General features: G+C 35.0%; 4 protein-coding genes across 4 annotated transcripts in view; 3 read left to right on the top strand and 1 right to left on the bottom strand.

The window, feature by feature from the left end:
* The window catches only part of LOC145640120 (uncharacterized), a 2,178-nt gene extending 334 nt beyond the window's left edge, over window positions 1-1,844 (top strand). The window contains exons 1-4 of the mRNA XM_081691431.1: window positions 1-138; window positions 259-725; window positions 805-1,243; window positions 1,381-1,844. The exon at window positions 1-138 is cut by the window's left edge and continues 334 nt beyond it. Coding sequence (XP_081547557.1) covers window positions 1-138; window positions 259-725; window positions 805-1,243; window positions 1,381-1,844 — 1,508 coding nt within the window. The remainder of the gene's footprint in view (window positions 139-258; window positions 726-804; window positions 1,244-1,380) is intronic.
* A 4,377-nt stretch (window positions 1,845-6,221) lies between these two features.
* On the top strand, window positions 6,222-10,516 carry LOC145641011 (uncharacterized). Its single transcript, XM_081692215.1, has 8 exons — window positions 6,222-6,666; window positions 6,752-7,020; window positions 7,100-7,428; window positions 7,533-7,724; window positions 7,832-7,948; window positions 8,054-8,135; window positions 8,217-8,318; window positions 10,285-10,516. The coding sequence occupies exons 3-8, from the start codon at window positions 7,268-7,270 to the stop codon at window positions 10,384-10,386; spliced, it is 756 nt and encodes a 251-aa protein (XP_081548341.1). The 5' UTR covers window positions 6,222-6,666; window positions 6,752-7,020; window positions 7,100-7,267; the 3' UTR covers window positions 10,387-10,516.
* A 28,820-nt stretch (window positions 10,517-39,336) lies between these two features.
* On the top strand, window positions 39,337-58,387 carry LOC145638974 (kinesin-like protein KIN-4A). The gene is made up of 26 exons (XM_081690057.1): window positions 39,337-39,921; window positions 42,256-42,402; window positions 42,500-42,649; window positions 42,938-43,185; window positions 45,675-45,862; window positions 45,953-46,077; window positions 46,730-46,766; window positions 47,530-47,621; window positions 47,767-47,877; window positions 47,957-48,070; window positions 48,252-48,342; window positions 48,579-48,691; window positions 51,304-51,402; window positions 51,501-51,614; window positions 51,708-51,824; window positions 51,899-51,979; window positions 52,191-52,262; window positions 52,913-53,006; window positions 53,372-53,403; window positions 53,506-53,603; window positions 53,695-53,793; window positions 53,931-54,152; window positions 54,700-54,862; window positions 55,336-55,488; window positions 55,575-55,873; window positions 57,954-58,387. The coding sequence occupies exons 1-25, from the start codon at window positions 39,775-39,777 to the stop codon at window positions 55,785-55,787; spliced, it is 3,120 nt and encodes a 1,039-aa protein (XP_081546183.1). The 5' UTR covers window positions 39,337-39,774; the 3' UTR covers window positions 55,788-55,873; window positions 57,954-58,387.
* Window positions 58,388-58,649: 262 nt separating this feature from the next.
* Window positions 58,650-64,826, bottom strand: LOC145638975 (uncharacterized). Its single transcript, XM_081690058.1, has 2 exons — window positions 63,808-64,826; window positions 58,650-59,299 (listed from the first exon to the last, which is right to left on the bottom strand). Exons 1-2 carry the CDS (start codon window positions 63,982-63,984, stop codon window positions 58,904-58,906), a joined length of 573 nt encoding a protein of 190 aa, XP_081546184.1. The 5' UTR covers window positions 63,985-64,826; the 3' UTR covers window positions 58,650-58,903.
* Window positions 64,827-72,089: the final 7,263 nt, after the last annotated feature.

Below are 72,089 nucleotides of genomic sequence, written 5' to 3'. Positions count from 1 at the left end.
ATAATGAAGTGGGTTTCAATGATAACATGGAGGAAGACAGGATAGAAGAGATGATAGACGGGTTAGGCTATCATGTTAATGAAGATTCTCGTATATATGAGAATGTGTCGAAAGCATCTGAGACACTGTTGTATCCAGGTTGTTCTAAGTATTCCAAGCTTTCTGGGATTTTAACTTTATATAACTTCAAAGCGAAGTGCGGGTGAACAAACACTAGTTTCACTTTGTTGTTGGAAACCCTCTCTGATATGTTTCCAGAAGGAAATGACATTCCTAAGTCAACTTACTATGCGAAGAAGTTGATGTGTCCATTGGGTTTAGATTACACCAAGATCCATGCATGTCCTAATGATTGTGTGCTATATCGAAAGGAGAATGCAAAATTGGATGCTTGCCCAAAGTGTGGTGTGTTACGATACAAGCGAGAGGGATTAAATAAGGATCCCTTGAAGTGGCCACCAGCTAAGGTATTATGGTATCTTCCTATAATACCAAGGTTGAAGCGCCTATTCTCAATTAAGGATGAAGCAAAGAAGTTGGTGTGGCATGAAAATGAGAGGAAGAAGGATGGGTTGATCAGACACCCAACTGATTCGTTGCAATGGAAAGACATTGATAAGACATTTCCAGAATTTGGGAAGGATCCAAGGAAGATAAGACTGGCATTAAGTACGGATGGGATGAATCCATTTAGCACTCTTAGTAATCAACATAGTACATGGCTTGTTCTTTTGTCAATATACAACCTACCTCCTTGGTTGTGCATGAAGCGCAAGTACATCATGTTATCACTTCTAATCCCAGAAACAACCTGGCCATGAGATAGATGTTTATTTGGAGCCCCTTATTGACGATTTGAAACTGTTGTGGGATGAAGGTGTTGTGACATTTGATGCTCTTTCGGGTACAAATTTTAGATTAAGAGCCATGGTGTTTTGTACCATAAATGACTTTCCTGCATATGGAAATTTGTCAGGGTACAAAGTCAGAGGAGAAAAACCATGCCCTATTTGTGAGGATGACATGCAAATTACACGTTTGACGCATTGGGGGAAGAATGTGTACATGCATACCAAACGATCACTTCGTCGAAATCACCCATACAGGAAGATGAGACAACAATTCAACGGGCATGTTGAGAAGGGAGTGAGTCGTGAGCCATTAACAGGAATTGAAGTGTATGAGAAAATTAAAAATGTTAAGACAATCTTCGATAAGATGCACAGAGAAAAACCAAAAAAGGGTGTGTTGTGGAAAAAAGTGTCTAAGTTGTGGGATCTGCCTTATTGGAAGCACTTGTCGGTTCGACATTGTCTTGATGATATGCACATTGAAAAAAATGTTTGTGAGGCACTAATTGGGACTTTTTTAATGTCAAAGGGAAGACAGAGGATGGTGATAATGTGCGTAGAGACATGAAGGAAGCCAAAATTCGACCTAAGTTATGGCCCGAGGATAATGAAGCAACGAAAAAAGCATTTTTGCCCCATGCGTGTTATACATTGTCTAGAGAAGAAAAAAGGATCTTTTGTGAGTGTTTGAAAGGAATCAAGGTGTCGACAGGGTATTCGTCGAACATAAGGAGTTTTGTGTCTACTACTGATAAGAAAGTTGTTGGTATGAAGTCCCACGATTGTCATGTGATGATGCAAGTGTTAATGCCAATTGCACTCCGAGGCCTTTTGCCAAAACATGTTAGGCATGCTATTGTGAAGCTTTGCTTGTTTTTCAATGCAATTTGCAGTAAGGTGATAGATCCAAAAACACTCGACGATATGGAATATGATAGTGTTGAAACATTATGCAAATTCGAGATGTATTTTCCTCCTTCCTTTTTGACATAATGAATCACCTTGCACTTGCCTCATGAGATAAAGGAGTGTGGTCCTGTATTTATGCGTTGGATGTACCCTTATGAGAGGCAAATGGGTACTTTGGCAGATAAGGCAAAGAATAGGGCAAATCCTGAAGGGAGCATCGTTAAAGGGTTCATAGCAGAGGAAGCAGGGAACTATTGTTTAGTGTTTTTAGCTAAGGCTAAAAAATTGGGATTCCAACTTCTCGTCACGAGGTAAGACTTCAAGGAAAGTGTACAGTAGGTTGGAAATTGGTTAAACCTCCACTTGATCGATATAAGAAAGCCCACCGATTTGTGATACAAAACCTATCTGCAGTTCATCCATATATGGAAAAACATCTTCATGAGTTGAAAATTCACAATCCCAGGATCAGCTCCTTTGCGTTGATGCAGGAGCATAATCGCCACTTTGTTGAGTGGTTTGAAGGCAAAGTGAAGCTTGAATTGAGTAGAGATGAGAATGTTTCTGAAACGATCAAGTGGCTTTCACGAGGTCCACAATCACTTGTTTATACTTATGAGGGTTACGATATCAATGGATTTACTTTTGCCACTTGTCGTTAAGATGAAAAAGGTTTGCAACAAAATAGTGGTGTTGTCGTGGTTGCATCTTCTACTGAATACTCAAGTTCTAGGGATACAAGTCAAGTTGAAGCTACACAGGCATATTACGGTGTCATTCAAGAAATCTGGGAGTCGGATTATGTTGATTTCACAATTCCTTTATTTCGTTGCACATAGGCTGATAACCGTTGTGGTATGAAAACCGATGAGTTATTTGGATTCACCTTGGTTAACTCTAATCGATACATTGATGGTGAAGAGCCTTTTGTATTAGCTTCACAATCTAAAAAAGTATTCTACATCAAGGATAATATAGATTCGCAATGGCGTGTTGTAGTTGAAGGAAAGAGAAAAATTGTGGGTGTGGAAGATGTCGTGGATGAAGAAGAGTATGACCAATTTGATGACATCCCGCCTATAACAATGAGAGTGCAACCTCTACAAGAAGGGGAAGATATTGTTGATGATGTAGAGTATGATCGTGAGGAAGGGTTAGTGGTTCCTATAACTACAGCCAAGGTTTGTGTTATTGTATTCCTTTAACAATAGTATTTTTTTGCAATAAATACTGAATTTATTAAATTGGTATATATCTAAATCATTAATTTCTTTATTGTATAGTATTTACATTAATATGATTTTATTGTTATGATTTTGATTCTAATTCTTATTAATTTCATTCTTTGTGTAGGTGTATGCAAATAACAATGGAAGAAAACATAGATGATCATGATGGACAGGAACAATCTGTTGACATGGATGCCTCCACTTCCCAAGTAAAATCTTCTACAAAAAAAGGGACGATGCCCGTCTAGAGCAGTCCAAACAACTACACCCGTGTTCCTCGAATTTGATGAGTTTGACATGCCTATTGGAAAGTGGGAATCTGCTTATGGGAAGCAAATTGGTAATTGTGCTCAAAGAGTTAACATTCATGTAAAGGGATATCCGAAGTATGATAAAATTCAAAAGCAAAACTTGTGGGAGGAGAGTAAGGTAATTACGATATAAATATGGTTTATTACTCTGAATTTAATGATACTTATAATTAATTATGAATATTAACATTCTCTAATTTTGTAGCGGAAGTTCCACATTGATGATCCCAAGGGTAGTAAAGAGAAGAAGTTCCACGAAGTTGTTGGTGCTAGATTTAGGAAGCACAAGTCTTGGTTAGTTTCACGATTCATTACTAAGGAAATTGCACCTCCGCCTGACTCACCAAGTGCAAACATTAAGCCCTGGGAGCTTTATGAAGGTTACATCATAGAAGAGCAATGGAAAGAGTTTGAGACATATTGCAATACATGAATTTAAGGTGTGTAAGATATTATGAAAGTATTTTTCACATATATACTTTATTTCAACTACAATACTACTTACAATAGCTTTTCATTTTGTAATAGGCTCTGAGTGAAAAAGGCAAGGAAAATGCAAAGAATAATAAGCATCGCCACCATCTAGGTTCCAAGAGTTTTGAGAGGGCTCGAGTTGATTGGAGTAAGACCAATAGAATTTCAGCAGAATCTTCAACCTCAAGCACCACAGAGTCCACGACAAGCTGTGTAATGAGTGAAAAGCTTAAAAATCGGTCTCTTTATTGGATTTTGGCCCGTCAAACTCATAATGCAGATGGATCGTGGGCTATAGACCCGAAGAATGCCGAAACCCAGCAAATAGCCAATGCTATTGTAAGTGTTGGTCTAAGTAACCAAGTATAGTTTTTTTTCAGTTACTTGTTTATACTTTTGAGCTGATCAGTTCTGATCATGCCTTTTCTATTTATTGCTCATTTCCTGCGTTGTTTAATAAGAGCCCTTTTCTGTTTATTGCTCATTTCCTGCGTTGTTTAATAAGAGGCCTTTTCTGTTTATTGCTCATTTCCTGCTTCTTGCGTTGTTTAATGGGATTTGCTAAAATTAAGGCCTTTTCCGATCAGTTCTGATCAGTTCCGATCAGTTCTGAAATTACAGTTTTGATCAGTTTCGATCAGTTTTGATCCGTTTCGATAAGTTCTGAAATTTTAATTCTGATCAGTTCCGATCAGTTCTGATCTGTTCCGATCTTTTCTGAAATTTCAGTTCTGATCAGTTCTGAACAGTTCCGACCAGTTCTGAAATTTCAGTTTTGATTAGTTGTTGCTTGCTTAGTTGTTGTTGACCATGCATACAGAAAAAGGCAAGGACTTGCTTAGTTGTTGTTAACCATGCACTCTTCTTCTTTGTTTCTCCTTATTTGTTTACTTACTTCTACTATATTCTCTGTTTTCCCTATGTTCCCCTCTGTCTCTTATCTGAATATGTGGCTCACCATGTCGTAGTAGTGGTAAGTATTTGTCTTTGTGGAAATAATCAAGTCCAGCAATCTGTGCTACTCACTTATGCAAGAAGGAAGAAAAAAAATAATAACATGAATGACATCACCCTGTGAAAGTAGGAAAAACGGTTACAAGGGTGATAAGGTAATTAGCTATGAGGTTATTTGAAGGGAGAGGGAAACCACCAATATGTTGTCACTTGTCTTGAGAGAGAGAGAGCATTGAGAAAATTATTGTAATAGCTTGGCTGTATCTTTTAGGATATTCCACTCGAATTGTGGTAGGTTGTTATAGATTAGGTTACATAACTGATGATTGATCTATCAATACTAGCTTATACCTGTTTCTCAATTCCTTGCACATTTTTCATATTTTGCATCTATTATTCTTATTTGTTGATGATTGAATTGAGACAAATCCAATCCCCAACATTTTGACCATATGTCATTAAATTATGGAATCTCATCTTCTGGCCTTCAACTTTGGAAAATCCTCTGAGTTTTCTGGTGCAATTGTAATATAAAAATATCATAACAGAAGGCCTATTAGGCCATTACCCCCATTTTTAGGTGCATATTTTTTTATCCTTGTCATATATGAGGTTTTGGTAAACAGTATAAGTTAAGGGGAACATAACTGTACACAGAGTTGGCTAGTCATTTCTCCTTTTTTTTTGGGGGGGGGGGTACTATTTTACTTGTTTCTCTTGATCAATCCTTTGAATTGGCAAATATATTGTCACTTGAAGCTCTTGTGGAATCATGTCATAAGCTCTTCTGAAATTTCAGTTTCGATCGGTTCTGAAATTTCAGTTCTGATCAGTTCTGAAATTTCAGTTCTGATCAGTTCCGATCAGTTCTGAAATTTCTGTTCCGATCAGTTCTGAAATTTCAGTTCCGATCACTTCCAATCATTTCTGAAATTTCAGTTCCGATCAGTTTTGAAATTTCAGTTCTGATCAGTTCTGATCATTTTTTATCATTTCTGAAATTTCAATTCCGATCAGTTCTGAAATTTCAATTATGATCAGTTTCGATCAGTTCTGAAATTTCAGTTCCGATCAGTTTTGAAATTTCAGCTCCGATCACTGAAATTTCAGTTCCGATCAGTTTTGAAATTTCAGTTTCGATCAGTTTTGATCAGTTCTGAAATTTTAGTTCCGATCAGTTCTGAAATTTCAATTCCGATCAGTTCTGAAATTTCAGTTCCGATCACTTTCGATCAGTTCATTTCAGGCCTATCTGTTTATTGCTCGAGTCCTTGCCAGTTATCATGTTCACTGCCATCATTGTTCTATGCTGTATATGCTGATCAGTTCTGATTAGTTCTATGCATATTGCTTTATATGCTGATCAGTTATGTTCACTTCTATTTATGCATATTGCTGAAGGCTACAAGTCTATTTATGCATATCATTTTTTTTTCAATTCAGGTTCTTATTCTGCCATATCTTATATATGTTTTATTTTTATAGTAGGAAAACTTGCAAAAGAATGATGAAGGAAACAATTCAAGTGATGGTATTGGTATGGATGCCCTCGACAAGGCTTTAGGAAAAAAGGATCACCGCAGACATGTAAAAGCACTAGGAAGGTGTGGGTTTGGAGTTAGTCACACACAAGTATTTGGGAAGGGATACAGAAAGGGTAAATCATCCGGCCAAGGTGGATGCTCATTAGAAGAGTTAGAATCAATGAAAGTTACCCTAACTCAAGAATTTGAGGCGAGGCTAGAAGAAAAGGTTGAAGAGAAGCTTCAAGAGAGGATTGAAGAGAGGATCGAAGAGAGGTTGGAACAACGGGTGGCAATGGAGGTGAAAGCTTATCTCGCCAATTTACTACCAAATATGACCGGTGACGTGGAGGCATTTCAAGGAATGCAAGTGATGACGAACATGGAGGCAACACAAAGCCCTCGTGTAATAGAGGTATATGTCTTATTAACTAATACTAAAGATATGACTTTACATGGTTAATATGTATAATATTGATCGAGTTTTTTGTAATATGTAGGTAGTCACTAAATGTCGCCCAGCATTGAAAGATGAGTACAATCAAAATTTAGTGGTTGTGGCAGATGGAACGGTATATCCTGTTACCGGTGAAGTTACACACAACCTGAAGATGTTACCTGATCATTACAGGGTTAGTGTGGACAACCCTTATCCCGAATATGCCCTCCTCGATATGCCGGTACCGTCTCCCGATGGTGTGACTAAGTTGGGAAAAGCCAAGTCTTCCTTTGTACTATGGCCTATAGACATGGTTTTTTTGAAGAAGAGGTATATTCTCCTACTATTAACATTAAATCCCATCATTTTTGTATATTTTATCTAGACTAAAATTCACCTATTTGTAAAGGTTTCACCATCGCCCAAAAAGAAGCATAGATCTCGCCAAAGCAAAGAAGGAGACGATAGTTGTGGTGTGAAATCAAGGCAATCTACCATCAAACCCACAAAATTCCTACCACTTGAAGATAAAATTGTCGATACTTTTGGCGAGGGGTGTGATTTGTTGTATTGATTAATGAATTCTGATGATGCAAAGTATGATACAACATCGGTACTTTTAAAGGCCTCAATGTTTAATTTTGATAGCGACAAACAGATTTGGGTAACCGCTACCGATGTACGTGAATTTCTAAGAAGATCGTGGGCTAATGTTTCATTGATTCATGTTTATATCATGTAGGTTACTTAATCTTCCTTTACTTTGGTTCTTATATTAACTATAGTAATATTTTTATTTCTATAATGCTGAATTTTTTGTTTTCTATGTCTTTATCATGTAGGTATTTAGTAGACAACTTCATCGACCTTTTCAATAGGACTGAGATCACATTCTTTTGTCCTCAACTCATTTCTGAATCTTCAATTGAGAATGATTACCTTGAAAATTATACATATGTGAAGAATACATTTTTGCATGAAGTAAGAAAGACGGGTAAACGTTGCAAATTCATCGTGGCTCCATATGTTGCAAGGTTCGAAATATGTTTTTAATACTGCCACTAAACTTAATCATATAATTGATATGTTTTTCACCAATTTTCCAATACTCTAACTTGTGTTTTCCTCTTAAATGATGTAGTGGTCTTTGGGTTCTTGTGGTGGTCGATCTACAATTAGGTTTAGCTTATGAGTTTGACTCTATGAAGCTACCTAAAGAAAAACCACGACAATTTAAAATTGCCGAAATTATGATGACGTGAGCCACAACCTTGAAATTATGCCCTAGTTTCTATATAATTTTTGTATGTGGTGTTGGTAGATTATTTTGTTCTAAGTGTTAGAATATATATTATTTTTATAGGGCTTATAAAGTATATTGGGCGAATCTCACAGGGAGTGAATTGAAATCACATAGGAAAAAATTGAAATTCATACAAATGGAGGTAAATACACTACTCACCCCATATTGTTATACATTGTTCACTTTGAAAACAAATTTTTTAACTATTTGTTATATATACTAGTGTGCTCAACAACAAGGAGGCGTTGAATGTGGCTATTACATTATGAGATACATGTATGAGATTGTTACTTCTGACTTGGAGTGCAAAGGTGTCTTAGAGGAGGTTAGTAGTTTTTTTTGCAAATTTTGAAGCCTTTTTAGCTATATACGCTCCCAAGAGTAAGATAATGGTCAATTTTCATTGATTTGAATTCATAAAAACCAAAATATAAGGTAATTAAGGATGTATAGTGTTATATTGTGTTAATTTGAACAAATACTTGAAAGATGGGAAAGGTAGAAGTCCCTTAGGCAATTTTGAAGCGTTTTTAGCTCTATACGCTCCCAAGACTAAGATAATGGTCAGTTTTCATTGATTTCAATTCATTAAAACCAAAATATAAGGTAATTAAGGATGTTTAGTGTTATATTGTGTTAATTTGAACCAATACATGAAAGATGGGAAAGGTAGAAGTCCCTTAGGCAATTTTTAAGCCTTTTTGGCTTTATACGCTCCCAAAAGTGACTAAATGGTCACTTTTCATTGATTTCAATTCATGAAAACCAAAATATAAGGTAATTAAGGATGTTTAGTATTATATTTTGTTAATTTTAACCAATACATGAAAGATGGGAAAGGTAGAAGTCCCTTAGGCAATTTTGAAGCCTTTTTTGGCTCTATACGCTCCTAAAAGTGAGTAAATGGTCACTTTTCATTGATTTCAATTCATTAAAACCAAAATATAAGGTAATTAAGGATGTTTAGTGTTATATTGTGTTAATTTGAACAAATACTTCAAAGATGGGAAAGGTAGAAGTCCCTTAGGCAATTTTGAAGCGTTTTTGGCTCTATACCCTCCCAAGAGTGAGATAATGGTCAATTTTCATTGATTTCAATTCATAAAAACAAAAATATAAGGTAATTAAGGATTTTTAGTGTTTTATTGTGTTAATTTGAACAAATACTTGGAAGATGGGAAAGGTAGAAGTCCCTAAGGCAATTTTGAAGCGTTTTTGGCTCTATACGCTCCCAAGAGTGAGATAATGGTCACTTTTCATTGATTTCAATTCATAGAAATAAAAATATAAGGTAATTAAGGATGTTATGTGTTATATTATTGTGTTAATTTGAACAAATACTTGAAAGATGGGAAAGGTAGAAGTCCCTTAGGTAATTTTGAAGCGTTTTTGGCTCTATACGCTTCCAAGAGTGAGATAATGATCAATTTTCATTCATTTCAATTCATAAAAACTAAAATATAAGGTAATTAAGGATGTTTAGTGTTATATTGAGTTAATTTCAACCAATACATGAAAGATGGGAAAGGTAGAAGTCCCTTAGGCAATTTTGAAGCCTTTTTTGCTCTATACGCTCCTAAAAGTGAGTAAATTGTCACTTTTCATTGATTTCAATTCATAGAAATTAAAATATAAGGTAATTAAGGATGTTATGTGTTATATTGTGTTAATTTGAGCAAATACTTGAAAGATGGGAAAGGTAGAAGTCCCATAGGCAATTTTGAAGCGTTTTTGGCTCTATACGCTCCCAAGAGTGAGATAATGGTCAATTTTCATTGATTTCAATTCATAAAAACTAAAATATAAGGTAATTAAGGATGTTTAGTGTTATATTGTGTTAATTTGAACCAATACAAGAAAGATGGGAAAGGTAGAAGTCCCTTAGGCAATTTTGAAGCCTTTTTTGGCTCTATACGCTCCTAAAAGTGAGTAAATGGTCACTTTTCATTGATTTCAATTCATTAAAACCAAAATATAAGATAATTAAGGATGTTTAGTGTTATATTGTGTTAATTTGAACCAATACATGAAAGATGGGAAAGGTATAAGTCCCTTAGGCAATTTTGAAGCATTTTTGGCTCTATATGCTCCCAAGAGTGAGACAATGGTCAATTTTCATTGATTTCAATTCATAAAAACCAAAATATAAGGTAATTAAGGATGTTATGTGTTTTATTTCTATATTATGAGTTTTATTTCCATAATTTGGTTCATCACAATTATTCTAATGATTGTTTTTATTATGGATTGTTTATATTTTGTAACCTCTTTCATATGTTTTTTTTCAATAGGATTTTTGTCCAAGGATAGCCCCGTATGATGTTGACGAGTTGAATGTGGTTCGAGAACAGTGGGCGCAATACTTTAGAAGTAAATATTTATTGAATGCATAACTATTAGCTTAGGTAGAACAACGTAATATTTTTAGTGTTGTTGTATATGTTGGATAAATTTATACAAGTTTTTATTTGTAATGTGTTACTACTTCAGTTTTTATATTACGTCGTATTAATTTTTACGAAAGATTATTCGGTATAATTGCTTATTTACAGGAACAGGTTTATTATAACAGGTTTTAATTAATATATATTAATTATATATAAATACATGCTGTCGAAATTAAATAAAATAAAAAATTGATTTAATAATTGTTTGTAACGGGCAGCAGAATTGTCAGTTACAAATAACCAGTCATTCGTAATGGGCATTTTTGTTTCCCGTTACAAATAAGTGTTAAATTATATACAATAAAACTTTATTCGTAACGGACATTTAAGATGTCAGTTACGAATAATCATTTAGTCGTAACGGGCGTTTTAGGTGCCTGTTACGAATAAGGACTTATTTAAATAAAAAAAGGATTTATTCTTAACTGACATTTGAAATGTCCGTTACGAACAACCCCTTATTCGTAACTAACATTTCAAATGTCCGTTACGAATAACTCATTATTCGTAACGGACATTTGAAATGTTATTACAAATAATGGGTTGTTTGTAACAGACATTTCAAATGTCCGTTACGAATAATGAGTTATTCGTAACGGACATTTGAAATGTTCGTTACGAATAACCCATTATTCGTAACGGACAGTGCCCGTTATGAATAACAATGGCCATCCGTAACGAACGTTGCCGGTTACAGATGGGCCCTTTTTGCCCGTTACGGATGGTGTTTTTTCCACTAGTGAAGTTTTAGGAACTTGTGAATCGTTCACAGGGTGAAGGTTACACCCATTCATTATCCATGAGATCGCTAACTCCATAGTAGTCCGAAACCATGACTGGATATTCGAGGATGAAGGTACAAATCCAACCTAAAAGAGATTGAATATACCTTAAAAATAGGCCTCTACTTTATTCTTCTCGTATTACTGTGCGCTTTCTGACTAACATAAAATCATTAGGTTAATCCTAAACTTGTTTAATCTATGTTGGTTGAATATTAAAGCACAATCATACTTATTATTGGCGATCACTTGAATTATAATCATATTAGCCTAAACAAGATTATTAATTATCTTATTAAGTGTGATTACAAGTACAAATTCCCTTTAAGCATGCATAAAAGGTGTGATCAAGCAATAAAAATAATAAAAATATATCAAGCAACATAATAACAATCATCATCATAATAATCTCAATCTCAAAACATAATAATATTAGCAAGATCCTATGCATGATACTGATAAGATTAATAACAAGTCCTAGCATGTCACTAAACATCAAAGATCAAAGGTTCATCCCTAACATGATATTAAAAAGAATAGGAAGCATCATATAAACATGCATGATATTAGAAATTTTAATTATTACCCTAAACATGATACTAGGAATCATAAAGACATCCTAACATGATACTAGGAATCAACATAATCAAAGCATGATTTCTATATCAAGATAATAATAATTAAATTGCTTACTTGAATGCCACGTATCTCTTTCGAATAACAAAATACACGCATTAGTAACTTCAAGGAAAATAATAAATCAAACAATTAATTTAAATAATTGAAATAGAGATTTGGGACCAAACCCTCAGAAATTATCAACCTTTCACGTCTAGGGCGAAGGCAACTTCAAACTTGGATAGGTGTGTCTAGAACTTGTGAATGTGGAATTTTGTAAGAGGGGAAGGTTTAGAAAAAGAATAGAGAGAGAAAAAGAGAGAGTAAGCTTCTAGTTTTAGAGAGAGAGAATAGAGATTGTTGATGATCGTGAATGAATAAAAACGGGGGTCTAGGACCCTATTTATAGAAAAAAATAGTCCGAAAACCAATCGAAAAGATATCGAGTTTCATTCAGAATAAAAAAAACCTCATGTCGCGAACGACAGGAGCCAACGCTAGGCGACAGGAGCCAATGCAAGGCGACAGGTTTGTCGCCTTGTGCTAAGTCAAAAATAAAACGCGCTTTGTACGCGAAATTCTCTTCTTAATATGATTAAGCAGCAAATTCCACGTTTATCAATTAAAACCGAATTTATCATAAAACACTTATTCTTTTCCAAATAAAACTCTTTAAAACATAATTATCAATCTTAATTCTATTAGAATTTAAAAGAACCTTCTAAATATTCTAGTCGATCAAAATCAATCCTAATAACTTTAGGAATAATAATTAATAGACCCACCACTAGATCATTGGGCCGCATATAATATTCACTTTGGGCCCAATTTAGTATTTTGGTCATAACTTCCTCATTATTCATCGGAATTGGGCTTATAATATATTGTTGGAAAGCTCTTTTCGAGCCCAATCTAACTATACTATTATTGGACCCTTATCATGGATAAAACTAAATTAGACACGATATTTTCATAATTAGAGTATAAAAATAAATATTTTCAAAAACAAAAAGAAAGATATTTTAATAAAAACAACAACATCACTAGACTTTTCACTTCGTTCGATAATCAAGTGACGTGAGAGGTATTCATCACTGGGTTTTGTTTTGAGGAGACACATTTGGGTGTCTACAGTTTCTTTAGTAGAACTAATATTTCTTCTTCATCCTCTTCTAGCTTTTCATCACCTTGTTTTTTCATTCTTATTATTGTTGAATTTTGTCTACTTAGACTTGGTGTTCTAAAACTCATATTTCTTTGTATTTTAGGTTTTGTAGTCATTCCAATATGAAGTAATCCTGATTCATCAATTAACATTTTTCTCGATCTATTGCTAACTGCAGGGTTCATAATGAATTCCTTCCAAGTTTTTTCAATTTCAATTTCATTAGGATTTACTTTTATAGGTGTAATTTTCTTCTTAGGACCTCCTCCATGCTCATATTTCTAGCATCGACTATTTGCTTCTTAAAAGATGAGTCTATAGTGTTTACTAACTTATAAACCGCTTTCCATCTTAACTGTCTGGGTCGTGTTCCTTTGTGCATTTTTACTCCTTCTGTTAATAGCTTGATACCTAAAAAATTTGATGCAAATGAATCCTCTAAGATCACATAATATCTTGGTTCACATATATAACTTATCATTCCTTGACTTAAGTTACATGTGATACCACTAATTATTTTATCATAAAATTCTTTATGTCTTATATCACAAAATAAAACTCAAGAATTTAACATCCTTGCCAAAATCTTGCAAAGAAGTTATATATACTTGAACTGCGCCAATACAAATATAGCTATAATTTCCTTTTTCTTTATGTTTTTTTAATACTTTTCCAGTTTATGATATTAATTTCGGTTGCCTTTTGCTCACAATCTTCGATTATTATGCTTCCTTCCATTTCTTCGCATACATATGTAGTTCTAGTTTTAAAGAAAGAAGTTTTAAATATTTTATCCTTAGTAATCTGGGGAAAATTCCATCTTTCTTTATTTACTTGATCTAGGTCATTATCTTCAAATGAATACTCAACTCTTTTCAGTTGACCTATAGTCATTTTGCTTATATCTTCCTCATTGTCATCTGATTCTAAATTTTCTAATTCTTCTCCTTCCATCATATTATTTATTTCTTCATAATTTTCATCTTCAAAATCATCACTAACATCAGGTTCTTCATTATACTCATTTTCCTCATCTATGATTTCTACTATTCCTTTATTATTGCTTAAAGCCAATTCTAAAGCCTCGTCTTCTGGTATTTCTATGTTATCCCAATTCCTAATGCTTCCATTAGTTTATGATTAGCTTTCTTACATTCATTATCATAATGTTCAAATTCTCCACAAGACCAACACTTACATGTTTTCTTTTTCTCAGGACAATATGTTGACTTTCTGAAAAACCTACTTGGTTTTCTATATTTATGTTTATAGTATTTTTTTTCTTATAGGTTTCTCCTCTTGATCTGTTAAATTTATTTTTCTTATAATTCCTTCTCTTATTATAGTTTTTTCTTTCACATCAATAATTATTTGGGAAATCCCAACAAATGAGAAATTGTCTTTTCATTTGTTGGGTTCCTGCAACCTCTCTACATTTTTTTTCTATCCATTTTCTTAGAAAAGCCATTCTATTACTAGGGAATCCCTAGCTAAGAATTTTTCTCTCCATTCTTGATATTTTTCACTAATTTCATCATTAATGGTACTTGGTAATTTATCGTAGAACATTCCAAGATTTGTTTCATTTTCACCAATTTTATAGTAATATGTTTCAAATTCCATAATGTAATTATCAACATATTTCATATTACAGATGGATAAATTACTTAACTTCCTTTTATATCCATTCGTTTTTCATTATGATCGGCTCTAGGACCAATGAATTCTAACTCAATGTATAGACATAACTGTCTGAACATTCTAGTAGGTGATTCACTAGCTCTTAATGCAGTTTTGACTTCTTCATCTATTGCATCGTACCAGTCTTCTACACAGCCAAAGAGACTATGGTCGATATAATTTAAGAAAATTTCTAAAGTCCATTCAGTGTTTAAATTAAGTACACTACTCATACTCTTTTTCCACTTATCTAAAAATTCTTGTCTATCTCTTACCCCATCTAATTTTAGCTTATAACCAGTTTGACTTATAGGTTCAAGAGTCACTTCTTCTTGTCTAGGTATATGATTAGGCATAACCTTGACACTAAACCACGTAGTCTTCCCTGGTATGTATCTTGGTCGAGTGCAACTTCCTTCTCCTTGATACATAGGTCTTTGGATAACATTGTTTACGTTAATGTTTTCATTAATAATTTCTTCTCCAACATCATTATTATCCATTACTCTTTTTTCTAATTTATTTTCAAACTTTTGTCGAACAACTTCTGTGGGTAGAAAGTCTAGATCATTTAACTTCATTAATCCCATTTGTTGATATAAATCTTCCTCTAAAGTAACGTAATTATTTTCCTCTATTTCATTATCAGAAGCAATCCCTTTTTTAGAAATTAAGTTCATGATTTCGTTAAACTTATTAGGGTCTTCTTCCTTATCGAATAGGGCTTGTAATTCCTTAAGCATTTTATCTTGAAGATGAGGGTTCATCTTTAGTTTCTTTATTCTTTTCTTGGTTATTAATAGGTCTTTTAGGAAGTGATACAATAAACTTTTTATTTTTATCTAAATTTGGAAAAGGATACTTATATTTATACGGGACAATTTTCTCTTTATTAAGTGATACTTCTTTTCCGAATTGATGCCTAACTTCATTTGTTAAAGCAAGCTGAACTTGTTTAACCTGTTCTTTTAGATCGGTTACTTTTTTTTTATTAATATCGGTTGTGGTTATTGATATCTTATTTTCGATATTAATACAACGAGCGTGTATGTTATCAACTTCCGATCTTAATTAATCAATTTGATCTACTATATAATTAAAGACTGAGTCAAAATTACTAGTATTTTCAGGAGTATGATAATAATGCTTAAAATCAGGTGTTTTTACACTCAGTAGAAGGTCTAGTATTCTTCCAGTTTTACCTAATTATTAATTAAATTAACAACTTAATTTAACTTTTAACCGTATGGCTCTGATACCAGATTTCGCAGCTTAAAAATTTCTAATTTACAATAACAGTATTGTCTTCCTTAATAACAGATTTCACTTATGCGATAACAATATACAAATATAATAATTAATTTATAATACAAACACTTAGCCTTTTAATATATAAATACTACTAAAAAGAGCAAAATAACACATCGAAAACAATATTGAATAAACATATAACAACATTAAACTTTATTTTAACAAGCTCAAACTTAAAATAACAATATTAAAATAACAAATGACGTTTTTCCAACATTTAGCGAATTTTTTTTCTTTTCAAAATAGGAATGAACCTTCGTCGTCTCTACCCGATAGTTGGCAATACTTTCTCTTATCGATAAAACAACATGGAGTAAAAAGTGGGGGAATGATGGACCGCTACCCGGTATAGGCTACCCCGCCCAAGACCAAGTGACGTTAGATTTTTTTTTTAAGGATAAATTATAGTACTTAATGACTTAATAACAGTATTTGATAAATTAATAACAGTACCTTAATTTAAAATAACAGTTTTTAATAATACACTGATTTTTACTATAATTCGATTTGATAATTACTTAAATGACTTTTAACAGTACTAGTTATCACAACTCTACTACTTATACATCAAAATAAATTATTTTAACAGTTTAAAAGCCCACCATGCTTCGCAATAATAGTTATTTAACTAGAGAGTTTTGACCAATACCTGAACTTAGTCGACAATGGAACCTTTGGCGTTCTGAGATTTCGGCTTTACCAAGGTAGCTAATCCCAACCCTGTCTTCCTTAGATCAGGCTCAGCACAGATCTAATTCGTTTCCTACCTCAGACCGTAATCTCTAATTAAACAATCAAACTGTGTTTATGATGGAACTTTTTAAACAGAAAGATAACTCATTTGATATATAAGGTTCAAGGGGATAACGTTCCCTTCTTGAATGAAACTTTTATTTAATTTGAAAAGATTACAGCACTCATATATTACAACAAACACACAAACTGAAAGCTTAAACATACATAAGCTGAACTAGAGTTTTCTCTACTTTAAGAGAGATGGAAAACCAATATGTCTCTTAAGGTGAGTATTTTTCTCTAAAGGACTCTCTAATGCTTTCAGAGCAATTCTCTAGCCAACTCTTCCAACTCTGCCTTCACTTCTTGGCCTAAGTCCCTTTATATAGGGAAGCAAACTTACATAAGATCCTTATCTTGACTCAGCAAGCAATTCTACACCATTGCTTTTTACAAAGATACTTTAAGACAGAAACAATTAATAAAACGTGGCTACAGTAAAGATGCCTTGAATTATTGCTGGCGTGGGCTCAAGCATTCATAATTTCATCCATCATCATCTTTTGTAGACCTCCCTCACTATCTTTACTGTCTTCGTACACAGGATTCTCTCTGCAAAGGTCTGCAACACATTTGGCTGCATACGTACTCTTCATCCCAACACATGAATGCTTCAAACAGATACTCATAGCCTTCAAATGACAGAAACTTTCCGCTTTTGATATCTTCTAAATATTTGTAGATTGACTCGGTGTTGTTTATGCCATCTACTAAATATTCTTTCATCTCGTTAGGCGCCACAATTGTTGTGTTACCAACATGAAACATGACAAGAGGATTTTCTTTCCTTTTTATAAAATTCTTAAGATATTGTGAAATGTAGAAAAATCCCAGTGCTCTTGCTTTAGTTGGATTTCTAACAGTCTTCTGACGAATTAGTATGGGATCTTTGCAATACCTCACTTCCCCAAATATTATCAAGTAATGCGGGGGACTAACTTTTCCTTCTTTAACTTCGATATTAGCACATTATTGTACCTTTACTCTTAACTCAAATTCGTCTTTTTTGTCATCGCAATATTTTCGAACCTTGTTGAATGCGTACTACTGGAACTTTGTAAGTTTTGGAAAGAAAGAGTCATTAGGAGTAGGGAATTTATAGAAATTATGTACCATTCCATAATCCCAAGCCTTGTAATGTTTACTAATGAATGGAGCATCTTTATCAAGAGGATATGGGTAGATTCGCAATGATGCAACTTTAGAGTTTTTGGGAAACTCTATTCTTTCTCCCCATAGATCTCGAAGATCAAAGAATTTACTGGACCTTGTAACCACTAACTCTTACCATGTCCTAAAATTGTTATCTCTTATTTTGTTTAATATTGTATCTCGTACATAAAGAATGAGCTGAAATAACATAATTGTTATTTCGAACATCAATAACCTTTGGACTGCCCAATGGTAGCCCTTAATTAAACCATCTCGCGAACGTTGTTTTGCCGATATGATCAAGCCTTGCATTAAGGCCCAACTGGAGGGTGAAACCCACTCCATTTCTTTTTCGATCTCACTAATGAGAGTTTTCCTCTCTACATCCATCTTTTGAAGTTGGTATGCAGGAGGTTTTTGTGTAGTCTTGAGCTTCTTGGACGACATTAGCTAATTATCTGGTCAAGCTATCTGCCAAAGAATTCTTTGTTCCCTGTATATGTTCAACAGTAAAAGAGAATTGGTTAAGCCATAATTGCCAACGCAGGAGTCTCCCTTGCGCTTGCATATTAGACAAATTCTTTTTAACAAAATCGAGTATGCCTTTGTAATATGTTCTTATTAAGAACTGTTTAGGGGCTAAGAAGATTAAAACTTCTCGATCCCTCTAATAACTGCAAGGATTTCCTTTTGCATTGTAGGATAGTTTAACTCAGCTTTGTTAAAACTTCCACTGCTATATCTGCAAAGTCTTTCTCCTTTTTTTATTTTTAACACAGCACTCCAGTGCTCATTACTAGCATCTGTTTCAAGGATTAAATCATCTTCACTAGTGTTAGTATAGGAAGATCTTTACACATAGCTTTTAAATTTTGAACAATTTTGGAATCACTTTCCTTCCAGTTCCAAGTCATTTCTTTCTTGAGTTTTTTCAGTAATGGTTTTCTTAATAGTGCAAGATTTTCTATGAAATCAGAAGCATAGGTTAAACATCCTAGAAATCTTTCTAGTTGCTTTCTATCTTCAATTTTATCAGGAAACTTTTCAATCTTTTCTAAAATATGTTTTTGCAATATTATTTGTCCTGCTTTAATTTCTAATCCAAGAAACTCAATTTCTTGTTTAGCTTAAACACATTTATCTTTTCCAAGGATTATACCATGCTCTGCACATTTTTGAGTTACTGCTTTAAGATAATTCTTATGTTGTTCTAAATCTTTTGAGAATATTAGGATATCATCTATATAGACCAAACAACAATGATTAAGCTCTCTAAAAATATTATCCATTCTTCTCTGAAATATTTGTGGAGCATTTTTTAATCCAAAAGGCATTACTAGCCATTCATGATGTCCTTGAGGGGCACTAAATGCAGTTAAAGGAATGCTTTCTTCTTCCATTTTAATTTTCCAGTATCCACTTTTGCAATCCATTTTAGAAAACCATGTGGCTCCTTGTATTCTATTAAATAACACAGTTTTATTAGGAATGTAATAGCCATCAAAAACAGTATTGTCATTTAGCTGTTTATAATTAATGACCATTCTAGCTTTACCTCTCTTTTCTTTTGCATGATTTCTTACCATGAATGCTGGACTATTATGAGGACTTTTGTTATTCCTAATTAGCTTTTTATTAAGCAATTCTTTTATTTGTTCATCAAATTCCTGAATATCTTGGTAGGTATAAACCATTTGTCTTACTCTAATAATCTTATTAGGATTTGTTAGGGTTATCTTAGCAAATGCTTTAGCCCTTTCCCAATGTTCTAAAGGATTTGTTGAATATAGTTTTTCGCATAGTTTTTCTTGTTGCTTATTTATCGGATTTATTAATGATGATTCACACTCAGAAATTCTAAGTGCAACCTCTCGTTGTGTAGGAGTAACCCTATCACCACATTGGCTGCGCGTAAATTCCATTGTCTGATGAGTATAAGCCTTTGCTATTTTCTGTATAGGAACAGAATGACCATTAATAGTAAAGATTATCTGATCAATAGTTTGAGTGCATGGAGAGTATAACCTTTGAAAATTATTTCCTATCATCATATCATGACTAGGTTGATCAGTTGCCCATAAAATAGGAATAACACATTGAACTCCTTCAATTTCTATTTTTAAATCTCATTTATCTCTGTATGCATCATGACACTATTATTAGCAATTCTAACTTGCATAGGATTTTTGGCCTTTTTCCACAAGAATTCTGGAAATAATGATCTCTTTCCAAAACATGTAGAACAACCACTATCAATATATTCACATAATCTAAATTTATTGTAATCCTCAATGCATATATCAATTGGAATATAAATGCTATTAATATTAGTACTGGATATTTTCATTACAAGCTTCCATTTGCATATTAACTTCATCCTCATATACAGGTTGTAGGGAATATTTTAAGCATTAACCCTAGCTCGAACCCCACTGTGATCATACACTAAAGTACGGTGGCGTCCAAAGGGAAAGAAGATAGAGCAAAAGAGTCGCCAACAAGTTTTTTAGGAACTTGTAAACCGTTCACGAGGTGAAGGTTACACCCCTTAACGATCCAAGAGATCGTCAACTTCATAAGGTCTTGTACCAAATAGGGTTCGGGGATGAAGGTACAAATCCAACCTAAAAGAGATTGAACCTGCCCTAATAATAGGCCTCTACTTTATTCTGATCGTATTCATGTGCGCTTTCTAACTAACATGCAATCAATAAGATTAACCCTAAACCTATTTATCTATGTTGGTTGAATATTAATGCACAAATAAGTCTATTATTGGCGATCACTTAATTTATAATCATATTAATCCTAACAAGATTATTAATTATCTTATTAAGCGTGATTACAAGTACTAATTCTCTTTAAACATGCATAAAAGGCGTGATCAAGCAATAAAAATAAATATAATCAAGCAACATAATAATAATCACAATAATAATAATAATCATGACAATTATAAAAATAATCATGTTAATAATAAAGCATAATAATAGCAAGATCCTAGGCATGATACTAACAAGATTAATAACAAACCCTAGCATGTCACTAAACATCAAAGTTTTAACCTTGGCATGATACTAACAATCATGAATATTAGGAAAGAAAATAAAAGGCATCGTACTTTTAATCATACTTGATATTAAAGTTACCCTAGACATGATACTAGGAAGATCAAAACGCCCTAACATAACAACCTAAGCATGATTTCTACATAAACATTAATAAAAACCATTAAAGTACTTACTTGGATGCCTCGTACCTCTTTCTAATAACAAAATACACACGTTAGTAACTTCAAGGAAAATAATAAAATTAAACAATTAAATTAAATAATTGAAATAAAGATTTGGGACCAAACCCTAAGAAATTAAAACCTTTCACGTCTAGGGCGAAGGCAACTTCGAACAATGTTAGGTGTTTCTAGATCTAATGTATGCGGAATTTTTATATTTGAGAAAAGGCTAGTTTAGAAAAGAGAGAGAGAGAGAGAGAGAGAGAGAGTAATCAAGAAAATCTTGATGAGAGTTGGTGAATCAAAACGGGGTTTTTAGGAAGCTATTTATAAAGAAAATCAGCCAAAAAGATAAAACGTCAAGAACAGAGTTCTGACGCGAAAAACCAAATTAGCGCCAAACACTGACCTTAGCGCCAGGCGCTAAGGCCAGCGCCAGGCGCTACAGCTGGCGTTTGGCGCTGACTAAGAAATCGACTCGTTTTCTCAAAATCAAATAGAAATTGTCGTACAGGAGGATAAAATCGTATTTTCCTCAAAATTGTTCTTTTATACTGATAAAAACTCTAAAAAAGTCAATTTATCAATGCTAATTGAATTAGGAATGAAAAGAACCTTCTAGAAGAATCTAGAAGACTAAAACCATTCCTAATTGCATTAGGAATGATAAATCCATATTAGGCCCTCCTCTAGATCATTGAGCCGCATATAAGGCTCAAACCAGGCTCAGTTCAGTAATTTGGCCATAACTTCCTCAATATTCATCGGAATTGGACTTATAATACATTGTTGGAAAGCTCTTTTCAAGCCCTATCCAACTACACTACTATTGTACCCATATCATGGACCAACCAAACTGGATTGGCTATTTTCTTAAAATAGATTTTCAAAAACAGAAAGAAGATAAAAGAAATTAAAACTTTTCGCAACACTAAACTTTCCACACTTTCACCTCATTCGATTATGATTCGACGTGAAAGATACTCATTATTGGATTTGGTTTTGAGGAGACACAAATGGGTGTCTACTGAAGCCCCCACTTTGACTGAGTTTGGAGAAACGCAAGTTTCGAAAACAAAAGTCAAAGTATCGATAGGGACGGAGAATGATTCAGAACGTTCTGCGATCCTAAATCACTCTTGTAACGTCGATACCTACAAAACTAGCGTTAGTTAAAACAGATAAAAGAGTTAAGTAACGCTTATCTTGCGCCGTCGAGCACACGTCTCCGAAGGGTAACCGATTTGCTGCCGCTTTACTGTTTTGACGACCTCTTGCAAGCTAGCGAATGCCATCCCGCTTGAAAACCGCTACGCTTGTAACTGTCTCCAATTTCTGCCTTGATAATATTCCACAAACCAGGGAACATCATCGAAGATCGCTTCGCTTGAAACAATCCTCTTCCACTTTGTGACCATCTTCCACATATTAGGGAACACGATCGAAGACAACTTCGCTTGAAATCACCTTCAGTTGTTTGTGACAACTCTCCGCAAACTAGGGAACGCTACCGAAGATATCCTCGCTTGAAGCTATCCTCATTTATTGCGATAATACTCCAAAGAAAATTATTGAAGACCTCCGGTTGTCGATCTTTAAAAAGCTCGCTTGAACTTTGCTTCTGCTATGCCTGTACGTCGGCGCTTTGCTGCTTGTTAACCAGTATATCGGTGCTTTTTGCTGTGATGACAATCCTCTTTTCTTTGGGAATAGTTGCCAACACAACTCTTGTGTGATGTATGACAATCCAATTTAGGGAAAGTTGTCAATGCTTCGTAACAATCCATCCTTGGAAATGTTGCTACGATGAAGCGACAATTCGTATCTCGGAAAATTTGCCAAAATCAAATTTTGGGAAAAGTTGTCAATGCTTCGTAACAATCTGTCATAAGAACTTTGCTACGATCGACAATCCACATCTTGGAATATAACTCTTGAAAGCAATCCACCTTGGAAATTTTCCAATGCTATGCGACAATCCTTTTAGGAAAATATTTCCACAATTGACAATCTGTGTCTTGGAACATTTGCTAAAAAAAGAATCGATCGACAATCCACTTCAGGAAAATTTGCCACTTACGGAAATGAATGACAATCCACGTTGAGGAACCTTTGCCGAAATTTATGATGAATAGAGTCCTACAACAATCCTTTGGGAAATTTTTCCATAGGGAATTGGGTGTATGACAATCCAATCTCGGAAAACTTGCCAACGATGACAATCCGAACTTGGAAAAAATTGCCAAACAGAAAAGGAGCATGACAATCCACGCTTGGAAACTTTGCTAGAGATGACAATCCAATCTTGGAAAAATTGTCGTTTAAGAAGAATGCACGACAATCCATTTTTGGAAATATTGTCCGTTGGGGATGACAATCCAATTTTTGGGAAAATTGTTGTTTAAGAAGAATGCGCGACAATCCATATTTGGAAATATTGTCGTTTAATAAGAATGCGCGATAATCTGTATTTAGAAATATTGTCGTTTAAGTGCTTGCTTTTAAACCGATATGTTGGTGCTTGTAATGAGCCAGTGTTTTAGGCGCTTAAGCTAAGTGAGACGATTTTTTGTCAGGTCAATCACTTACTACGATTGTAATCGAGCCGACTACTAATCATGTCAATTTGCTTATAGGGGCTAACTAGCGTACCAAGAAACCCGAAATTGTTGTATGAGGTCAAAATAACCGTTCTGAGAGGCTTCGAGCTCTGTCGCTGCTGAAATATCTCTGGCGTCAAGAATTGGCTCTGTCGCTAGACGCTGGGATCTAGAGTCAGGCGCTGAACTCTGTTGCCAGACGCCAGATGTTGTTGCCAGACGACAGCCTTGTCGTCTGGTGCTGGAGTCGGGTCTTCCCTATTCTGCTCTTGCTGCCGCTGTTGCTTGGTTTTGCTCCAAACTTTGAGCTTGGTCATTTCCTTTCAACCAAATCCGCTCAAATCTTTTGTAAATTAAAGCTCTTCATCTCTAATTTACTGATCCATGTAACTCCTCTTATCTTGGAGGAATCTCTTGTATCATATTCGCGGTTTTTTTCGAAAAAAATCCGGGAATGTCCTTGCTTGCTGGGATGCACCTGCATTTATATCTTTGACCATAGGACTTTGTATCTTTCTTTAGGGTTGACCTAAGACTTAGTGTTGCTTGACTCATTGACTTGACATGACTCAAGGTATAAACTTGACTCGCTGAAAACAAAGCTTTTTGAATAAGAAGAAGGTTGAAGGGGTTGACTTTTGTTGACTTTCTCTCTTCTTCCTCTTCTCCATGGTTAATCAATTTTGATTGGTTTCTTCATCAACCTTGAGCTTCGATGGCTAAGAAGAAGAAGCAAAATAACTCTACACCCCAATTAGTACAGCTTAGAAGTTCTACTGATGAAATTTTACAGAATTTGCGGAACTCAGGCACAGCTTTTGTTCCAAGCCCAATTCAGGAGGTGGACGAGCTTGTCACTCCGGCGTCGGCATTGGTCAATCCGGCCTGTGGTTCTATTCCCCAGAGTGATGCTGAAACCATTGCCCTATTTGCTAAAGCCATTGCTAGACCAACATCTTCGAATTTCAATAAAACAGTACCTAGGGTTTCGAATTGTACTGTTCCATTGGATGCTGAAGCGGCTGCTCATCAATCTAAACCAGCTATCACTGATTCACACACTGTACCTCCCCCGGAACAGAACACACATAAGGATGGTGAAGATCGAAGCTCTTTTTTTGGGAAGTTAGCTGCTAAGGGAGCTCCTCTGTTCTTCGTTGCACCGATTGTTCAGAATAGGAAGCAGGTTGCTCAGCTTAAGGAATCTGAACTCGTGGAAGGTAATAGGAAATGGTCCAATGCTTTAGTTTTTTATGTTGTTGGTCATTACCCTACTATTGTTGTTGTTCATATTCATAGTTCAACAATGGTGTGATGTGCAAAAAACAGAAATTTTTTGGCATGATGATGGGTATTTTATCATTAATTGTTGCTCAGTTAATGATAAGGATACTATTCTTTGTTCAAGTCCGCAAATGTTCATGGAAAAACCAGCAATCATTAAACCTTGGAGTCCTAAATCATTAGTAGTTTGCTTGGTGTACCAATTTGCTCTGATGAATGTACTACAAGACAACTAAGAGTTTCTTTTGCTAGAGTTCTAATAGAAAATGATGTTACCAAGCCATTGCCTAAGTCTGTGTTTGTGGAAATCCCCTCGAAGGAAATTCTGGAACTCAAGGTAGTTTATGAATGGACTCCACCCTTTTGCTCTAAGTGTAATAAAGTGGGCCATGATTGTTCTGTTAAAGTGCTATCAGCTCCTAAGCATTCGGTGGCTACAGCTCCCAAGCAGTCAGTAAATGCAGCTCCTAAAGTGCAGCAAGTCTGGGTTGCTAAGCCTAGTCAAGCTCCTCCTGTTATTGATGTTGATGCTTCTGTTCATGGGCAATATGTTATCACCCCACAGGTTCATACTTCTCAAAACTCAGATGAGGGGTAGAGAATAGTGGGAAAGAAGACAAAAAGCCAGCAAACTAGGGTTAATCAGCCTGCTTCTACCTCTAATGCTTTTGTTGCTCTATTTGCAAATGAAATGGATGGTGTAGGTGGTTTCACGATAAATCCAAGCGGGGGTGAGGTTAATCCCCCTTTGGTGTCATGATTTACTCTATTTGGAATGTTAGGGGCCTAAATGACCCTGGCAAGGTTGCCTCTGTAAGGAGGTTGCTTCATTCTCATTCAGTTGATGTTATTGGTCTTCTTGAAACAAAAATCAAATCAAAAAATGTTCTCACTTATCAGAAGAAGTTTGGCTCTACTTGGCTTTGGATGTGCAATTATGATCATTCTCCCAAAAGGAGGATTTTGCTTGGTTGGAATGCAGATAGAGTAACTGTCAATGTCTTGAAGATTCATGAACAGTTTATTCATTGTAGTGTCTCTTCTAAGGATCTTTCTACTCAAATTCATCTCACTGTTGTCTATGGGCTTCACTCTATTCATGATAGGCTTCCTATGTGGGAAGGAATTAGGAACATCTCTATTCAGCATTCTCCTTGGCTTTGTGCTGGTGACTTTAACTCTGTTCTTCATACTTCGGATAGGCTTCATGGTACTGATGTTACTGATTATGAGACTAGAGATTTCCAGAGTTTGGTTGATGATTTGGACCTCACTGAGGTCAAGAGCAAAGGAGCCTTCTACTCTTGGTCAAATAAGGCTCACACTGGTCCTAGAACTCTTTCTAGGATTGATAGAGTCTTTGGTAACCAAGCTTGGTTGGCCTCTCATGGGCATGTTGAGACTGTCTATCTCCCCCTTTCTTTATCTGATCATAGTCCAGTTCTGTTGGATATTTGTTCTGCCCCTGCTGGGAAAGGTAGACCTTTCAGGTTTCTAAATTGTATTGCTGATCATCCTGATTTCCTTGATACTGTTTCTCAAGCTTGGGGTTCTGATAGTTTGGCAGAAGCTTAATTCTGTGAAGTCTAGTATCAAGTCTCTTAATAGCAAGCAGTTTGGCAACATTGAGGAGAAGATTGATCAAGCTAATGTTGAGCTTGCTAGAATTCAGAACTTAATGGCTCAGAATCCTAATGATTTGGATTTATATGCTAAAGAATCTAATGCTATTAAGGTTGTCAAACACTGGAATGATATTCAAGAAAGCATCTTCAAACAAAAATCTAGGATCAACTGGATTAAGCTTGGAGATGGCAATTCTCATTATTTTTTCTCAGTGATGAAGAATAGACAAGAAAGGAATAGAATTGACTCCATCTTTGACTCTAACCAGGTTTTGCTTAAGGATCCGGATGTTATTTCTCATGAAGTTATCTCCTTCTATAAGTCTCTTTTAGGGACTCAGGCTCCTTGGCTTCCTGCTGTTGACCTTGTTACTATGAGGAGGGGTAAACAGCTTAGCTCTGTTGCCAGGGTTATCTCATTCAACCTGTTTCTCATGCTGAAATTGATGTTGCCCTTAAGGGAATTGATAACACTAAAGCTCCTGGTATTGATGGCTTTAACTCCTTTTTCTTTAAGAGAGCTTGGCATATTGTGAAAGATGATATTTATGCTAGTGTTATTGATTTCTTTACTAAAGGGACCTTGCCTAAGCAATGGAATTGCACAACTATCACCCTTGTTCCTAAAATCCCTAATGCTTCACATGTTAAGGATTTTAGACCTATAGCTTGTTGCACTGTGGTTTATAAGCTCATTTCTAAGGTCATAACTACTACACTTGCTGCTATCATTGGTGATGTCATTTATGATGCCCAAGCAGGTTTTATTCCAGGCAAGCACATTGGTGACAATATCCTTCTTGCAACTGAATTGATCAAAGGCTATGATCACAAATTTATCTCACCTAGATGCATGGTTAATGTGGATTTGAAGAAAGCCTATGATTCAGTTGAGTGGGGATTCTTGATTACTGTTATGCAGGATCTTGGTTTCCCTCAGAAATTTGTTAGCTGGATCTGGACTTGTCTTACTTCTGTCTCTTATTCTATTCTTATTAATGGTTAACCTTCCCCTCCTTTTGAAGCTAAGAAAGGTTTAAGACGAGGTGACCCTATGTCTCCCTTTCTTTTTGTTATTGGTATGGAATACCTTTCCAGGTGCCTTGATGAGCTTAGGTTAACTCCTGATTTTAACTTTCATCCTAGATGTGAAAAGTTAAACCTAACTCACATGATGTTTGCTGATGATCTATTGATGTTTTCTAGAGCTGATAGTGTTTCTGTTAAGCTTCTCTTCCAAGCCTTCTTGAAATTCTCGGGTGCTTCCGGGCTTTCTGCTAATCTTGATAAAAGTGAAGTCTATTTTGGAGGAGTTTCTGTTGATGTTCAGACAGAGCTGAGAGAGCTTCTTGGTGTTTCTCATGGTACTATTCCTTTTAGGTATCTTGGGGTCCCTCTCTCTTCCAAGAAGCTTACTATTGCTCAGTGTAGGCCTTTGGTGGAGAAGGTGACTGCTAGAATCCAAGGGTGGATGGCTAAACACTTGTCCTATGCTGGGAGGCTTCAGTTGGTGAAGAGTGTGTTGTTTGGTATTCAGACATACTGGGCTCAAATTTTTATCTTGCCAAAGAAAATTCTGAAAGAGATTGAGGCTAGATTCAGGTGCTTTCTTTGAACTGGATCCTCTTCCCCTGCTAAGAAATCTTTGGTTGCTTGGAATTATGTCTGTCTTCCTAAAGTCTGTGATGGCTGGAACTTGTTTTCTCTTCCTTAGTGGAATAAAGCAGTTGTCACTAAGTTACTTTGGGATATTGCTCAGACAGAGCTGAGAGAGCTTTGCTGCTGCTGAAGTCTGCTGTTGTTGCTGGTTTCTGTTGCTGTTTCTGGCTGCTGTTCTGCTGTTGCTGATTTTTGGTGCAGTTGCTGGTCTGGTTTGTTGGTTATGCTGGTTTTAGGTCAGCACTTTGTTATGGTGCTTAGCTTGGCTGTTTTCTCTGAACTGATGTTGTACCTTCTTTTGTCTAGTCCTGCTATTTTTGCAGCTGAGTCTAGGTGGAGGTTTTCTTATTTACAGTCTGCATGAGTGGTGTTTTTTTGCTTGCAGGTCTGTCTTGCTCTATGTTTTTTCTGTGTTCCTGGGCTTAGTTTCCAGAACCCTTCCTAGAAGGTGGCTGGAAACTTGAGCTCAGGTTGTTCTTGTCTCTTTCTCCTGAACCCTTCCTAGAAGGTGGCAGGAGATTGAGCTTGAACTGTTTGGTGGTTGGTTGGCCTGTTTTTTTCAGGTCTTGTGGAGTTTGGTGTTTGTTATAACTTAGCTTTTGTAAGTTGTAACTTTTCCTTTTGGTAATAAAATTTCTCTTATTTTCCAAAAAAAAAAAAAACTTGACTCGTTGTGATTGACTCGAGGTTGACTCGACTCGAAGTGTTTGACACATGTGTTAGACTCAAATCAAGATGATATCATGACATGACTCAACGTGCACATGACTTGTGTGTGCATTGTATTGTGATCGTGGGACTCGAAAATGCAAAAAAACAAAAATTTTCGTCATTTTTGTGGAGGATAACGACTTTCTCCCGAAAAAGAAAGACGCGAAAAAGAATCGAAGTGAAGTTTTTTTGAAGATGCATGTTGAATGAGCTTAGTCAAATGTTATTTGATACTATCTCTCAAGGTGCAAGGATTAATTCATCCTAGGCTATCTCAATGGTTGACTCAATGATGAAAGTATTTGGGTAACTTAGGCACGGAGGCTAAGCACTTCATACTTCGTGATGCAATGACAATTATGATTGATGAGTGATGTTGATATGACAAGGCATGCTTCAACGTTGTGTTAAGATTCCATGACAAAGGGTTCCTAAGGGAAGTATATTTGGTCATGTATCTGTGATGTGTGTGATAGTGACACTAAAATTAGGCCGCAAGGGCTAAGTGTGTGGGAAAATATTATTATTTTTTTTAAAAAGAGTCAAATGGTGGTGACTCTTAGGCTAGGTAAGCTAATGATGTAGGGATCAAGCCCCCAAGTCTAGCTCTAAGTAATTAGGGATGAGCATAGGAGATCCCTTGATATGATCATGGTGTGTGAATGTGAATATGAATGCATGTTTATTACGGTCGCACCTCGATGTGAGGTTGCCTACGTATCCGTTAGGAATCAGGCCGAACGTAGCTCTAGCCGAACCTCGCACAAGTGTGTGTATGCCTCAAAAAGGTCTTTTTAAGGGTTGTAACGTGGTTAGGCTAAAGGTTGAAGAAGAAGGGGATAAAAGGCTCAAGACCCTAGATAAGCCCCCAAGGTGTGCAACTTTGCTTTTGGAATATTTATATTTTTATGCTTGAGGATTTTAACTCTTTTTTAGCTCTCTTTTCTCTTTTGCTTTAGCATCTATTTTATTTTTATAAGTGTGAGCAATCCCGATCATGCGGTCTATCACTCACTTGGCATTCATGTTTCTCAGGCACGGTACCGAGCACTCGATAAGAGACGCAATCTAAGACGTGTTCATATCAAAGACATTGGAACACTTGCCCTTTTGTACACTTTTATTTATTTATTTTTGCTTATTTTTGCTATTTTAATCTTTTGAATTCGCTCAAGCCTTTTTTAGAATTGCATAAGTTGCACACTGTCCCATCCCAAGGATAGGTAGATATGGGTTGAAAAATGAAAGGTCTATCGTTAGACAAGGCTCAAAGTAGTTTATGAAGAAAGGATTGTAAATTAGAAGGGTGAAAGGCAATATGATGTGCCTACAAGGGGTGCCTCAAATCATTGGTATACCTTGTGCTTAATTCGACAATGATTTTTTTTTTTTTTTTTTTGCAATGTAATGAAATGATCATATGCAAGAAAATAAATGCTCATTTTATTAAAGGAAAATAAATAATGATCCTACAAAATTAATCTAAGAGAAAAGAAAGAATCTACAAAAATAATCTAAGGGAGAGAAAGGTGCCTATGCTAGACTTATTGGGGAAAGGAAAAAATTGAAAAAGAAATAGAAAAAGAGGTCATGAAATCTTGTCGTTGAATTTCACCTCTTGTCTTGTGTCGTTTGCTCCGACATCATCTAGTCTTCTCGCTAGCTAGAGGCAATGGGATCTTGTTTGCCTCTATGAGATCTTGAATGAGATTTTGAAACCTGTAGCATTCGTCAGTAGTATGACCGCGTCCTCGATAGTACTTGCAATAAGAGTTGGGATTCCATCTCAAAGATCGATTTTCTGGCGTTGGATCCTCGGTAGGGCCAATAGGTTTGATTAATCCTCGATCATAGAGACGATCGAAAGCAGCATCGTAGGTCATTCCAATGGGTGTGAACTCTCTCCTGGGTTTCCTTTTAGATCCTTGATTGTCCATGGCTAAGACACCATTATGGTCAAAGATACTAACATTATTACTAGAGTGGGCGTTTTCAGAAGAAGAAGGATTGTCGTTCTTCTTTCCTTTCCAGCCACTGTGGTTACTATTGTTAGTAGCTTTTTGTTTTGCGAGGTCATCTTCGATTTCAATTCCGATGTCATAAACGGCCTTGAAAGTATTAAGATTGTGTTGATATTTTAAATGCTTCGAATACTTCTCTTGGAGATTCTTGGTAAACATCCTCACATATTCTTTTTCAGTGGGCACCTCAATCATCTTAGCGGAAGTTTCCCTCCATTTATTAAAGAAAGAAGTAAAGCCTTCATTCTCCTTTTGTCTTAGCATCTCAAGTTGTCTATAATCGTTTTCAACTTGAATATTGCACTTGTACCTATCAATGAAAGCATTTACTATCGACTCCCAAGTAGAGGTTTTCTCTTTGTCAAGGGAGAAGAACCATTGTTGGCAAATGGTTTCAAGAGATAGAGAAAATATAGAGGGAAACACTTTCTTATCAATACCCTTAACACTCATTATTGTTTCAAAAGCTCTTAGATGAAAATAAGGGTTGTCGGTTGCCTTGAATTTTGGGATGTCGTTGGCATTGAACTTATGCAGAAGAAGTTCTATATCTACCAAGACCCCTTGTGAACTAATGCCCTGAAATTTATAGTCACTAGATAGGTTGCTCAAGCTTTCTTGCATGAGGTTCATTTGTTGTTGCTTCACAAGGTCATCAATTTTGAGGGTTAAAGCCTTTAACACCTCAGTCACGTCAGTCAATTGACTCCTAAGTTCATTAACTTCCTCTTGAGTTGCCATTATCTTTTTAGCCTTCCTCTTTTGACGAATCGGTTTATCAAAAAGTAAGACTTGAATAAAGAGGTTATCCTTGATTAATCGCCCTTCTCTCCTCGACCAAGTACTGTGGAAAAGGAATTTGGGGATATTCATTGTTAATTGTTGGACTCAAACTTTATTCAACATGCAATGGATAGAATAAGGTAGAAAAATGAGGGTAGTGATATGGAGAAAGCATGTAGATGGAGAGATATGAAAAATTAGGAATAGAATGTACCCCCAACTCAAATGACGGAAAAAACCGACTCATGCATGAACCTAAGACATGGTCATGGTGTATATACATATTAGTGAGTGCTTTATTGTGAGTGCAAGTGACATGTTAAGACTCGTGTCATATCCATGTGGCTAGACTATGTGACTAGACTCGAACAAAGACTAAGTTAAGACCTCACGTATAAGCATTAAACTGGACAAGCTGTGGTATTTTAGTCATAACTTTTGATCTGTGACTCTGATTGGGATGAAACCAACGCCAAATTAAAGATAAAACTCGGGACTACAGATCCATAGGTTTTTACGACTCGTAGTTCTTCCTAGAACTCCGTCTATGACCAAAACAAGTTGACGTTTGTGCAGTATACGGGAATAATAATCCGGGTTGATTTAAAGGAACTATGACTCGATTTTAGACATATTTATTAGCTCAAATTAATTAATCAATTAATTAAGCAAAGTCCTTTAGTTATTAATTATTTAGGCTTAATCACAAGTCAAACCAAACAGTTAGGAAAAAACACATAGAGTATGCACAACAAATAATGCACAATTAGTCAAGTAGGCACAGTATGATGCAATGAGTTTGCAACCTAACCATGGCTCTAGTTCTCTAAAGTTCGGGATATGGGTTAGTCAATAGAGGGTCCATGGTTTATTTTCCGGATGCACCGCGCGGAAGCCTAACCGTGAAGGGTTGGCGCGAGTGGATGGGACACCGCGAATTTTGAAAAAATTCGCTTCCATGGTTTGGTGAATTCAACATTCTCGGATGTACCTTTTGTTGCTCAGAGCGTTCAATCATGTAGATGGAGCATGAATTCCCAGAGGGTTATGTCCATATGTAGAACACATATGGGTTTCAGAAAAGTGAGAAAAACTCAATCAGGAAGTAGGATCGAGCGAGCAATGCTAAAAACTGGTCGAAATTAGAACGCATATTTCTGGCTCGGTATTGGAAGTTTGGCGCCAGCAAACAGAGGTTGGTGCTAGCTTTTGTCTTTAGCGCCTGGCGACAGAGCTATCGTTTGGCGCTAAAGTCAAAATACTGGCGCTAATTTCTGTTCGCTGACGCTAATTCCTACATGCCTCACCAGCTTTCTGTGCTCGATAAAATTTTCCAGTTTCGCGCAGTTTTATTTCGATCCTAGTTGTGAAAAATGTTTCTTAAATTTCCTACGTGTAAAAATCCTATGTTTTAACTCATTACGGATGGTCTTTCCAATGAGATCTTTTTTATGCATATGACAATAATGTTAATCAAAATTACGCACATGAAATACTTAGAAATGTTACGAGTCTTATCCACTCATTCTAAATCATTGCCGAAATAAATTTCAGGAATTAAAATAGAAATCCTCCCCAGTGGAGTCGCCAAAAACTGTTGGGAATATTTCAATCATTAACCCTAGCTCGAACCCCACTGTGACCATACACTAAAGTACAGTGGCGTCCAAAGGGAAAGAAGATAGAGCAAAAGAGTCGCCAACAAGTTTTTTAGGAACTTGTAAACCGTTCACGAGGTGAAGGTTACACCCCTTAACGATCCAAGAGATCGTCAACTCCATAAGGTCTTGAACCAAATAAGGTTCAAGGATGAAGATACAAATCCAACCTAAAAGAGATTGAATCTGCCCTAATAATAGGCCTCTACTTTATTCTGATCGTATTCATGTGCGCTTTCTAACTAACATGCAATCAATAAGATTAACCCCAAACCTGTTTATCTATGTTGGTTGAATATTAATGCACAAATAAGTCTATTATTGGCGATCACTTAAATTATAATCATATTAATCCTAACAAGATTATTAATTATCTTATTAAGCGTGATTACAAGTACAAATTCTCTTTAAACATGCATAAAAGGCGTGATCAAGCAATAAAAATAAATATAATCAAGCAACATAATAATAATCACAATAATAATAATAATCATGACAATTATAAAAATAATCATGTTAATAATAAAGCATAATAATAGCAAGATCCTAGGCATGATACTAACAAGATTAATTACAAACCCTAGCATTTCACTAAACATCAAAGCTTTAACCCTGGCATGATACTAACAATCATGAATATTAGGAAAGAAAATAAAAGGCATCATACTTTTAATCATACTTGATATTAAAGTTACCCTAGACATGATACTAGGAAGATCAAAACGCCCTAACATAACAACCTAAGCATGATTTCTACATAATAACATCAATAAAAACCATTAAAGTACTTACTTGGATGTCTCGTACCTCTTTCTAATAACAAAATACACACGTTAGTAACTTCAAGGAAAATAATAAAATTAAACAATTAAATTAAATAATTGAAATAAAGATTTGGGACCAGACCCTAAGAAATTAAAACCTTTCACGTCTAGGGCGAAGGCAACTTCGAACAATGTTAGGTGTTTCTAGATCTAATGAATGCGGAATTTTTATATTTGAGAAAAGGCTAGTTTAGAAAAGAGAGAGAGAGTAATCAAGAAAATCTTGATGAGAGTTGGTGAATCAAAACGGGGTTTTTAGGAAGCTATTTATAGAGAAAATCAGCCAAAAAGATAAAACATCAAGAACAGAGTTCTGACGCGAAAAACCAAATTAGCGCCAAACGCTGACCTTTAGCGCCAAGCGCCAAGCGTAGCGTCAGGCGCTACATCTGGCGTTTGGCGCTGACTAAGAAATCGACGCGTTTTCTCAAAATCAAATAGAAATTGCCGTACAGGAGGATAAAATCGTATTTTCCTCAAAAACGTTCTTTTATACTGATAAAAACTCTAAAAAGTCAATTTATCAATGCTAATTGAATCAGGAATGAAAAGAACCTTCTAGAAGAATCTAGAAGACTAAAACCATTCCTAATTGCATTAGGAATGATAAATCCATATTAGGCCCTCCTCTAGATCATTGAGCCGCATTTAAGGCTCAAACCAGGCCCAGTTCAGTAATTTGGCCATAACTTCCTCAATATTCATCGGAATTGGGCTTATAATATATTGTTAGAAAGCTCTTTTCAAGCCCTATCCAACTACACTACTACTGGACCCATATCATGGACCAACTGAACTGGATTGGCTGTTTTCTTGAAATAGGTTTTCAAAAACAGAAAGAAGAGAAAAGAAATTAAAACTTTCCGCAACACTAAACTTTCCACACTTTCACCTCATTCGATTATGATTCGACGTGAAAGGTACTCATCACTGGATTTGATTTTGGGGAGACACAAATGGGTGTCTACACTGGTTCACTCACCGTTTTGGTTTTATATCCAATTACCTTCTTTTTATCAATAGGATTATTTAGATCTTCATTTAACTCAAAATTAGAACATGATCCCATATCAATGCTTTGCCTTGCTGGTTGTTTCAAGGCTTTTTTACTTTCATATTTTTTATTTAGTTTCTTTAGTAGAACTAATATTTCTTCTTCATCCTCCTCTGGCTTTTCATCACCTTGTTTTTTCATTCTTATTGTTGTTGAATTTTGTCTACTTAGACTTGGTGTTCTAAGACTCAAATTTCTCTATATTTTAGGTTTTATATTCATTCCAATATGAAGTAATTTTGATTCATCAATTAACATCTTACTTGATTTATTACTAACTGCAGGGTTCATAAAGAATTCTTCCCAAGTTTTTTCAATTTCAATTTCATTAGGATTTACCTTTATAGGTGTAATTTTCTTCTTAAGACCTCCTCCTTGCTCATAATTCTGAGCATCGACTATTTGTTTCTTAAAAGATGAGTCTATAGTGTTTACCAACTTATATACCACCTTGCATCTTAATTGTATGGGTCGTGTTCCTTTATGCATTTTCACTCCTTCTATTAATAGCTTGATAGCTAAGAACTTTGACGCAAAGGAATCCTCTAAGCTTACATAATATCTAGGTTCACATATATAGCTTAGCGTCCCTTGACTTAAGTTACATGTGATACCACTAATTATTTGATCATAAAATTCTTTATGTCTTATATCACAAATGAAACTCAAGCATTTAACATCCTTGCCAAAATCTTGCAAAGGGGTTATGTATACTTGTATTGCGCCAATACAAATATAGCTATAATTTCCTTTTTCTTTATGTTTTTTAATACTTTTCCAGTTAATGATATTAATTTCGGCTACCTTTTGTTCACAATCTTCGATTACTATGCTTCCTTCCATTTCTTCACATACATATTTAGTTCTAGGTTTAAAGAAAGAAGTTTTAAATATTTTATCTTTAGTAATTTGGGAAAAATTCTAGCTTTCTTTGTTTACTTGATCTAGGTCATTATCTTCAAATGAATATTCACCTCTTTTTCGTTGAACTATTTTCATTTTGCTTTTATCTTCCTCATTGTCATCTGATTCTGAATTTCTAATTCTTCTCCTTCCATCATGTTATTTATTTCTTCATAATTTTCATCTTCAAACTCATCACTAACTTCAGGTTCTTCATTATACTCGTTTTCTTCTTCTATGATCTCTACTATTCCTTTATTGTTACTTAAAGCCAATTCTAAAGCCTCGTCTTCTGGTATTTCTATGTAATCCAACTTCCTAAGGCTTCCATCAGTTTATGATTAGCTTTCTTACATTCATTAGCATAATGTCCTAGTTCTCCACAAGACTAACACTTGCATGTTTTCTTTTTCTTAGGACAATATGTTGCCTTTCTAAAAAACCTACTTGACTTTCTATATCTATGTTTATAATACTTCTTCTTATAGGTTTGTCCTCTTGATCGGTCAAATTTATTTTTCTTATAGTTCCTTCTTTTATTATAATTTTTTCTTTCACATCCATAATTATTTGGGAAATCCCAACAAGTGAGAAATTGTCTCTTCATTTGTTGAGTTCCTGCAACCTCTCTACATTTCTTTTCAATCTATTTTCTAAGGAAAGCAATTCTGTTACTTAGGACATCCCTAGCTAAAAATCTCTCTCTCCATTCTTGATATTTTTTACTAATTTCTTCGTTAAGAGGACTGGGTAATTTGTCATAGAACATTCCAAGATTTGTTTCATTTTCACCAATTTTATAATAGTATGTTTCAAATTCCATAATGTTATCATCAACATATTTCATATTATAGATGGACAAATTACTTAACTTCCTTTGATATTCCATTCGTTTTTCATTAGGATCTGCTCTAGGATCAATGAATTCTATCTCAATGTATTGACATAATTGTCTGAACATTCTAGTAGGTGATTCACTAGCTCTTAATGCAGTTTTGACTTCTTCCTCTATTCCATCGTACCAGTCTTCTACACAGCCATAAATACTATGTTCGATATAGTTTAAGAAATTTTCTGAAGTCCAGTCTGCGTTTAAATTAAGTACACTACTCATACTCTTCTTCCATTGATCTAAAACATCTTTTCTATCTCTTACACCTTCTAATTTTAACTTATAATCAGTTTTACTCATAACCTTGACACTAAACCGGGTAGTCTTCCCTAGTATGTATCTTGGTCTTGTGCAACTTCCTTCCCCTTGATACCTAGGTCTTTGGATGATATTGTTTACGTTAATGTTTTCATTAATAATTTCCTCTCCAACACCATTATTATCTGTTTCGGGGATTTTTGTCCCTTGGGAGAGTTACAAAACTGAGACTGGATTCAACAAAGGACGTCTGTACCTGCAAAGCAAACGGACCGCCGGATGGTCGGTGGTCCGCCTCCGAAGATTAAGTTAGTAAGCGTTCGGTAATAAAATGTGCGGAAATAAAGTTATCTGCTCGGATTCCAAGCTCAGGTAAAGTGTTGTATGTTCCTTGAAAACGACAGCTCTGTAATAAGTGACGTGTTGTCTCGTATTGCATGTATATTCTCTGTCTTGTCATAAATGTAAGAATGTCCCTATTTATAGGGTCCTTTTGGAAAGTGTGCCCTCCCTAGGATCTGGTGACCTAGGGATTAGGGCACGCCGTTTTTTAAGGGCCCCTTGGGATTTGGGCCTTGAAAGCCACCATTCCCAGGGGGCAATATCTGCTCAACACATGTCACCATCTGGAAGGTCCAAGTAAGTGCCCCTTCCAATGACACGTGTCATGCTCTGATTGGGCCACTTGGCAAGGTATAAAATACCCAAATCATTATCCATTACTCTTTTTCCTAGTTTGTTTTCAATCTTTTGTTGAACAACTTCTATGAGCAGAAAGTCTAGATCATTTAACTTCATTAATCCCATTTGTTGATATAAATCTTCCTCTAAAGTAGCATAATTATTTTCCTTTATTTCATTATCAGAAGCCATCCCTTTGTTAGAAATTAAGTTCATGATTTTGTTAAGCTTATTAGGGTCTTCTTCTTCATCAAATAGGACTTGTAATTCTTTAAGTGTTTTCTCCTGAAGATGAAGGTTCATCTTTAGTCTCTTTTTTCTTTTCTTGGTTACTAGTTGGTCTTTTAGGGAGTGTTACAGTAAACTTTTTATTTTTTATCTAGATTTTGAAAAGGATTTTTATATTTATATGGGACAATTTTCTCTTTATTAGGCGATACTTCTTTTCCAAATTGATGCCTAACTTCGTTTGTTAAAGCAAGTTGAACTTGTTTAACCTGTTCGTTTAGATGACTTACCTTTTTATTAATATCGGTTGTGGTTATTGATATTTTATTCTCGATATTAATACAACAAGCATGTATGTTATCTATTTCTGATCTTAACTCACCTATTTGATCTACTATATGATTAAGGACTGGGCCAAAATTACTAGTATTTTCAGGAATATAATAATAATGCTTAAAATCAGGTTTCTTACACTCAGTAGAAGGTCTAGTATTCTCCAGTTTTACCTAATTATTAAATCAACTTAATTAATCTTTTAACTGTATGGCTCTGATACCAAATCACGTAACTTAACAGTTTCTAATTTATAATAACTGTATTGTCTTTCTTAATAACAGATTTCACTTGTATAATAACTGTAGTCGAACATAATACTTAATTTTTAACACAAATACTTATCCTTTTAATATATAAGTACTACTAAAAAGATCAAAATTACACTTCAAAAACGATATTGAAGAAATATATAACAGTATTTAATTTTATTTTAACAAGCCAGAACTTAAAATAACAGTATTAAAATAGGAAATAACTTTTTTCCAACACTTAGGAAATTTTATTTATTTATTTATTTATTTATTTTTTTCAACGGTCGTATGGACCTTCCTAGTCCCTACCATACCATAAAGAATATTTCACAACATTTCTCATAAAGAGACACACAAGATTGTTACTTTCACAACAGGAGGATCACTATTTTCACTACACAACCCATACCATACCATACCATACTATACCAAAGCACCAAAACAAAATACCCTTTTTTCTCTCTCCTATTCTTCTTCTCCTTGTTCTGTAAGATTTTGGGTGTGGGCAGTAGCAGCGGCAACAACATCAACAGAGGAGAGAGAAAGTAATGCACAACAATTACTAGTAGTAGTGAACACCAAGGAAAGTGCTACTACTTGTAGTTGTTGTCTTTGCAGTTACTCTCATCAACAACTTCAACTACAACTGATTTCTCTTTCCCTCTTTTCCCCTTTTCCCTTTCCCTTTCCTAAGCATTCCTCTTCAATTTGTTGCTGCATCCTTTTCCTGATTGCTCCTCATTCCGTTTGCTTCATTTGGGTCATCTCTAATCAAGCCTAATTTCTTTCCTGCTTCCGAATCAAAGCCTATTTCATCCGGTTGATTGATTAATGATGGAAAGCGGCGGTGGCGGCGGAGGCGGTGGAGGAGGAGAAGAATGTTGTGTTAAAGTAGCTGTTCATATTAGACCATTGATTGGTGATGAAAAGCTTCAAGGATGTAAAGATTGTGTTACTGTTGTTCGTGGCAAACCTCAGGTATGATGCATTTTCTTTCTCTTTATTAGAATTTTAGGTGTTATAATTGTAAATCTAGTTATAGATAATTGATTTGCTTACATTTAATGTTGTTTCAAGTCTGAATTATGGTTGGATTTGTGTGATCTAGATCTTATCAATGGTAGCTGTAATTTCAGTGTATTTTTTTTAATACCTTTTTCTCACTTTTTCTTAGAGTAATCTAAGAATAATTTATTTTCAAGGGGTGTTTTTGTATTTCATTGAATGTTTTTATTTAATCTATAACTAAATTCGGCACTAATAGTCACGTTGATAGTGAAATTTGACCTAGTAATGTGATGGGTAAATCACTAAATCTGGATGGAGAGAGTATTTTTTCGGAATTGTATAATTGAAAGGTCTGATAAATAAAGTATTTATCGTCAAACCCTTCAATTGTATAATTTTTTTGATTTTGGGGTATAATTCTATATTGTGTCTAAAGCATCTTTTTCTTCCTCTTTGGGGTTTAATTTGTAACAAATATATTTCATTGAAGTGCTAATTTCTGTCAGTTGTTAAAAAAGGTAACCATGACTAATTTGTATGCTTGATTGTTGTTTATTGCTTTAATCATGAAGTGTAATGTATGAATTCTAGCATAAGCATAGAAGTTAACATTCTTTGCATGTGTTCCATGAATCATAATTTAACAATTGCTTACATCTGCACGTGTTTGCATGTTTAATGGTATGATTTATTTCCTTATATATCATCCTTCTTTGTATAGCTTCAAAAACTTTAGGTTGTAGCGCAATGTTAGCATAGCGTGTATGTATAGATATACACAAAAGATTAACTCACTGCAATGAGGGCAAAATATGACAACTATTACATCCAGCTTGCTGCATCCTAAGCTAAATAAAGCAGAAAGTAGAATAGTAAAATGCTGGTGAGAAGATCCATACCCGGCGTGTTGCATCCTAAGCGACTCACAGCTTGCATACTCCTATCCTAAATGTTCAGCTGTATCTTATCTAGTCCATAGATTCAAGTAACATAAATCTTGGAGAATTTGTCCCCACCAGTCACCAGCCACTTTTTAGTCTAGTCCATCCTCCAGCCCTTTCGTTGTTGTTAGTCTTTCTTACTTGAATGTTTTGTCAACAAATGCTACTCTTGCGCTGAGTTGCCATCTTTCTTCCCATTAAACTGACTAATGTTTTCCCTTGTGTTTAACTAGTCATCTTTCCATACATTCTACTAACAAATATCTCCCTGTTTGTGCTCCTATTTATTACCATCTGGTTCCACTATGATTAGTCATTTGGATATGTGATTTTATCTCTTTTGTCCCTGTTTCTGTCCTCCTAATGTGATATCTCCATATCAGAGAATAGTCTGCAGCAGTGCAGCTTTGTTATGAACTGTTGTTCAACTAATTTTGTGACCAAGTTGTTAATGACCAAGAAATAGCTTCTTCAATCCATTTAGCAAAGTAAAGTGCTCTAAGACAAAATTTATGATAATCGTTTAGACAGTTACTGCTCTGACGGTCTGACCAAGACCTGCAGCTTACAATATTAAAAATGGGAGGTGTGGTGGATGTATGATTCTTTTTTCCTTTAATACCATTGTTGAAGTTAAGAATATACGACAGCTAAAGATTTTAGAAGTATGTGGAAGATTGCATATGATATGTCTTTCAAATGAAATTGAAATTTACAGTTTTTAGTGCTCAACATTGAATTGCTGAAATCAATTAGTTTACGAGCTTATCAATGTTTGAATGTAACCTATCCAATTTACTCTGACTACAAATCAAAGTTTATGTACCTAATATGATGATAAAATCTATTTTCATCCATGTGTTGGAAAACAGTTTTTTTTGGCACCATCATATTTGAAAGGCAGTCCTATACAATATATGTATATGAAAAGAACAGACTTTTGTATCTAAAGATGTGCCTTGGGCATGCTTATGAAGGATGATGAGACCTAGACAATTTACCACTCTTCCTTTTCACCTTAACTCTTGAACGAGTAAACCTTCCCCTTTGAAGATGTGAAAAAGGGCCTAGCCTGCCTATGAAAGATGAGGTTGAGGAAGTGAGAATATATCTATGCTCAAATGAGGTTTCATTCCAAAATCTGTTGGTATTGAGCGAAGTAACCCATTGGGCTTAAATATATCATTTTTTCTGTTAGATTTCACATGTTGGCATCTTCAGAGTTCAGAATCTCTGTCAAATACTCAAGTTATAGGCCTCGGACTTAGTTCTTTTAGTATTTATTTTTTCTAATTAAAAATGTTGGAAGTGATTGTTGTTGTTTCTTTTCTTCTTTAATTTTTCTTTTTTTTAATATTTTTAGGTGCAAATCGGGACACATTCCTTTACATTTGATCATGTCTATGGGAGTTCCGCTTCTCCATCTTCCTCTATGTTTGAAGAATGTGCTGCTCCACTTGTTGATGGTTTATTCCAGGGATACAATGCAACAGTCCTTGCCTATGGTCAAGTAAGCTTTGCTTCAATTTGTGGTATTGCTATACATGACAGTGGTATCAATTTTCCTATTTCTATACAAAATAAGTGAATTTTCCATCACGTTGCAGACAGGGTCAGGGAAAACCTACACCATGGGTACAGCATTTCGCGAAGGTGGACATACAGGAATAATCCCTCAAGTTATGAATGCATTATATAGCAAAATTGAAAAGTTGAAAAATGAAACTGAATTCCAGTTGCACGTTTCTTTCATCGAGGTGGGCCCTTTTCTTAGAATCTCTTTTTTCTTTCATGGACATTTAGGTACTTCTATTTAAACTAAATAAACTATTATGATCTGTATAGCTACCTGTTTATAGATCTGTATTGGAACTTTCATGATGCTAACTCCTGATACATCTGATTTGGTAGAGTTTCTCATGACTTATTTCCGTCAGATATATGTTTGTTCTGATTAAATGTCTGAAGCTATTATATTGTTTTGATTTCGTTATTCTAACCCACAATAGGTGAGCTTTATTGACTAGACTTGGTAATTTCTGCAGATTCATAAAGAGGAAGTGCGAGATTTACTGGATTCCTCCCTATCAACAAAATCAGAAACTGCTAATGCCGGGAAAGTAAATGTACCCGGAAAACCACCAATACAGATTCGTGAATCATCTAATGGTGTTATTACTCTAGCGGGATCTACAGAAGTAGAGGTCAGGTCTTTGAAGGAAATGGCAGCATGCCTTGAACAAGGATCACTTTGCCGGGCTACCGGGAGTACAAACATGAACAACCAATCTAGGTGAGGTTGTCGAAGTAACCTTTATATCTTCATGAGTTATTTATTTATTTTTATTTATTTACTAGGTTAATTCCCGTGCCATGCACGGTCATAATTAAATTTTACAATAAATAAATATGGTGTTAATTCAACAATAATTTATCCAAAAAAATTATTTGTAACAAAATAACTTAATTTAAATGTAAAGATTATTGAATTGGATTGTATAAAAAAAATATAGTAATAGAAACTTAGAAGATTTAACGTTTGTATAAGAAAATTAAATTATTAGCTTAGGTAATTAGGTTAGTACCCATATACGAACTCATATACATTTGTCCTTAAATTTTTGACACACTTTGATCGGCATAATATGAAAATTTATTTGAGTTCATTTTACTTTAGGATAATTAGTATTCCGGAATCAACTTTTTAAATATATTTTAGTTTGCGGATAATTAGAACAATTAGATTTAATTTTCCAATATATGTTATGTACGAAGTACGTATACTATAACAAAATTATATTGTTCTTATAAACGTTATGTATAGTTTTAAGATTAATACTCCGTAAAAAGTATGCTACCAAAATGATTTTCTTTAAAATTGATATTGATAATATTATAATAATCTTGGAAAACAATATATTCCAATACCTTATATTTTTAATTGAGTAATATTGGATTAAATATGTTGTCAAAATAGAAATGACTATTATTATAGGTTATAAAATATATAGATGTCATTAAAATATGGCAAAAAAATTAAAAAGGAAAGGAAAAAAAAAGGCGGGAAAATTTTTAACCAGGAAATGACAAGTGTCATTCCTGGTTTCGCCTTTAGTATAAGTTATTGATTTATTTATTTTTATATTTATTTATTTATTTATTTATTTATTTATTTATTTTATTCAAGTCAATCATACACCACATGATTTTCTTCTCATTATTAAGAAAGATAGGTTCATTATGGAGTATACAAAATTCTATTATGGATTAATCATAAAATGTGGTTATAAACAAACAGAAAGATACTGTATTGAAATCTAGTTACTTATTGTACCATAATATATCAATGATCTTTGTGGATTGACTTCATGCTGTATGGAGAAGCCTCATGGGACTATATTGTTGTTTCTGGGATGATTGAAAGAATTACTGATAAGCTGAATTGTTGAATGTTGGGAGAATTATTCATTTTCAGATTGCAATTCATCAAAGGTGTCACTAAGTTCACTTCTGCTTCTTGTTTATGGCGAAGTAGTAGCATCAAGGGCCTAATGCAAACACCAACTGTCCACTTTTCCTGTTAACTGATTATTTTGTGCTGTTGTCTGTATTCATTGCTAAAGTAATGTTTGTCATGGTTGGCTTTGGTGTATATTTTTATATTATTTAATTTGGGGTTAGGTATAATTAATAATGAATAATTTTATAATGGGTTTTTATTAATTTTTAGAATTCGCCTAAATGATTAGCATGGAGAAGAGAACACTTGGACTCTTAGTTGAATAAAGTACTATTGGTTATTCTGAAAATGATCGTGATGCCAGCTGCTAAAGGGATAATAACTGCAATAGAAGTTGCTTGTGAAGTAAGAGGGCTGATTTTAGGAGGAGCAGCAGAATAACACAGTACATTATGCCCCCCTATGCAGAGATCATTGACATAAAAAAACACATACATCAAATTCATCATTCGACGGATACAATGCTGTCAGTGGTGATAGGCAGGCAAAGTTTAGGTGAGTTTTTGATTATTTGAGTGACTAGCTAGACAATTTTTGGAGAGAGGGAAGAGTGGTGTTTCTAAAACCTGTAATCGGAAAAGTCAAATCATTACCTCTCGACCATTGTGCCAGTTTAAACTAGAGGAAAGTCAGTACGGACTACTAGTTCTAACTTGTTCAAATCGGAAAAGTCAAATCTGATACCGTTGGCTAGGTGCAAAGTAGCTCTGGTGTCTAAGTACTATTCCTAACAAGTTAAAAAAAGTTCCAATAAATTCAGATAGGTTACAATAAGTACAATATACAGCTACATTGAGTTCCATCTTCCAATAAGTTCAGACAATTTGGTTGTATAGAATACATGTTAAAGCTTGGCTGTAGGGGCATATGTAATGACTAATGAGTCTTCAGTAGTTGAAAAAGAACAAGAAGGCTTAAAAAAAATTGTGGCGGTGAGCTTGTAGGTAGCAGTGGCTTGTGACTTGTGAAGGCTGGAGTGGCAGCAGCATTTGGTGGCAGTGCCGACAACTTGGATGCTGTGGAAAATGAAAGGCATAAAAAGTGGAGAAAGAGGAGAAAAACTAGGTCAAAAGCATTTGTTCTCATTAGATTGCTTTTAAGTACCACGAGTTTAAGTTACTCAAGATTCTGGATTTACATTCTAATTATGTGCATGAAATAATATTTATATGCTTCATCTATCTGGAATACAAGGTGTTTATCTATGTGCAAAAAAGTTGACCATATTAATTTCACATTTTATAACACAATTTTGTTTGTAGTCGTTCACATGCTATCTTCACCATAACGCTAGAGCAAATGCGCAAGCTAAGTCACACTGATCCTGAAGATGCCAATGTCAATGAAAGCATGAACGAAGAATACCTATCAGCTAAATTACACTTGGTAGATCTGGCTGGGTCTGAGCGTGCAAAAAGAACAGGTTCAGATGGCATGCGTTTTAAAGAAGGTTAGTTAGCATATTATTCGCTTATTGCTTATTTTTTTTTCCTTTTGTTCATAGCATGAAAAAAAATTACCTAACGCTGCTTTTGAACAGGAGTTCATATTAACAAGGGTCTTCTAGCCCTTGGAAATGTCATCAGCGCGCTTGGTGATGAAAAAAAGAGGAAAGAAGGTGTACATGTACCCTATCGAGACAGTAAACTGACTCGATTATTGCAGGTTTGACATAACTTCAGTCATTAGTAGTTGGGTTTCACTTGGATTATGCTAATATGGGACCTGAGTATTAATTTATAACCTCAATTAATGTAATGAGTGGTTCCATAATCCATGCCTATAATCTTGATAGTAACATTTACTAAATTTGATTTGTTCAAAGTACAAGAAGATTTTATGTTGCTGAAATGCACTTACCAGCTGTGAAACTTTCTTGATCCTAGCTGGAAATTTATTCAGGTTGTTGTTTGTTGAGTGATTATAAGACTATACCTGAGTTAATCAACGGATAAAATTTTTGGTGAATAAACTAATCTGGTGAGCCTTCTCATTTGATGTAGGACATAAAGTCTTCTTGTTATGTGTTGAGGCCAAATTGATTTGGATTGCACTCTATATTGCTCATATTTGAAGTTGGATTTTTCTACTCTTAAGGCTGTCTTAATTATTGTTGCTTGAGCTTAGTAATCTTTTCTGGTGTTTCCATGCCATGGTTTGGAAATCATTGTGTTATAATTATTTTGTGTGGAAGGAATAATATTATTGTTGACATGTGATGATAGGCTGGAAGAAAGTTCTAGTAAACAGCCGAATTTAATGAACATATTGCTACTATATTTTGCAGCATTTATCTAATGTCATGTTATATCTTCAGGATTCTCTTGGTGGCAACAGCAGGACTGTGATGATTGGTAATTATTTGTTTCTCTATATCAATCTTATTATTTGAGAACTTTTGTGACTTTGTAATGTTAAAGTAGCTGCATTTATTATCAAGTCTTTGCTGTGCCCCTGTGCTAATCTTGAACTGCTGCCTACCAATATATGAAGTATGATGGTTTTGTCACATGATAGTTGAAAGCTTATACTTGGAGTATGTTGTATATTATATTATTCATACTAATTTATGTCAACTCTTCAGCTTTAGTTTCACCCATTATCTGTATGGCCTTTCATATTGTGGTTTTTTGTTTTTCGTAATAATTTGGTACCTCCAGACAGTTAGCTCAAGCATCTTAGGGAATTGGAATGTTTTTTGGTCAGTTGGTTGTATATAGTAACCTCAGTACACTGAATTGTCATATTTTTATTGGCTAGATACTTTGCCTGTTGCTGCAATGTATTTCACTAATCACTTATTTGCCATTGCAAGCTGTTCAATATTTGCATGTAACTTTTGTGAAGCATTTTCTTGTTGGAATTCTTGACTTGCTTTTGCCATTTTTCAGCAACCTTTTAGAGAATATTTACTTTTCTAAACTTCCTCCAGAAATTACATTTAGATAATGACTTGTTAGCTGCTTTAAACATTACTCCCTGATGTACAGCATCACCATAAAATTTATGAGCACTTACTTTGCTTTCAATCATATAGATTTTCCCTGCTCCCTTTCTTTTATTCGATATCCTATGATTCCCAATTTATGAGCACTTGCTTTGCTTTCAATCATATAGCTTGCATCAGTCCGGCTGATATTAATGCTGAAGAGACGCTTAACACACTCAAGTATGCAAACCGTGCCCGTAACATTCAAAATAAGCCAGTGGTAAGCTTAAAATGTCCCTTCTACATGACTACAATTTTTTTTCCTTCCCTTCCCCTTTGTTATGCATTGTATTAACTTTTGGCTTTGTGGCCTAATGGAGTACACCTTATCGTTATGTTAAAGTTTTAGTTTTTGCTTGGAATAGATCAATAGAGATCCAATATCCAGTGAGATGATTAAAATGCGGCAACAGCTTGAGTATTTACAAGCAGAACTTTGTGCAAGAGGTGGAGGGGCATCTTCGGATGATGTACAGGTATTGTAATTGTGTAGGTCTTTATGTTTTCTCTGCTTGGCAGCAATACTATTTCCTATCAAATAACACAAATTTGCAGGCCTTGAAAGAGAGGATTTCTTGGCTGGAGTCAACTAATGAAGATCTGCGGCGAGAGCTTAATAAGTACCGCAGTGGATATAATGTTGATGATCAGGGTGATACTATGTGCCAGGTAGGTGACATGGTATTAATTTAGCTCTTCTGGACTCTGAATTCTTTCCATGACATTGGTTCTTAGCATGGAATTCATTAACATATTATTTTCTAGCATTAGTATTTCATTTTCTAAAAGTAGAGGGAATGTTTTCCTTGTATGGCATTGTATTGATAAGCTGGGGCATTATGACTGTCAGAGTGGAGAAATTGGTTCAGTGAAGAATGAGGGGCATAAGAGGCGCCAGAGTATGGATACATCTGATTATGCAATGGGTGAAATTGTTATGGGTATGGTTTCTTCTAGTCTTGAATTCAGAAATTTGGTTGTTGCTTTCAGGGTTTGTATTGCCACAAGAACTGCCCTTTGATATCTAAAGAGCTCGAAAGCTGACAAAATAGGCTGTGCCCTTAGTTTCAAGATTAGTTCATCAATGTGAATTGGGTGGATTACTTTATAGTCTCTAAGCTTTTTCTGAATGAAGATTATTGAGGTTAATGTATGATATACTGTGAAATCTTAACAGGTGATTCCAAGGATATGGACGAAGAATCTGCAAAGGAATGGGAGCATAAGGTTCTTCAGACCACTATGGACAAAGAATTAAGTGAGTTGAATAAACGTCTGCAGCAAAAAGAGGTATGACAATTTTATGATAAATCTATTGTGTTGTACTACATACTGATTGTATTGATCTTATATAACTTTGCATAAATCATAGATGTTGCCTCCAAGATTTAATTTTTGTCATTTATTATGAGCAAGCTCATGTTTTTGGCTGGGAGAGTTTTACATGTCATTCATTTCTCGGAAATCAAAATTGAATTCCATTATTATGTCCTCTGTGCTTATACCCTTGGAATGTATAATACTTGGTTGGACTGTTGTGAAATTGACATAAATTGAGTGCTGTTGTAAGTTTTGTCTCGCATTTCATGATGTATTACATATAAATTATTTGTTCTATGTTATTATACTCTCCAAAAGTCTCCATACTAACCTTTTGTTGTTGAAGGCACCATAATAGCCTTATAACTAATTTTAACTTTCAGAAACACAGAGTTAAGTTTTTAGGTTCCTTTAATTTATTCTGTATTTTTTTAGTGTTGGATCATACATCTTCACATCCCCTCTGGAAGACCTGTTGGATAAATTGTGCTACATTGTGGTCCTATTTTTCCATTCTAACTCAACTTCACCTATTCGCTCTGAATTTCGTCTGCTTTCCTACTTATTCAATTTGGTAAATGCTCCCTATTACCTTTTGTTACGAAATCAAATATCATACTCTAGAAATTCCGTTGAAAAACTCCTGGTTCATGAGAACCAAATTCTCATCCGATCTGCATCGGTCTTTTTCCCATTACTTTGTGGGTTTAATGTCTGTCTCTTGTTGGATTTCTCCGACCTCGTGATAAGCCTTCTTTATGATTTCACAGCATGGGGCACAGCTGCACAAGCTCTTGGCAGGGGTTAGGTTTTTTCCCCCTTTTCCTCATCCCCATATGTCTGTACAAGTGTTGTATTCTTTATTTGCTTTGGTAACAAAGCTTCATAGTCCATCTAGGAAGTGTCATAGTTGATAATTAGGTCTTTGTATATTCTACTTGTTGAAATTTGTTGAGGAGTGCCCAACCATAGGTTGTGGTTTGTGTGGATGGGGAAGGGAGACTAGCAAATTAGGTAACACTAATTTAGAGTACTAAATGAAAAGCGTTGTGGAGATGCAAGGTTTGTAGAACCTAATACTAAAACCTATGAAATCTGATATGGATTACCAAGCTTTATCTCCTCAACTGTGTGATTGCGTATGTGCGGAGTTGGTTCACGGTTATGTAGTTCTTGCTGGAGTAAAGCAGTAACTTCTTCCGACTTATCCAACCGAGCATTAATCTTCTTGAGCTCATCCAACAATGCCGCAAATTCAGCTTGATTCACCATGTTTAAGTTAATGATTAAACACACAAAACCTGTCCAGAAATTGATCGAAAGTACGAGGATCAAAACCCAAGAAAAACACCTCGAAAAATTCTGAAATTTTGAATACTGCTACCCCCATCTGTCTCAAAGACTCGACCAAAAATTCAGCAAAAAGTTCCCAGCCAAGTGGTTGCAGTTTTATTTTTTCCTCAACACTGCCAGATTAGGTCGATTTTTGACCAGTTGCAAAAAACGAACCCAGTTTAATAGATATGCTCCTCGAAAAATTCTCAAATTTTGCAGGTGAAAACTAGACAAAAAAGTAACCAATTTGAAAAAAAGAATCATCTCAAAATCTTTAGAAATGAAGGAGAACAAAGTCGATCAATATGACCTTCAAAACTGAGTTTTTTTGACACAAATTGTCAAACTTGTCCCTCGTCAAACAGCAGCCACACCAATTTGATATGGATTTTAATGATATAACCTTCAATCGCAGTTGAAAGGTTTGGAATTTTGAGTCTCGGTCAAGAAACGCTAAGCATCACAAGCTTTAAACCTAAACTAGGCCAAGAATACACAAGCACAAGCTTACGTAAAACTTTATAAATTTCAAATTGACAAAAACTGATTTTTATTAAGAGCCTAAATGCCATTATATAGGCTACAAATAAGTACTAAGATTTCTAATTACATTTGAAGTCCTAGATAAATCAACTAGCCAAATTCCTAAACACACTTCTAATAAAGATAGAACTATTTAAAAGATAAAATTTCCTAAACTTAATCCTAACTCAAAAACTAATCACAATAAAAGATTAAAATAAGGAAATAATCCTAACCGCTTAAAACAAGAAAAATTCTTTCAAGTGAAAGGTAAAAACTTGTAAGCAAAATCTAAAATAACAATTAAGCTACTAAATATTGAAGGTTCCAAGAGAGGTAAGATTTTTCATTATTATTCCATATCAAAATCAATGTCAAAATGGATATTCTCTGGCTTATTATTATCTTTCTTTCTAACACTCCATGGAATAGTACTTGGAGATATTAAGGATCTAAAACTATGCTATATTGCTATGTATCACTTCAAAGTTCATCTTGTTAAATGCAATTAATTAACTACTTTCTAATTCTTGGAAACACAAAAGCACTTAGTTTTGAAGTTGTCATTATTCATATAACTGTGTTATTATGTATTTAGTTGATCATTTTCTTCAAGCAAATGGTTTAAGTTATTTCTTCTAATCTGATACACCCGTTATATAACTGGTGTAGTGACAGGGTGACAAATTCTGCAACTTACTGAGTAATATTTATCTTCTTTGCAGTCTGAAATGAAGCTTTTTGGAGAAGCAGATACTGAGACTCTTAAGCAGCATTTTGGAAAAAAATTAATGGAACTTGAGGATGAGAAAAGAGCTGTCCAGGTTCAATTTGAATTTTAGACTTTATTTTTTCCTAGTTGAAAAAGAAAGCTAATGCATGGTAACATTTTGTTAACTTGGGTTGTTTGCTATAATTGCAGCAAGAACGAGACCGGCTTTCAGCTGAAATAGAAAACCTTGCTGCTTCTTCTGATGGTCAAACACAGAAATTGCAAGATGTTCATTCTCAGAAATTGAAGGCACTTGAGGCTCAGGTAGAATGGACTGATATACATCAACTCTTCTATGTTATTGCTCACAGATAATGGGAAATGTTTTCTGATTGTTTCTTCAATGTACATCTGCAGATCTTGGATCTTAAAAAGAAACAAGAGAACCAAGTTCAACTGTTGAAACAAAAACAAAAAAGTGAGGAAGCAGCAAAACGTTTGCAAGAAGAAATACAGTTCATAAAGGCGCAGAAGGTTGAATTTTTTGTCACATTCTGTTTGTCCAATCACCAATGATTACTCTCTACTGACTTGCCCTCTAAAACTAGGTTCAATTGCAACATAAAATTAAGCAAGAGGCAGAACAATTTCGATTATGGAAAGCTTCTAGGGAGAAGGAGCTTTTACAGGTATTGTGCACTTTGATCTTTCTTGTTGTGAGCCAGCCTTTTTCCAACCTTCTGCTCCTTTGCCTCGGCCTCCTATTCCTCCTCATCGAGCTTACTTTTTCCTATTTTTCTTTCTTTTCTTTCCAACAGATTGGCTTTAAAATATTACCATTATTTAGTGTTTGAAATATTTTTCTATTGTCTATTCATGGAATTTACTTTTTCAAAGCAGCTACGTAAGGAGGGTAGGAGGAATGAATACGAGAGGCACAAGCTACAAGCTCTAAATCAACGTCAGAAACAGGTAAACTTCTGGCATTTAGTTCATCTGTCGTTCATGCTCATCTAGAATGAAAGATATTTTCATCCTTGATTGTACTGCCATATCTTCATTCATTTATTTCCTAATATATGTATGGGATGTTGGTTGCATGTTTCTAGTTTCCAGGTTAAAATTTGTGTTGTTGTTAATGATATCAATGTCAATGAGTATCTTAATAAGGCCAATCACACTATCTACCCATTTTATGACTGCTGATTCACTTGGAAGTTGTAACCTGTACCACCGACTCTTATAATGAGTCTTGGTGTAGGATTTTCCTGATCTCAACAAAGATTATGATGCTGAGGCATCTGTTCAGTAGACTAAGAAGTGTATCCTGAGTGCAAGTTAATCTATTGAAGCCTGTCTCTCTTCCACCAATTGTACTTTAATTTATTCTTATTTTGTATCAGACTTTGTTTTGTTAATTGTTTGATAGAGTGATGTGTGGATACTGTCCCTCCTAAAAAGTAATGGTATTCATCCATTACTGACAGAATCTATTGCATACATAATTAACAATAGCTATCGAGCTTATAACACTTTAAGTTGTGCGCATGAAATTCGTGAACCTGTTGATGCTTGTGACCACCTTCCAGTAAGATACCATAAGTGCTTTCTCTGACTCTCAGGTTCTCCAAAGAAAAACGGAAGAGGCTGCCATGGCTACCAAGAGACTGAAGGAGTTGCTTGAAGCTCGTAAATCTACAGCACGTGATAGCTCTGGTATCACTTTGTTGACCAATATTTAGTGGCTTTAATGTTTTTTTAATACAGGCTGCCTGGGTTTTCATTAATATTCAAGTGCACTAAATGCAGAAATTTTGTTGAAGTATCCCATGATATTGTGATTTGTTTTATTCCAGTATCTACTATACACATATGTGACTGTAGGGAAACCTGAATATTATAGGGATTAATACACCCCTGTATTAGAAAAGCTCTGAAGTTTCACCCAACATTTCTTCTTTTTTATTTTTTGTTATTATACTAGAGCTCTTTCCATATCTTTGACAGGAAGATACTATATATAGTATTTAATTTTGCTTCATGAATTCTGGTATTCTTATCTGATCTCTGTGATTTTCCAGTTCTTGCTAATGGCAATGGAACAAATGGACAGGTAGTCACCCTTACTCATATCTACTTTCTATATTTTTGAATCTTTCCATCATGATATATATTTCTCTAGAATGTTTTGTTAATGGAGGCTTTTGTATGTTAGATCAACGAGAAAACATTGCAACGCTGGCTTGATCACGAGCTAGAAGTCATGGTAAACGTCCATGAAGTGCGTTATGAGTACGAGAAACAAACTCAAGTGTAAGTATACTGTTTATATTGGTGTTTGCATAAGTTGGCATGCATGAAATGATCCACAATTGTTCTTAATGATTATTTCTACCTTCTCCAGGCGTACTGCACTTGCTGAAGAGCTGTCTGTGTTGAAACAACTAGAAGAGCTTTCTTCAAAGGGATTAAGCACTCCTAAAGGAAAGAATGGTTTCTCAAGGTGCAATTCATGCAAATTTTTATTTAGGAGTCTGCTGTTCCTGTTACCGCAAAAGTGACTGTCTTAGCTATATAGATAGGAGTTTCATTTCTTTTGCAATTTTTCCCAATGCAATTCTTGATTGTGATCATATGTAGGTTATCCTCATTGTCACCAAATGCAAGAATGGCGAGAATTTCATCCCTGGAAAATATGCTGAGCATATCGTCAAATTCACTAGTGGCCATGGCTTCACAACTTTCAGAAGCAGAAGAGAGAGAACGTGGCTTTAGTAGTCGTGGTCGTTGGAATCAGTTGCGCTCAATGGGAGATGCCAAGTGTTTGCTACAATATATGTTCAATTCTCTTGCTGATACAAGGTTCATTTGCTCTGAAAGTTGATCCATCCTTGTATTTCCTATTTCAAACTCAGTTTATTTGTGTCACATCTCACATGTGCAAAATGTACTGGAAATAACTTTAATATGACTCCAGTCAACAGTCATTTCTCCATATTATGTGAATAAACATACGTTATTTGCTCTTATTTATTCTTCTCTGCTTTCTTTCGGTTCCTTTAATTATCCCTCTGATGTCAATAAAGTAAATTTTGCTTCAGATTGGCACTGACATAATCAGATGATTTAAGGTTTTGAAGACTCTTTACAAAGTTTCAGAGACAAAGTAAATAAAAATTAAACCACCATTATTTTCTGGAGTTCCAGTGTTATCTATGAAATTATGCTGTTGACTTTGAAATGATTCTGATGCATATTACAATATCCTTCAATTTTCATGAAGTATCAAAAGTTGGTTTTTGTAGTGATATGCATGAACTTCCTGTTAGTGGTACCAATTTAGTAGATATCTGACTGAAGATTATGTTCTGTGCTGGAACTCGTATTAACTTTGTTTTTATTTTTACAGATGTCATTTATATGACAAGGAAACTGAAATGAAGGAAATGAAGGAGCAGCTGAAAGAACTGGTTGGTCTCTTGAGGCAGAGTGAAACACGGAGAAAAGAGGTGGAGAAGGAGCTCAAATTGAGAGAGCAATCAGCTGCCGTTGCGCTTGCCACATCTGCATCGGTGAGATGAACATGTATTTTTGTTTTTGTAGGATTTTGTGTAAGATGAATATTCAGGCAACCATTTAAAGTTTGTCTGATACTAGAGGTATCTGATAAATCACTCTGTTCTCTGTGAGGAATGCAAAAAGGCCTGAAGAACTTCAGGCCTGGCAAAATATTTGATCCTGACTCCTTTTAAATCATATGAAGTATATTATGAAAACTATCCTGTCTGGAGTAAAGTAAGTTGATTTGAGTAACCCCAATGTTCTAATTAAAAGTTTTCTCTGAATGCATTTTGAAAAATTGTAGGTGGCATACTGTTTAAATATTGTTATTTGGAATGTCAATGCTTTGGATTCTTGAACAATTGTGCAATTATCTTTGCTCTAATCCCTATCGTTTTTGATGATTGTTGAACCCCCCCCCCCCCCCCCCCATTTTAGAATCTATCTCTCTGAAATCTGATTTAATGTTATTGTCACTGAGCAGAATAATTCATCCGGATCACTAAAAAACACACTTGACGACATGAGTGGCCCATTGTCTCCAGTAGCTGCACCTGCTCAAAAGCAGCTGAAATATTCTCCTGGTATTGCTAATGGACAAGTCAGGGAAGCAACATCATATATTGATCCGAAAAAGGTTAATATTCAGTTTCTTAGTTAGTCTTTAAGTGAGAGTTCTCCTATCTGTTCCTTTGATGAAAAAGTATGTTTAACTGTATGCAGATGGTGCCGCTTGGACAGTTGTCAATGAAGAAATTAGCAGTTGCGGGACAGTCTAGTAAGCTATGGAGATGGAAGAGGAGTCATCACCAGTGGATTTTACAGTTCAAATGGAAATGGCAAAAACCATGGAGATTGTCAGAATGGATTAAGCATTGCGATGAAACAATTGTGAAGACAAGGCCTCGGCCTCAGGCGTTGAAAGATATGATTTAACTTTCTTCATGAGGTGCTTTTGTATAATTTGACCTCCACGTACATCCACGCATACGTCAGAGTTAGACTAGCAATACCCTATGTAGGTGAGTGTCTTCTCATCAATTCTGTTACGAAGCATTATGTTAACATGCCTGGAATAGTAAGTACTATGCTTATCATGTTCTTTAAACGTTTTATCACCATTTGCATGACACTTTTATCTATTCTGCTGGTTAGCTATAACATGCCAGTACTGTTAACTGTAAAGTACTAATACTTGTCATGCCATTTGTAACAATCAACAACAATTACATGACACTTATTCATCTAAGCCTTTAAAATGCGTGTGTAATGCAGTCCTCTCCATATATATTGGGGGGGGGGGGGGGGTCTTCGAAATCTTTCCATTAAGCTTTACATTGTCTGTAAGTAATGTCTTATATAGTACTGCTGCACTTATTGTAAGGAGCTACTGAATTAGACCAGAAACCTCGTAATATAATTTTTGGTTAAATTTTTTTTATCAAAGATTATCATAAGGGGTGCTTGGCTAACGATAATCAAGGGAAGAAAGCAAATTGATACACTTATTACCCTGGGTTAATCTTTGGTTGGTATTTCAAGCAATTTCCTTTCTCTTTTTCCTAGTTTAAGGACACTTCAGTTCCAGGTCTTACGCATTATCCATGACCTTGGTGGGATTGGGGAATCAAGAAAAAGAAAAAAATGCTTCCTTTGTTCCCCTAATATTGCAACAATCACTATTTTAGGATGTTTGACAAATATCGCAACATTTCCTTTTTTGCACATGCTTTTTCTTTATCTCATCACATGGGTCTTTGTATTTATTTCCCTCTACCTCTCTCATCTTAAATTCCGTGCATACCCCCCCCCCCCCCCCCCTTTTCCTTGCAATATTAGGGGAACATAGGAAGTGTTTGAAATAAATTTCAACCATCACCCATCTCACCTGCACCCAAGTGGAAGGCTTTCACAGTCTTTTTTGATTGGACTTGGGTATTGGTGTCAAACACTGCTATGTGTATAAGAGTTAAACTTGCTATGCTATGAAACATTTCCATTTTGGTCCAAAATGAAGTGTCCTGCGTCCATATTCGTTTTAGAGTGTTAAATCCAACATGGATATTTGTGGTAAGATGAGGAGCCTGAGTAATATGGGTAGTCACTAGATTCACAACAACCCATTCCAGTTGCTTGCTTTTGTTGATTAAGCCAAGTGATACTTGGATGGAATCGAGATCTGTCAACTCTATTGTTCGAAGCAGAACCACCAGAAAGTAGAAATGATTTTTTTACTCTTGTATTAATTATCAAACAATGTAAAACAGGTATCCCATTGGTTCTCATCTGAACCAATCAAATTAAAAAGTTATTTCCCCTTTCTTTTACTCCAATTCCCTCTCCTTTTGATTTCTTTTGCTTTTCCTCATTTGAATTAAATAGCACCTTGTATTTCTGTAGCCTCATCTTTGATGAATTTGTTTAGTATGGAAGAATTTGGCTTCAAATTGTACTTGGGATGGATTTTTTGACAAGAAGGGAGCTGGTTTAGTTGGGTCAGGTTGAGTCATCTGTGAAGCTGATATGCTCTTTGCAAGTGCATCTGGTAACTGGCTCTTCATTTGGTGTTTATCATAATCTTCATGATCTAGAAGTTTCCTTCACCATTATCGTTACTTTTAGCTGTAAAGAGGCTTCTCCCAGGGTGGGATGATGTATGCAAACCTAACTAACGTGTTATGTTCGCTGCAAACAAATGGAGAATGAGTTTGTGAAAAATGATGTCCAATTTGACTCAAAGCTACGATATTTCTAATGTTCTTGTTTTTTGCATTTGAACTGATGAAATGGTGAAACTGAGTGATCTAACTCTCATATCTTTTAGATACAAGCTGGTTCAACATGTCCTGAATCATAGTGATGGGTGGTTTATGTATAAATAAATTAAATTAGTCTTGTTTTCAGCTGGTTTACAGCTTGCACTGGTTCCAATGTCACCATTATGTCTCATGTCCTTTCTTTTATTCAAGGAAAACTCCATTTTTGTACAATGGCAATTACTGTTAATTGTATGAGTTAAAATCATTTTGACCTGCAATTGTTATAAAAGATGCCCTTCCAGCACCGTGCCACTGTTTATAATTGTCCTTTCTTTTGTTTCAGATTAGAAGAATGCTATATACAGTGGCCCGTTATGTATTTTAATGTATATCATGGAGAAAATTGGTATGCTGGTGAATTGGATGCATTGGTCTTCAATTCTGTAGAAGTGATTTGTTTGGCTCAAGGGAGCATCTTGTAAAGCTGTGATGATGCTACCAGTTGTATGCCAGAGCAGTCAAGGAAGAGCACAGAACTCAGAACTCTGATACTAAGTTGTCTTGTTCCATCTGACAGCTTCTAACGCTCGTTTCTTAAGGTTTTCCTTTGTGAATAAGAAGGATTTCTTTGATAATTGATAGGACATGTAATGGGGATGAAGGGTGGTTTTTATTTCCCTTTATTGTTGTGGTTTTGGTCTTTAGGCAGTCTGTTATAGTCTGCAGTGTGTGTAATCACAGTATTAATTTTGTTAATATATTGAAAAGTTAATCCTTTGTATTAGTGTTTGATTTTTCATGTTTGATGTATGTACCACATTAATGATTGATTATATAAGAAGTGATTGATTACATGGCAGATTTTCTACTTGATGTAACGCTTATCAAGATCTCGTGTTACTTTACATTATAACTCAAATATATTATACAAACTGTTGTAACAGATACTAGAATGATTAACCAAAAGATCACACCAATGCATGTACAGTATGGCGCTATCTCAAGTAGACGTCACCACAGATAGCGTCCTATAAGACTATAAAAGGAAAAACTTGTTACTATAAGATCATCCCCATTATAATCACAAGAACTCCGACATACATTTCTCAGCATAATCTACAAATGCATGTGTATGGCCTAAGCCTGGAGTTCGAATGTTTTTCCCTTTCAAAGCAGGTATATCATTGTTAATAGGGAAACAAAGCATTTGTAACAGTAGCATATATTCAAGATGACAATTTTTAATCTCATGCTTTACAAAGCACCTGCATCTGTGAACACTCTTAGGTGCATTTAAAACTGACACCAGTAAGCATAATGTTCATCTTTACGATGGTTGCTAACAAGACCACCACACTTCAAACAGATGAAACTACTGCCGTCGGAGAAGGCATCCAACACAATCTGCTTTCTTCCGGTCTCTGCCAAAATTGAGGTTCCACAAGCGTCAGTCTCCATTTCGCGGCTAGGAACAGTTGGTGTTGCAGATGATGAGAAAAATGGTGATGGAGATGATGAGGGTTCACTTCCTGTGGGCTGAGCTTCAGCAATTACACACTCAGCAAATAAAGAGGCAAGCTGATCAGCTTCAGCACTAGCCTGTAGTTTTGATCTGTATAGCTCACGTGCACGTTGCAAGATGTAGAAAACAGCCTCCTCTCCTCCTTTTGTTCTCATAGCCATAACTATCTGTTTGGGACAAGATATTCACCATATTAGTGTACATAAAAAGAAAAATAATAATAAAAAATAAATAAATAAATAACTTTAACCACCTCTAATCTTAAAGCTCTATGCAAACTGGTTAAGTGGATACCCATGATACATATCGTTATTAAGATACATAATGGGTTAAGTCCTATTATTTTATTTAGAACATTGCACAATTTACTCCTGCTTCAGTTAAATCGACACAGAATCCGAGTCATGTCAAGATTACTTCCAAATTAGGCCATTGGCCTCAATGTACAAATTACTGCTGTCCACACAGAATGCAAACATGTCAAGATAACTTCCAAATATTAACAGAGAAATATTCATTCACAAATCACAATAGGATTATGCATGCAGTCAGGCATATGAGTGAATCTAATTCTGACATTCTAAGGAAATTTAGAACACACTACAATAAGCACCAAAGCTTTTACAGTCCAAAGCAAAATAAATAGCAGCAGTTTTTTTTTTATTTGTTTGCGATTTACAAGTTGGTAGAGCATCTAAGGGATGAAAAGATTGCAGAGTGCAACCATGTAATTTGACCATCATTCTCAGAACCTATTCCAAATCCTGTTTCCTAAACTCAACTGAAGATTATGAGTGACAAGAGTAAGAGTGTTGGGCAGTGGCCACTTATTAGTTTCCCTCCACACCTCTATTGGCTAGCCCTTCCTCACATGCACGCGTGCATGCAGACTACACACATGCACCAAACTTGAGATCACTCACACATAACCAACAAGTACAAATATAAATTCTCCAGCCTATGTACTGTTGAAACATGAAAAATCCACCCATCTTCCTCTTAACACTTAATATTCCACTACTTATTTATTACTAAGAGTTAATGCATTAACACTCTTAGTATAGTATAACTATTAATTTCGACCTAAAAAAGTAATGATATTGTGAGATATGCAAACAAATAATATTTCCTATTCAATTTTGATGTTTACTAGCATGCCAGCACAATATCGTAACACGTAATAAGTGAGATTTGAGTAAACAATAACTAAATTCCCTACATTCACCACGGTTCTCGAATAAATCAAGGTTATAAGTATCAACAGAGTAAAGCCATGACATTATCTATAGGCTATTTGTAGAATTATATAATATGGACACACCAAAATCAAATGCAAAATTGATACCAAAACGAGCATAGCAATACTGCAGGTTTTTCTTTGCAGAGAGTAAGATCATTATTTCCAAGCAGAGTGCAATGAGACTCGTTCACCTCTTGCTATTTATAAAGGTTTTTCCCATATTAATATTCATTCTTCAACTTTCTTCAAACTAACCCCTAGTACTTCCCATATCCTAGATCTTGATATCGAAGCCGATCAGAATGCCAGTAATTCAATTTAGTAACTTCAAATGTCAAAAGAAAGACATAAGAGATGCATGCTGGCTGAAGCAACAGATTAAAAAACTTTCCTTCTCCAATATAAGAGACCAAATGTTCCCCTTCATTAGCTTCATATCAAATATCTTAACCTAAGCTCTAAGTTCTCCCTTTCTCACACTATTGCATCAAAAAGTAGTTCCCCAAATAATAGCATAAACTTAGCCTAACCTTTTTTTTTTAACATCCAAATATCCATCAAGTGTGCCGCTAAAAACTGTGAAAAATTATCCACGTACCATTTTTATTGTTTTGGGCAGGGGCATAGAGCCACTCTAAATAGGCCCTTACTGAAGTTTTACCATAGCTTTGGATAACATATTTGCACACCAACTCCTGGTACATTATTGTGCCCCTAATCAAGGCTCGAGCGCAACCCTTACAAATTTAGGTTAAAAGCTAATCACAGCAGACCATCATTGCAAAAGAAGACAAAAAAAATATTTGAGTCCTAACTTTTCCAACTTAAGAAGATTAAGGAAAATGGTGTTACCAGATATGCATATGGGAGTAAACTAGTAAACTAGATACTCAAGAATAATTTTGTAAGTAGTCTTTTTAATTTTTGGGCTTGGATTATTTTACAGATTAAGATAAAAATGGATATTTTCATAAGGTATGGTTTGTCAAAAATCTCGGATCTAGGCATGCATATGGAAGCTCTGCTACATACATTGATAGTTACATTAATTTGTTAGTTAGATTCTTAAAACTAGATAAAAGAGACTTGATTTTAGTCGAATGAAAGTCCAGCAAGAGTTTAAGATATCTTATAGCTAGCTTTAAATTATTTCAAGATATAATTTTATGTTAGTGTATTATTTGTGATCTTTGTTTCACGAGTAAGATATGAATAATTAGTTTCTTTATCCTAATTTTATAGTTTTAGGAATATTCTAAATTTAATAATTACGTCTATCTATAGTGACCTTAGATTGTAACTTTATTTTAGAGAGTTGAATGAATTGAATTTCTTTTGTTGAGCTCTTGCTATCATGGGTTAGGGAGTTGAAAGTTAAACAAAACACAAAACCATGACTTTTGTGTATCTTGTTGACTGCGATGGATCCTAGGATCTGTCCTAGCTAGCCTTTTATATTAAGCATATAATGATAAAACTATTCCTATATCATAATGAAAGCCAGCCAGTTATCATCCCAAAAATACAAGTAAATTAATGCACCCTAGGTCAGAAATAACTAGCCATGTATCATCCCAAATTACACAAAGGATAGTTCTTCTATGATATTTTTATAGATATTTTGTAAGGACACCTTAACCTATTGTATTACTCTTTAAAAGTTTTAATAAAGTGTTTTTTATTTTCTAATTATTATTAATGTTTGTATGTAACAAATGTAAGTAGTAGTGTTGGTTCTGGACTTTTTAATCACCGTATCACTTAATTCAAGTAAAACAAAACAGAAAAATATAATTTTACTATTTTGGGGTTAGGAGAGCAGGACATAAATGAAATTTTATCAAAGCTCTGGTACATATATTTTGCACACCAACTTCTAGCACATTTAGTGCTTTCTTAAAAACTCCAAAGACAGACCTTGAGCTTGAGAGAACTGAATTTAGGCTAACAGATAACCACACAGACTGGTTAGTGTTGCAGAAGACGACAGATAACCGTAAATTGATTCCTAATCTTCCAGCTTAAGAAGATTGAGGATACACCTCCTTATTATAACGACAGCCAGACATACAGTTCATGTAAATTTATTACACCCTCACCCTGGAATAAATTATCATATTATCCAAGTACATCGTCAATTATGTCAAATTATCCCAACATCCCATAATCAAAGCCTTCACAATGATTGTGATAGTTCTTAATTCAACCCTTTACCCATTACATAATTTAAGTACGCCATATTAGAAATCATTACTACCATTTTGGAAAAGGTCACAACTTTTTCCGGACATCCTAAAATGACATAAGAGATTTATATTTCCAAACGGAGGAAGTACAACTGTGCAACATTTCAATTTTCTGGCGCTACTTGTAACTCTCTCATTTATCCTCAAGTAGAAATTGGAAATTATATTTGTATAGCATGAAGAGAAAATCAAGAGACCCTTCACAAGTCTCCACCATGTGTCACTCTCCTCCCAACTGATAGGCTGCCATTCATAGCATCTGACACGGAGGTGTGATAGTTGAAAAGCTACATTCCCTCTCAAAGGAAAAAAAAATCTCTATCCATCCTCAATAAGCATCCCAAGTACCAAATTCTGAATAGCTAATATTCTGTAAGTAGTTTTGCCCAAAAAAAAATATAAAAAAAATAAAATAAAATAAAAAACGACGAACTAGTTGGTGGAATTATATCTTCCTCAACAATTACATCCCTTAGTTCTTTCCAGTCGCGCCTCGCCTCATAGTAATCATTTACTAATTTCAATTTAATTTGTACAATATAATTTCCTATCACTAATTCCTAATATATAAACTAAATTATAGCTTTAACTATAACTTTTCTTACTATTGACAAGACTGTGTAACAGCAAAACAAATGACAATATTGAACTATTAATATCATACGACAACATAATATGTTTGCTCACTTAATTCATGTTAAAGATGAAGTAATGATGTCTGATGATTCATATCAGAAATGAACATCTGACTTTGAGTCCATGATTCAGTTCAAACTACACCTTTGCAGTCCTGAAGCAGACAGGTATACAACCATCCAAATTTCGTAAGCAATGACTCATAGAAACGTCGTAAGCAATGAGTAAAAAGTTCAACCAATTCTAATAGCCATTGTATATGTGAAAGGTAACACAAACAAGATGGAATGACAAACTCTCAAATTCTCCACTACAACAATTCCTTAATAAATAGTCTACAATCATCTATTCTTGTACGACATGCAATGACCCCGAGCATCACCCGAACCAATAACTAGTCATCCTCTCTTAAAATGACGTGTTCTATTATTTTTATACGGAGCATGAACCAATAACCATTTCAATTATCTTAAATAAAACAACAATTGAAGGGCATAACCTATACATATAAACAAAATACAAAGCAAATTCAATAAAAGATTGAAAAAATTACCGCCTGAAGGGCTTGGGAAGGTTTGCCCTGATCGATGAGTTGACGGGCCAATGAAAGGAAACCAGCAGCAGCGTCGGATTGAGGAGCGGCGGCACTGGCATTGGTGGACGGAGGAGGTGGTGGAAGCTGAGAGTCCTCCGTCACCTCGATCATTTCCATGTCCGCTGTTTGATTCATGCTGTATTTTAACACATTTCACAAATGACACAAAACCTGATTCTTAAACCTTTTTTTGGGGGCACGTTTTTTTTTTATAAACTCACTAGAGGTTTCCAGTTTTTTCTGGGATTGTTTAATTGTCTTCTTAGGTTGCGAGAGGCTATTATATGCTTTCGTACTTTTTTGTTAATTTTATATCACAAAGTTTCATAAGTATATACCACCTCCTTCCCCTAAAAAATAAAAAAAAAATAAAAAATAAAAAATAAAAAGTATATACCACCTCCTTAAACGGTTATTTGCAATAAAGAGGTATGCGCGGACTCCTTGACAAAACTTCTTAAACAAGATTATTGAAAGTTATGGACATGTATTTAACTACTAATTAAATTAAAAAAAAAAAAAACCAAACCCAATTAAACTATGGCTGCCCAAAACCACCACCACACGCCACCTAGAACCACAACCCTTGTCACCCAAAACCCAAGAACCACCACTCACGCCACCCACAAACACCGAAATCCACCTTTGAACCACCGAAATCCACATTTGAACCACAAAAACCACCCAAAAACCACCAGATCTAAAACCCAAAACCAAACCCACCCACGAAAAAGCTACCGGAAAACACCAACACCCACAAAATAGCCACCCACGAACCACCAACACCCACGAATTAACTACCAACACCCAGGAAATAACCACCAACGAACCACCAACACCCACAAACGAACCCTAACACCCACAAACGAACCCCAACACCCACGAACCACCAACACCCACAAACGAATCACCAACACCCACGAACCACCAACACCCACGAAAAAATTCCAGATCTATCCAACCCACTTACAAACCACCCCCACAAACCACCAACAACCACCCCAAACAAAATGAGAGATGAGAAAGATAATCTGAAGTAGAAATAATGGATGAGAAATGAAGAAGGAAGAAGATGATGAAGGAGAGAGATGGATGAATCAGATTTTTTTGGAGGAAAAGTTTAGATTATTACATTAAATTAGAGTTGTAATAATTTGTAATTATGTGTAGTATTAGGGGTTAATAATTTTAAAATGAGGGTATTTGGTCATTTTATTAGAAAAAAGTTACTACAATAGGAAAGAAATAAATTTGTTGCAAATAATATGTAGCACCCTTTTTTTAGTAAATGTTGCAAATAACTGTTAACGGAGGTAATATTTTTTTTTTTTTTAATTCTTCTCTCTCCTCTTTTCTTCCTCCGTCTTCTACGACATTTTTCTTTTTCCCTCAATTTTGTTTCTCTCTCCTCTTTTTTCTTCAAACTTTATTAATGGTGTCATCTTGTTAGCCCAAATTATTTCAAACTTCATTAATTGTTTACTATTGGAAATTTATGCTTAACGAATTTTATGTTGAATTCAAGCTTATTTGATGAAGCTTTTGATTTTCTAACTTGTAAGTTGTTAAATTTTATTACTTAATTTTTTGTTTTATTGAAGAACGAAGAACAAATTGTTTTCGTGTATAGTGGTGGTTTCATGGGTGGGTAATGGTGGTTTCGTGGATGGGTAGTGGTGGTTTCGTGGTTCTGGGTTTTAGATCTGGTTTCGTTGGTGGTTTAGGTTGGTAGTGGTTCGTTGGTGGTGGTTATTGGTGGTAGTTTTTTGTTAGTAGTGAATAAGAGGTTACTATATCTGGTCAAGGGTTACTAGGTGATGTATCCATTTTATATAGCATTTTACCCCCGTCCCTTGGTCATAATTAGTAGTGTTTTTGGCTCTTTAGAGCCACTTTTATTACTAATTGGTGTTTTCTAGTGTTTTCGTAGATTTGGTTGACTTTTGCAGGGATTTATGCTTTTGGAGTATTTTCCCGAGATATTTAGCAGCAATCACGAGCACTGGAGAAGCACGACCAGATTTTATAGCCCAGGGCCGGTTAGAGACATCGAACCGGTGATTAAGGGCTCGGTAGAGGTGATACCGGGGCGTTTGGACCGAGTATTCAAGACCCAAAGAGGAAACTCAGATTGGCCCGAAGAATTGGAGCCCAATCGAAGTCCAAATATTGGCCCAAATGATCCGCCCGGCCAAAAAGGCTGGCGCCCGGAGGCGCGCCCGGCCGGGCGGGAGGAGCGCCCGGTGACGCGCCCGGCCGGGCGCGAGATTGTTTTTAGAGGTGAAAATAGGCGCGCCCGATCGGGCGGTGCCTCGCCCGATCGGGCGCGTGTTTATTTAGGAGACAATTAGAGTCGTTTTAATTTGTTTTAGTTTAGGATTTTTGTACGGAGTATAAATACTCCTCCGTAATACGATTTGAGACTTCTTCTTCTTCTTCTCTTAATCTTTTCTCTTAGACTTTCTCTCTTTACTTAGTTTTCTCTCTCTAAACTCTCTCTCCCAAAACCTTTGTTCTTATTTCTTTGATTAATTCCAGATTTATTTTGGTGACGATTTATTTTCCCTTAATCTTAGTTATTTACTTTATTCCTTTGATCATGATTTATTTTATTTCTTTGCTTAGTTTATATTTAATTATGTGTGAGTAGTTTAATTTCTAGGGTTTATGGGGATCTAATAAATAATATGAAGGGGTAAATTATTGTTGTTGATTATCAATGCTAGATTAATTTCCTATTGATTGATTTAATGCTCTGTGACTAGATTAGGCCTATCTTTTATGCATGAGTTTGACAATATTGATTCAAGAATCGAGAGATGAGAATTAATGTTTAGGTCTAGTTTCAATAGGCAAGTTAATTTATAAATGGTTAAGTCAAGATTCGAGAGATGAGATTTAATACCGGTAATTTAATTGTGTGATTGTAATAAGTAGCGAGAGCCCTTTACAATCTGATTAATTGATGCATTGATGATTGACTATTATTGATTGATGATACTGCATGATAATTTCTTATTGGATTGTTTTAATGTTTTACAATTGCGGCTTGTAAAAGTATAGCAATATTAAATTGATGAATCGAGCAGATGTTAATTTGATATTAAAGGCTATTTTCAATAAGAACTTAGATCTAGTAAATTGCGAGAGCCTGTTAGATCTATCTTGGTTAATAAATTGCGAGAGCCCCCTATTTTACCCCGGCATATTATTTATTGGTGAACCTATGCCCTAGATCCTTTTATATATTATTTTCTCCCTTTTCCTACTCTTTTTAGTTTAGTTTCATATTCAACTTTTAATATTGGTTACTTAAATAATCTAGATTATAATATTTAATTAGGAGTAAAAAGACTTGTTTCCCTGTGGAGATCGACCCTACTTCCCTATCTACTTTATTAGTGAATTAGGTAATTATTTTTGATTAGGGGATACGACTTTACCCTGTCACTAGGTGGTCCGGTCAGGAGTTACTAGGTCCGGTCAGGGGTTACTAGTTCGTCGGTCAGGGGTTACATGGGGTGACTAGGTCAGTTAGGGGTTACTAGGTCGGTTAGGGGTTACTGGGGGTTACTAGGTCGGCGGTCAGGGGTTATTAGGGGTTACTTGGTCGGGGGTTACTAGGTCGGTTAGGGGTTACTTGGGGTTACTAGGTCGGTTAGGGGTTACTTGGGGTTACTAGAGGTTACTAGGTCGGTTAGGGGTTACTTGGGGTTACTAGAGGTTACTAGGTCGGTTAAGGGTTATTTGGGGTTACTAGGTCGGTTAGGGGTTATTTATTCTTTTTTGATAACTACTCCCTCCATTTTTAAATACTTGCTCTATTTTTCCCTGAACGGAGTTTTAGGAGAAATTGGAGCAAGTAATAAAATATGGAGGTAGTGGAGTAAGTAGAAGAATAAAAAATTGTAAAAAGCAAAAGTAGTGGAGAGAATTGGAGGAAAGAGAATATGAAATTAATAAAATATGATTAATGATGGGTCCACTAGGTGAGAGAAATTGATTAAATATTGTAAAATTTTTCCAAATAAGGAAATGGAGCAGGTATTTAAAAACGGCCAAAAAAGGAAAGTGAATACGACCGAAAAAGGAAAGTGAAACAAGTATTTAAAAATGGAGGAAGTATTTATTATGCGTAGTATTTTTACAAAAGTAACTTTGATACGAATATTAATTATTCTACACAAATATGTGAAATACACAGAAGTTGGAGTGTTTTAAAAGGAAAAAGAAAAAAGATAATGTATTACATGAGAGATTGAGGATTGAATTAGAGTTATAAGAAACAATGTCCAAGCCGTAATCAACTAAATGACCTAGATTTGCTATCTAACTTGTGCTCTATTCTCATTATGATAAATGTGTTAAATGCTCCAACTGTTAGTTAGGGAAAGCAAAACTCAGGTTTCAAAGACGATGCGCTCAATCTCCCGTGAAATGGACTATTTTACCCTTGGACTAAAGTAGAGTTGGCAATCTCTGGCATGCCGCATTAGCACCATTGAAACTGGAACAACATGAACAAGAAATCACTCAGAGAAAACACGAAGTCGACACAACGCTACACGAAACAACCTGAATATGACTTGTTTAATTAAATTGGTCAAATTATGCAATTATCTTATATTTTACATAATTTTTGAAAAATTTTGTGAATAACATGAAACGAACACAGGACATAACATGAATGCGACACGATACAACTTTTTGGTAGTTCTAGACTGGATTGATTACTACAAGAATTTCATCCTTAATCTAAATATTGTGTATACCTTAATTATTGGAGCGACAGGTATATGCCTTTATGGAGGGTTGTAGCTTCTACAATGAAAACTTTAGTATTGATGCCAAGATTGAAAGTGGTAGCTGATGAGTGATATGACCTGTTGTTGTTTCTAACAATTACTCATGCTTCCAATAATTTGAATTAATCTACTTCCTCTCTCGAAATGAAATTAGTACCAAAACTCGCACAGGTATTGAAAACATCATAAGCGAGAAGTATTGACGACAAGTCAAAATGGACTTTGAAGAAGTATGATGGAGGTGCCCTAATTTTAGATCATTGTATCTTAGGGATAATGGTTAAAACAATAAGAATTTACATTAATTCATGTTTACTCTTTGCTTTAGACACATCTCTTTTATAAAGTAAGCATTGGTGGCAAAATTTAGAACATGTTCTAGGAACCTGCAATTTTTAGAAAACTAATTAACATAAGTTCTAGGATTTTTTGACTTATAGCACCATTGTTAGAAAAATTTGTTTATAATACCACAAAATTTAAAACTTTTATTATAACATCACAAAAAAAAACCCAAAAATTTGATTCTTGTTAGCATTATTAGATATATTTTTCCCTTCTTAATGTTATTCTACGTGCACTATTTTACACAAATTCTTCTCAAATTTTGCACATCTCTTAATTTTTCTAAAATTTGAAATTCAAGTGTCATGCATGATACAACATTCATTGATTTCAAATTAAAGCTTCCAATTTTGTTTCTTCATCGAGCTCATATATATAAATATATGTGTTTGTTTTGTTTTTTTTTTTGTTTTTTGGTTTTTTTTTTTTTTTTTTTTTTTTTTTTGTTTTTTTGTTTTTTTTTTTTTTTTTTTTTTTTTTTTTTTTTTTTTTTTTTTTTTTTGTGACAATGGAAAAAATGTTGTTGATAAGTTATAAATGTTGAATGTATGAATTCAGTTCATTAAATGTGGCATATTCGTTTTTGGGAGCTGATAAAGCAGTTTCACATATGGATAATGCAATATTTACTTAATCATAATAATTAATTAGAGTGTGATTTTGTATTTTTAGTTATTGATGAGTGCCATTTATGGCACTCATTTGATGAGCTTTTAGGTTGTTTTTACCTTCTTTTCATAGCTTTATTTCTTAATAAATGCTTAGTCTTATTCATTTTCTCTTTAGTTTCTTTATTCTCTCTTATTTTGTGTTTTTGTCCACTTTTGTGGATTTTCTAGTGTTTTCTCCATCTTTTGTACTCTTTTTGTGGTTGTAGGTATTGTATGAGGTTCGAGTCTTCATATTGGTGGCTTACCAAGTAGGAAGATTCCTTTGGAGCAAGCTTATAGCATTGGGAAAGCTCAAGAAGTAAGAGTGTGGCATGCTCCAAGTTCGAGCTCTTGCACTCTCAAGCCGCATTCTCATGAAACAACGATGTTAAACCCACTATAAATTCTATTTGAATCTTCCAAAGTTAGTGACTATCATAAGGGGTGCACCATTTACATCATGCATGCACCGAAGAAGTGTCCTGCTTAGGGAGTGCGGGCGCGCAATCAAGGACCGTTCCGTACCCATTTTGCAAGCGTGATGGATGTGGAGAGGGTGTGCAACCCACCTTGCGCTGGCGCTTAGCCAGCCAGCCTGCTGATGAGTGTAGCATTTTAGGATGATTTCCTTCTTTTTTTTATTCTCTAAATAATGCCTTTGTTTTGTTCACTTATGTTTTAGTTTCTTCGTTTCTTTTATTTTGTGCTTTCTTGTGAAATAAGGGTATTTTTGTCTTTTCTACTTTACCCGCTTTACTTTATTTTATTGTAGGCTTTGTTCGGGGTCTCGAGATCTACTTTGGAAGGTTCTCCAAGTCTTTTGGATGCTCGGGACAAGAACTCATATCATTTGGTTGGCTAGAGTTCAAGATAAGAAGCAAACTCCTACTCTTGGCATTAGCGCTCTCGTGCATCACCATCATCACATTTCTTGATCATGAACACGCAAAAATGAAGATTTGAAGGCTGCCCCCCTTGTGAGCATCATACGAGAGCGTCGATGAGGAGCATGCTTGTGAGCGTTGGAACCAAAGCAAGAGGCTGAATGCACAACCATCACTATGGTGCGTGAGCGCAGCAGGGAGCATGAGTGGCGCACACCCTATTGTGCATGCGTACCATAGGTTGGCCGAGCCAACTTTGCTCCCTTGATATATATATACTTGAGACCTTTCTATTTTTGGGACAACTTTTAGACTAGCTTAGAATTTCTCTCTCATATTTTAGCTTAGGTTGAGAGCTTCTCTATCTAGAATAGGGTTAGTTTAGGAGTAGTTTTAGAGAAAGAAAGTGAGGGATTTCAGTGGTTATTTGAGAGATTGAAGATTCAAGGTGACAATTGTATTGAAGATCTCCATAATAAATCAATGAGCATTTCTCACTCTAGCTCTCTCCTCTTTATTGCTTTGGTCAATTTCATGTTTGTTGATTTGGTTTTGATGATTGATTCTTGATTAGTGTAGTTCCTCTTCAATACTTGTTGATGCTTGGCGACAATTGCTTGTTGATTTGATGATGATTCTTGAGCAGTTTCTTTTCTAGGGATTGAATAAACATGTATGATTGATTGTTGAGATTACTTTGGGAATTTGAGTAGTTCTTATGTTGTAATTAAATTGATATATAGAGGTTTTCATATTGTCTAGTTTAATTGGAGTAGCTAACCATGATGCTAAACTTGATTGCATGATTGAATTGATTGACATGACCACTTGATATGGATTTGATCATAATTGGTTCATATTTGATTATGTTTCTTCTTATTGTTTAGCACTAGAGAAATCTAGCTTAGAGAGTAAGAGGATGATTAATTGAATGCTCCTAATTGTTCCTACTATTTGTCTTTACGTTGCTTGCATTGCTTGACTCTCTAATTAGTTTGATTATCATGAATGCATGTTGATCCCCATTCCCTAGTGTTTCATTTGTTTGATAGTTTGTTTTGGTAGTTGTTAGTATTAGTTACCTTACTCTTCACCTTTGACTTCGACCTAGCTTAGGCACAAATTGAAAGCACTTGAACCTAATCGTTTCTAGTGGTTCGACCCTTGACTTACCTCTATACTTGTATCTAGGTTTGTTAAGTGATTATAAATTTGTTTGAATTTTGGGAAGATTAGATAACGACCTACTTTTCCCTACATCACATGCACGGGTGCACAACCTTGCTTTCTGGTTCATTTTGAGCTCGTTTTCCCGCCTCTTATAAATACTTTAAATTCCGATTTTTTGATGAAGTTATTCCATATTATTTTCCTCATACTTTAGCTTAGTTTACGTTTTCTCTCTCTAGTTTTAAGATTAGTTTTAGGAGTAGATTTAGAGATAGAAAGTGAGAGATTTTGATGGTGATTTTAGAGATTGATTATGCAAGGGTGACAATTGTATTGAAGATCTTCTTAATTATCAATGAACATTTCTAACTCTGTAACACCCCAAT

Source organism: Chenopodium album, chromosome 7 (assembly GCF_948465745.1).
Source record: "Chenopodium album chromosome 7, dcCheAlbu1.1, whole genome shotgun sequence".
Taxonomy (NCBI): Eukaryota; Viridiplantae; Streptophyta; class Magnoliopsida; order Caryophyllales; family Amaranthaceae; genus Chenopodium; species Chenopodium album.
Note: the sequence above shows the minus strand (reverse complement) of the source record. Positions and strands in the feature narration are given on the sequence as shown.

Coding starts and splice junctions, on each gene's coding strand:
- LOC145641011 (XM_081692215.1), top strand. CDS start 7,268: ATGAATTCTGATGATGCAAAGTATGATACAACATCGGTACTTTTAAAG. Junction 7,725..7,831: donor GTGGCTCCATATGTTGCAAG/GTTCGAAATATG, acceptor TAAATGATGTAG/TGGTCTTTGGGTTCTTGTGG. Junction 8,136..8,216: donor TGAAATTCATACAAATGGAG/GTAAATACACTA, acceptor TATATATACTAG/TGTGCTCAACAACAAGGAGG.
- LOC145638974 (XM_081690057.1), top strand. CDS start 39,775: ATGATGGAAAGCGGCGGTGGCGGCGGAGGCGGTGGAGGAGGAGAAGAA. Junction 46,078..46,729: donor AACTGACTCGATTATTGCAG/GTTTGACATAAC, acceptor TTATATCTTCAG/GATTCTCTTGGTGGCAACAG. Junction 47,878..47,956: donor CATCTTCGGATGATGTACAG/GTATTGTAATTG, acceptor ACAAATTTGCAG/GCCTTGAAAGAGAGGATTTC.
- LOC145638975 (XM_081690058.1), bottom strand. CDS start 63,984: ATGAATCAAACAGCGGACATGGAAATGATCGAGGTGACGGAGGACTCT. Junction 59,300..63,807: donor CTTCCCAAGCCCTTCAGGCG/GTAATTTTTTCA, acceptor TGTCCCAAACAG/ATAGTTATGGCTATGAGAAC.